Source organism: Somniosus microcephalus, chromosome 20, assembly GCF_052327205.1.
Source record: "Somniosus microcephalus isolate GS21.2 chromosome 20, FLI_Smic_1.0, whole genome shotgun sequence".
Lineage (NCBI taxonomy): Eukaryota > Metazoa > Chordata > Chondrichthyes > Squaliformes > Somniosidae > Somniosus > Somniosus microcephalus.
This window is the reverse complement of record NC_141006.1, coordinates 37,682,059-37,754,147: the sequence shown is the minus strand read 5'-3', so window position 1 is coordinate 37,754,147 and position 72,089 is coordinate 37,682,059. Positions and strand designations below refer to the sequence as shown.

General features: G+C 45.1%; 1 protein-coding gene across 2 annotated transcripts; it reads right to left on the bottom strand.

Annotated features, from left to right (window-relative positions):
* Positions 1–39,843: 39,843 nt before the first annotated feature.
* Positions 39,844–49,174, bottom strand: LOC147103124 (gap junction alpha-4 protein-like). Of its 2 annotated transcripts, XR_015072898.1 has the most exons (3): positions 48,550–49,174; positions 41,934–43,655; positions 39,844–40,209 (listed from the first exon to the last, which is right to left on the bottom strand). XR_015072898.1 is itself a non-coding variant. In XM_085962444.1 (2 exons), the coding sequence occupies exon 2, from the start codon at positions 43,637–43,639 to the stop codon at positions 42,566–42,568; it is 1,074 nt and encodes a 357-aa protein (XP_085818570.1). In that variant the 5' UTR covers positions 43,640–43,655; positions 48,550–49,174; the 3' UTR covers positions 39,844–42,565. The 2 variants fall into 2 exon arrangements, 1 of the variants encoding a protein (XP_085818570.1); XM_085962444.1 differs by having other exon boundaries at positions 39,844–43,655.
* Between the last annotated feature and the right edge of the window lie 22,915 nt (positions 49,175–72,089).

Here is a 72,089-nt window from a genome sequence, read left to right as displayed (position 1 = left end):
ACAAAAATAAAGGCTGACACGCCAGTGCAGTACTAAGGGAGTGCTGCACTGTCAGAGGTGCTGTCTTTCGGATGAAGTGTTAAACCGAGGCCCCGTCTGCTCTCTCAGATGGGTGTAAAAAATCCCATGACCCTATTTTGAAGACGAGCAGTGGAGTTATCTCCGGTGTCCCGGCCAATATTTATCCCTCAATCAATGTCACTAAAACGGATTATCTGGTCATTATCACATTGCTGTTTGTGGAACCTTGCTGTGCACAAATTGGCTGCCGCATTTCCTGCATTATAACAGTGACTACACTTCAAAACGTACTTCATTGGCTGTAAAGTGCTTTTGGACATCCGGTGGCCATGAAAGGCGCTATATAAATGCAAGTCTTTTTCTTTTTGAAATCACTGCGACTTACAGAGCTATTGAGATTCAGTATCATTGGTGAGGATACAGCTAAATGGGAGCTATAAGGTGCTTAAGCATTCTCTGGTTTTTCAAACTATCAACAATGATTAATTGCAAATATGGACCTTTAACATACTGTTTGTGTGTAATGGGAAATCCCTTGTAAAATTGTATTTTTTTTAGTAGTGCAGATTTTTGTTTTGGTGTAAATCTCTATTTACTCGCTGATATTGAACAACAACAACTTGCATTTATATAGCACCTTTAACATAGTAAAACATCTGAAGGCACTTCACAGGAGTGTTATCAAACAAAATTTGACACTGAGCCACATAAGAAGATATTAGGACAGGCGACCAAAAGCTTGGTTGACAAGGTAGGTTTTAAGGAGCGTCTTAAAGGAGGAAAAAGAGGTGGAGAGGCTAAGAGGTTTAGGGAGGGAATTCCAGAGCTTAGGGCACAGGCAGCTGAAGGCACGGCCGTCAATGGTTGAGCGATTAAAATCGGGGATATGCAAGAGGCAAGAATTGGAGGAGCGCAGAGATCTTGGAGTGTTGTGGGTCTGGAGGAGGTTACAGAGATAGGGAGGGGCGAGGCCATGGAGGGATTTGAACACATGGAACTCACAAAGCTCAGCTTGGTCCTTTGGAGAATGGAGACTTATTTGCCTAAAACATTCTGACTTGTATCTTTTTTTTAGACTTTTTCCCAGCCTTATTCTCCAACCTTGAACTTGATAGAATCTTTGAATTGCTGTTTGTAATATCCCCAGGCCATGCTCCACCTGTGCTTGAGAGGATGAGTGGGCAACTTGTTCCTAATCCTCGTCTCAGTGCTTCTCCTGAGCTACCCATTTTGGGTCAAGGATGATTGTGACCCCTCACTCTGATTTTCCCTCTCTCCTGTCTGCTCTCAGCAGCTCTGCATCTCAATGTGACTGCAGTGGGCAATTCAGCACCTCTGCGATCCAACCTTCATGCACCATTGTCATGGTGCCTCATACTGGTACTCTAGTACAGCACCAGACTACTTCAAATATTACTCATGTTTATTGTATATTGCACTGTAGGTTAGATGCACCAATCCTGCACTCCCAGTGAGGTACTTCGCTCCAAGGATAGCGCTACAACACTATAGTCCTGATTCTTTGACTCTCTCTCCCTTTGAGTGCAGCTGCCTGCTGGCAGCGTTGGATCAGTGAATTTATCCTTATGAATTTCTTGTGACTTTACAAACAGTAATTCAACGATTGTGTCAATTTCAAGGTTGGAGAATAAGACTGGGAAAAAGTCTAAAAGAAAGATACAAGTCAGATTGTTTTCGGCAAACAAGTCTCCATTCTCCAATCAGCCAAGTTGTACTTAGTGAGTCCCATCTGATAGACTTGTTAGCAGAATTGAAGCCCATGAGATTAAAGGGGCAGTGGTTGTGTGGATATGAAATTGACTGAGGGACAGAAAGCAGAGGGTAGTGGTGAACGGTTATTTTTCTGCTGGAGGGAAGTGTACAGTGGTTTCCCCGAGGGGTCGATGTTGGAACCACTGCTCTTTTTGATATATATTAATGACCTGGACTTGTATAAAGGGGGCATCATTTCAAAGTTTGCAGATGAGACAAAACTCGGAAATGTAGTAAGATCAGACTTCAGGAGAACATAGACAGGCTGGTGAAATGGGCAGACAGATGGCAGATGAAATTTAACGCAGAGAAGTGTGAAGTGATGTATTTTGGTAAGAAGAATGAGAAGAGGCAATATAATGTAAATGGTACAAATTTAAAGGGGGTGCAGGAACAGAGAGACCAGGGGGTGTACGTACACAAGTCTTTGAACAAGTTGAGAAGGTTGTTAAAAAGGCATACGGGATCCTTGGCTTTATAAATAGAGACATAGGCCGGGATCTTATCTGAAGAGGTGCGTTGGGGGCGGGACTGCTGCCTTTCGGGTTCTAGTCCCGCCCCCAGCGACGTCCGCCGCACAGATGCTATTTTGCGTCAATTGGCCTTGTTAAGCCTGCCCTGCGGGTTTGCCAGCCAATTAAGAGAAAGCTGGTGTCAAATGCCGTCAGTTGATGACGCGTCATCTGTCGGTTTTCTTAAAGGGGCCACCACCGTTTCTTTTTGGCAGATGACTTTTTCAGTGTTTGACAGCATTGAGGTGCTGCAAACACTGACAATCACTGTACAAAGGTGAGCCCTTGTACCCAGGCTCTCCAATGACTCTCTTCTTAGGCTAAAACAGATGGCAGCTGCAGGTGAGGTTACAGAAGCGATCTGTCACTGGTGAGAGAGGTTCTCCCAATGAGGTGGGACAACACAAACACTTCAAAGCTTGTCACATACAGAAAATTCTAAACACATTAAAAATGACTTTCCCAACATTTTCTTACCTCTGCAACTCACCAGTGCCTCATTGGATCCTTCAAACCACTTCTGCAGCTGTCATCTATACACAAACATTACAGTAGACCCACAGCACGCCACACTTACCCTGGCGGGGTTTCCCGATGTCGGAAGTCCGCAGTAGAAGTGTCAAAATTGGAAAAAGCCTCTTAACTGCCTGTTAAATACCTGTTAACAAGCAGTTAAGTGGCTATAATCCTCTTCCCACCTCTAGGAGTCAGATTCCTGCGCAAATCGGGGACCCGGCTCCCAGGAAGATTGATTGGAGGCGGGTTGGAAGCGGGTTCGGGACCCGCTGCCAATCTTTTTGATTTTGCCAGCAGTCCTGCCTCCAAACCCGACCCCTGAGCGCTGGCAAAATTGCCCCCCAGAGAGTACAAAAACAAGGAAGTTATATTATAAACCTTTATAAAACATTAGTTAGGCTCCAGCTGGAGCATTGTGTCCAATTCTGGGCACTACACTTTAGGAAGGATGTCAAAGCCTTAGAGAGGGCGCAGAGGAGTTTTACTAGAATAGTACCAGGGACGGACGGCTTCAGCTATGTGGTGAGACTAGAGAAACTGGGGTTGTTCTCCTTAGAGCAGTGAAGGTTAAGGGGAGATTTAATAGAGGTGTTCAAAATCATGAAAAATAAATAAGGAGGAAGTGTTTCCAGTGGAAGAAGGGTCAGTAACCAGAGGACATGGATTTAAGACCATAAGAACATAAGAACATAAGAAATAGGAGCAGGAGTAGGCCATTTGGCCCTTCGAGCCTGCTCCGCCATTCAATAAGATCATGGCTGATCTTCTACCTCATCTCCACTTTCCTGCATGATCCCCATATCCCTTGATTCCCTTAATATTCAAAAATGTATCAATCTCTGTCTTGAATATACTCAACGACTGAGCCTCCACAGCCCACTGGGGTAGAGAATTCCAAAGATTCACCACCGTCTGAGTGAAGAAATTTCTCCTCATCTCAGTCCTAAACCCCTTATTCTGAGACTGTGACCCCTGGTTCTAGACTCCGCAGCCAGGGGAAACACCCTCCCTGCGTCTACCCTGTCAAGCCCTGTAAGAATTTTGTATGTTTCAACGAGATCACCTCTCATTCTTCTAAAATCTAGAAAATATAGGCCTAGTCTACTCAATCTCTCCTCATAGGACAATCCCTCCATCCCAGGAACCAGTCTGGTGAACCTTTGTTGCATTCCCTCTATGGCAAGTATATCCTTCCTTAGGTAAGGAGACCAAACCTGTATATAATACTCCAGGTGTGGTTTCACCAAGGCCCTATATAAATGCAGTAAGACGTCTTTACTCTTATTCTCAAATTCTCTTGTAATAAAGGCCAACATACCATTTGCTTTCCTAATTGCTTGCTGTACCTGCATGTTAACTTTCAGTGATTTGTGTAGAAGGACACCCAGGTCCCTCTGAACACCAACATTTCCCAATCTCTCACCATTTAAAAAATACTCTGCTTTTTTATTTTTCTTACCAAAGTGGATAACTTCACATTTCTCCACATTATATTCCATTTGCCTTGTTCTTGCCCACTCACTTAGCCTGTCTATATCCCCTTGAAGCCTCCTTGCATCCTCCTCACAACTTACATTCTCAGCCAGCTTTGTTTCATCAGCAAACTTGGATATATTACATTTGATCCCCTCATCCAAATCATTGATGTAGGTTGTGAATAGCTGAGGCCCAAGCACTGATCCTTGCGGTACCCCACCAGTTACAGCCTGCCAACCCGAAAATTACCGGTTTATTCCTACTCTCTGTTTTCTGTCCGTTAACCAATCCTCAATCCATGCAAGTATATTACCCCCAATCCCATGAGTCCTAATTTTGTTTAATAACCTCTTGTGTGGCACCTTATCGAATGCCTTCTGAAAATCCAAATACACCACATCCACTGGTTCCCCCTTATCTATTCTGCTAGTTACAACCTCAAAAAACTCCAACAGATTTCTCGAACACGATTTCCCTTTCATAAATCCGTGTTGACTCTGCCCAACCCCATTATTATTTTCTAAGTGCCCTGTTACCACGTCCTTAATAATAGATTCTAACATTTTCCCAACTACTGATGTCAGGCTAACTGGTCTGTAGTGCCCCGTTTTCTCTCTCCTTCCTTTCTTAAATGTGGGGTTACATTTGCTACCTTCCAATCTGCAGGAACCATTCCAGAATCTATGGAATTTTGGAAAATGACAACCAATGCATCCATTATCTTTATAGCCGCCTCTTTCAAAACCCAAGAATGTCGACCATCAGGTCCAGGGGATTTATGAGCTTTCAGTCCCATTTATTTCGCCAGTACTATTTTTTTACTAATACTAATTTCTTTCAGTTCCTCATTCTCACTAGACCCTTGGCTCTCCACTATTTCCATGAAGTTTTTTGTGTCTTCTTCCGTGAAGACAAACACAAGGGGCTCGATTTTCATTGTGCTGTGGAGTTGGGATTGGAGGCGAGCTGGGGGTTAAAATCCCGAAATCGGGGGTCCCGACCCCATCCTGCCCCCAACCTGCCTCCATGCCAGTTTCAAAGGGGGCGGGTACCAGCCCTGCACTGGGACCCGCCTACCGGAGGCGGGAAGGGATTAGTGCCAATTAACTGCCTGTTAAGAGGTAGTTAACAGGCAGTTTTTAGCTTAATCCCTATTTTTAAGCTTGAACTGTGGGATTCCCGATGGCTCCAAACCACGCCAAGTTGGAGGAGTTGGGCCGTCGGGTTGAAGGGCTTGGAGGGGTTGAGATGTCGGTGTTCAGGTGTGTGATGTGTGCATGAGTGCAGAGGTAAGTGTGTTTGGTGTGTCTAAAGTGATTAAAGTGTAAATGACCTTTTCTTACCTTTTCAGCCTTCCTTCCTTTAGGTTCGGGGAGTCCCTCATCTCACCAGCACAGAAAGCAGAATGGCTGCGAAGTGTCAAAAGTGACAGCCTGCAGCTTTCTGTGCAGGAGAGATTTCTAACTGAGTCTGTGGAGAAGGACTCATGTTAGAAATAAGACTGTCAGTGTTTGACAGCTTCAAACAGCTGTGAAACGCTGATATTTCATCTGTCAAAACGTCTTGACAGATGAAATTTCAGTCTGTGACATCACCTGTTGCTGGGTGGCCCTTAATTGGCCTGCTGAGCCCGCTGGGTGGGCTCAACACGGTCAATCAAGTTAAAATCACGTAGATTGGCCGCATCTCGATGGAGGCGAGACTACAACCCCGAAAGTTGTAGTCCCGCCTCTAACCCAACTCCTGAATGAAAATCCAGCCCAAAGTATTTGTTTAATCTCTCTGCCATTTCCTTATTCCCCATTATAATTTCTCCTGTCTCAGCCTGTAAGGGACCCACATTTACTTTTGCTAATCTTTTCCTTTTTACATACCTATAGAAGCTTCTGCAGTCCGTTTTTATGTCTCTTGCTAGTGTACTCTCATATTCTATTTTCCCTTTAAGACAAGAACATAAGAAATAGGAGCAGGAGTAGGCCATTCGGTCCTTCGAGCCTGCTCTGCCATTCAATGAGATTATAGCTGATCTTTTGCCTCAACTCCATTCACCGGCCCTATCGCCATATCCCTTGATGCCTTTACTAGGCAGAAATCTATTGACTTCTGTTTTGAATATACCCAATGACTGAGCCTCCACAGCCCTCTGGGGTAGAGAATTCCAAAGATTCACCACCCTCTGTGTGAAGAAATTTCTTCTCATCTCAGTCCTGTGTGGCCTACCCTTTATCCGGAGGCTGTGGCCCCTAGTTCTAGACTCCCCAGCCAAGGGAAACATTCTCCCAGCATCCACCCTATCAAGCCCTGTAATAATTTTATATACTTCAATGAGATCCCCTCTCATTCTTCTGAATTCAAGAGAATACAGGCCTAGTTTACTCAATCTCTTCTCATATGACAGTCAGTCTCGTGAACCTTTGTTGCACTCCCTCTATGGCAAATATATCCTTCCTTAGGTAAGGAGACCAAAATTGTACACAGTACTCCAGGTGTGGTCGCACCAAGGCCCTATATAATTGGAGAAAGACTTCTGTACTCCTGTACTCAAATCCTCTTGTAATGAAGGCCAGCATACCATTTGCCTTCCTAATGGCTTGCTGCACCTGCACATTTACTTTTAGTAACTCATGTACAAGGACACCCAGGTCCCTTTGAGTATCTGCATTCTCCAATCTTTCACCATTTAGGAAATACTCTGCCTTTCTGTTTTTTCTACCAAAGTGGATAACTTCACATTTATCCACGTTATATTCCATGTTCTTGCCCACTCACTGAGCCTGTCAAGCTCCCCTTGAAGCCCCATTCACATCCTCTTTACAACTGACACTGCCACCTAGCTTTGTATCATTAGCAAATTTGTAAATGTTACATTTAGTCCCCTCATCCAAATCATTGATATAGATTGTGAATAGCTGGGCCCCAAGCACCGATCCTTGCGGTACCCCACTAGCCACAGCCTGCCATCCTGAAAAAGACTTGTTTATCCCTACTCTTTGTTTTCTGTCTGTTAACCAATTCTCAAACGATGCTAGTATATTACCCCCAATTCCATGTGCCCTAATTTTGTTCACCAACCTCTTGTGCAGGACCTTATCGAAGGCCTTCTGAAAATCCAGATACACCACATCTACCAGTTCCCCTTTGTCTACTCCACTAGTTACATCCTCAAAGAACTCCAATAGGTTTGTCAAACAGGATTTCCCTTTCATAAATCCATGTTGACTCTGCCCAATCTTAATATTAGTATCTAAATGCCCAGTTATTGCATCCTTTATAATAGATTCCAGCATTTTCCCAACTACTGATGTGAGGCTAACAGGTCTGTAGTTCTCTGTATTCTCTCTCCCTTCTTTCTTAAATAGCGGGGTTACATTTGCTACTCTCCAATCTGCAGGAACCGTTCCAGAATCTATAGAATTTTGGAGGATGACAACCAATGCGTCCACTATTCCAATGGCCACCTCTTTCAAAACCCTAGGATGTAGGTCATCTGGTCCTTGAGATTTATCAACTTTTAGTTCCATTAATTTTGCTAGTACTGTTTTTTTACAAATAATAATTTCTTTAAGTTCCTCATTCTCGTATTTCTGGGAGGTTTTTTGTGTCTTCCTCCATGAAGACAGAAACAAAGTATTTATTTAATTTCTCAGCCATTTCCTCATTCCCCATTATAAATTCTCCCATCTCTGACTGTAAAGGACCTACATTTACCTTCGCCAGTCTTTTCCTTTTCACATACCTTTTATATTTTTCGCTAGTTTGTGCTCATATTCCATTTTCCCTTTCTTTATCAATTTCTTGGTCCCCTTTTGCTGATTTCAAAAAAGATCCCAAACCTCAGGCTGACCGCTTTTTCTGGCAACTTTATAATCTTCCTCCTTTGACTTAATACTGGCTTTCTTTCTTTATCAATTTCTTGTCCTCCTTTGCTGAATTCTAAAATCCTCCCAATCCTCCGGCTTACTACTCCTTTTGGCAACATTATAAGCCTCTTCCTTTGATCTAATACTATCTTGAACTTCTCTTGTTAGCCACGGTTGGACCACTTCTCCTGTGGGGTTTTTGTGTCTTAAAGGAATGTATATTTGTTGTAAATTATATATTAATTCTTTAACTGTTAGCCATTGCTTGTCTACCATCATACCTTTTAATGCAGTTTCCCAATCTACCTTAGCCAACTCACCCCTCTTACCTATGTAGTTTGCTCTGTTTAGATTTAAGACCCTAGTTTCGGATTTAACTAAATCACTTTTAAACTCAATATAAAATTGTATTGTGATCACTCTTCCCTAAAGGCCCCTTTACTACAAGGTTATTAATTAACCCTTTCTCATTGCACAATACTAAATCTAAAATAGCCTGTTCCCTAGTTGGTTCCTCAAAATATTGATCTAGAAAACCACCTTGACTATATTCCATGAATTCGTCCTTCACACTATTACTGCAAATTTGGTTTGCCCAGTCTATATGTAGATTAAAGTCCCCCATGATCACTGGGGGACATTATTACATGCACTTCTAATTTCCTGATTTATACTCTGCCCTACATTACAACTACTGTTTGGGGGCTTATAAACAACTCCCACTAATATTTTCTGCCCCTTGCTGTTTCTTAGCTCCACCCAAACTGATTCTACTTCTTGATTTTCAGAGCTAAGATCCTTTCTCTCTACTGTCTTTATCCCATCCTTTATTATCAGGGCTAATCCTCCTCCTTTTCCATTTTGCCTATCTCTTCTAAAAGTTAAGTAGCCTGGAATATTTAGTTCCCAACCTTGGCCACTTTGCAATCACGTCTCCATTATGGCTATTAGATCAAACCTGTTAATTTCTATCTGCGCTATTAATTCATCTGTTTTCTTGGGAATGCTTCGTGCATTCAGATATAGTGCATTAGCTTTGACTTATTTCTATATTTCCCTGATGTCACCTTAGTCACTGATGCCTTATTACCTTTGTTACTTTCTCTGTCCCTTCGTGACCCACTCTGCTTATTTTTACCCAAAACTCTACTCTGCTCTAGAGCCTTGACATTTCTCACTGCTTTTAAATTTACTCTTTCCTGAATCCTCCCTTCCTCCCCCTTCATTAGTTTAAAGCCCTGTCTACTGCCCTAGTTATTCAGTTCGCCAGGACACTGGTCCCAGCCCGGTTTACATGGAGCCCATCCCAACGGAACAGCTCCCTCTTTCCCCAGTACTGGTGCCAGTGCCCCATGAACTGAAACCCCTTCCTTCCACACCACTCTTTGAGCCACACATTTAAACCTCTAATCTGTTTGTCCCTATGCCAATTTTCATGTGGCTCAGGTAACAATCCAGAGATTGTTACCTTTGAGGTTTTGCTTTTTAATTTGGATTCTATCTCCTCAAACTCCCTCAGCAGAACCTCATTCCTAGTTCTACCTATGTCGTTGGTTCCTACATGGACCACGACAACTGGATCCTCCCCCTCCCACTCCAAGTTCTTCTCCTGCCATGAGGAGATGTCTTTAACCCTTGCACCTGGCAGGCAACACAACCTTTGGAACTCCCAGTCCCGGCTGCAGAGAACAGTATCTATCCCCCTGACTATACTGTCCCCTACCACAACTACATTCCCTTTCACTCCCCCCACTTGAATGGCCTTCTGCACCATGGTACCATGGTCAGCTTGCTCATCCATCCTGCAGGCTTTTCCCTTATCCACACAGGCAGCAAGAACCTCATACATGTTGGACAAGGGCAAAGGCTGAGACTCCTCCAGCACTGCACCTGGGGTCCCCTTACCTGCCTGAGTTGCAGTCACACCCTCCTGTCCCTGACCACTAACCAGACCTGTACCACTACCTAACCTAAAGGATGTGACTGCCTCCTGGTTCAAAGTGTCCAGGTAACTCTCCCCATCCCTGATGCCCCGCAATGTTTGCACCTCAGACTCCAGCTCAACAACTCTGAGCTGAAGTGCCTTAAGATGCAGGCATTTACTGCAAACATGGTTGTCCGGGATCACAATACTCTCCACAAACTCCCACATGCTGCAGATGTGGCACACCACCTGCACTGCCAGCCCTATATGACCTTGTTTTATTTAATTAAATTTAATTAAATGTATTAAATTTGCAATTAGTTAACTTAGTTTACAGTGTAGCTTCTTGACTACTTACAGGAAACTCTTTTTTATCTGGCACCAACGGGACCGACGTGGTGCCGGTTCATCAAAAATTCCGGATAACCGAGAGCTATAGTAAAAGATACGGAGAGCTGAGAGCTCCGTATAAAGCAACAAACCCTGTTGCTTAGCAACAGGTGCAGAACAATGGCCACAAGTTCCAAGCGTCTCTGTAGCTTAGCACCAGCTGCAGCCACACCCGATTGCACAGCAACAGATCGAGGAAGGCAAGTAATATGAAGTAAAACTTACCTGAACCTACTCCTGAATTTTGCCGGTTAACCGAGATTTCCGGTTATTTAGGTGCCGGTAAATCGAGTTTCCTGTACTTGATCTAGATTAAGTTAAGGGTACTGAAATTAAATATCTACCTGTAACACAAACCACTACAAGTACTGTCGTCAAAAAGCAGCAACTCCTTCCCCCTCTTCTCCAAAAACCCACTCTTTCCAAATTCCCAAATAAAACACTCTGTTCAAGTCCACTCCGTTTTTCTATGTTTCAATGTTTAATCCCGCTCTGTGCAGACTGCACATTAAGGTATTTGGCAAAAGAACCAGAGGTGACATGAGGAATTTTTTTTTATAAGTAACGAGTTATTATGATCTGGAATTCACTGCCTGAAAGAGTGGTGGAAGCAGATACAATAACAACTTTCAAAAAAGTAATTTGATAAATACTTGAAGTGGAAAAATTTGCAGGTTATGGGGTAAAAGCAGGGTTTGGGACTAATTGGATAGCTTTTCAAAGAGCCAGCACAGGCACGATAGGCCGAATGACCCCCTTCTGTGCTGTATCATTCTTTGATTCTATGATAGAGTAGCAGATTTTGAAAAATCACTCAGCTTAATTAAATAGTTATGCAGATTTAATTCACTGGAGACTTTTAACATCATTAAAATTAATGAAGAGTTTTCACTTGTATTAACCTCTGGGAGCAGGGATATCTCATCTCCAAGTACAGACAGTTACTCTGGTTAAGATTAGCCAGATGTTGGCAACAGACAAGAACAAAGTTTTTTCAGTCCCTATTCTCAGAGGCACTTTCATAGGGATGGGAGCAAATCTGGACAACTGGTTCTCACGTAAACAGAACCATTGACGTATACATTGTATCCTATGCCCTGACTGAATCATTGTCTTGGGCTAAGTGCAGGGCTCTACTTTCAATTGTATTTTTTTCACACAGATAGCGCAGAAGCTGTTTTGCTGTGCTTTTCGGATATTTAGATACCTGCTTTCAGCAATTTTGCATGTGACTTTTTAACATTGTTCCAACTGATTAAGTCGTTATACTACAGAAATAACAGCCCAATGGTATACTTGCAGGATAGCCAACCCTCGCAATTCACAAGCGAGACCAGCAATTGGCAGAAGTTATTTTAAGGCTGACTATTCGTATGGAAAATCTAAATGTAGCTGTCTGCATGTTTAAATGTCCCATGTAAATCATGGGCATAAAACATCCACAAATAGCAGGACTCATGAATGTTGTAAAGCTGTATTTGGTATAGTTTCAATTTAAACGTGTCATTGGACGATTGTGAGATGTGGCAGAAAGAACTTTAAGCCCCCTTTAAATTACAGAACTGCTTCAAGTAGCTGGAGCTCCTGGTGCTGTGGAATCCATCCCCTTTACATCACAAGGGAGATCCCACAGCAGGACTCAAGCAGACAAATGAAGGTGCACATGCCCAGGCCATTTACTCGAATTCAGCATCTTGGAGCAACACCTTGTCAGCTTTACAACATTCATGAGTCAGCTGAAGATGAGCATGGACATTTTTTTCCCAAGAGCTCAAAGTTGCCTCTTTCCCAAAGACAATCATTCATTCTACAATTGATTACAGATGGGAAGCTAGCATCTGAAGTAGTTGTGGGTCTCACTTGTGCCAGGAGCTGGCCCTGGTACTCCGGGACTCCTGCAACATGCAGGCCTTCTTAGTGTTGGGGGGCAACGGAGGCAGAGCTGGTGGGGTTTCTGATGGCCACCCACCACCTTAAACATTCACTCCCTCCACCACTGGCGTACCGTGGCTGCAGTGTGTACCATCTACAAGATGCACTGCAGCAACTCGCCAAGGCTTCTTTGGCAGCACCTCCCAAACCCGCGACCTCTTCCACCTAGAAGGACAAGGGCAGCAGGCGCATGGGAACACCACCACCTCCAAGTTCCCCTGCAATTCACACACCATCCGGACTTAGAAGTATATCGCCGTTCCTTCATTGTCGTTGGGTCAAAATCCTGGAACTCCCTACCTAACAACACTGTGGGAGTACCTTCACCACACGGACTGCAGCGGTTCAAGAAGGCAGCTCACCACCACCTTCTCAAGGGCAATTAGGGATGGGCAATAAATGCTGGCCTTGCCAGCGGCGCCCATATCCCATGAACAAATAAAAAAAAGGGTACTGCAAATCCCACTCTTCCAGAGATATACATATGGCAAGAAGAACCTACCTCCATTTCCGGTGGATTTTGGCCACTTAAAGAAAAGTGCTAGAACCCTGATGAGACTAGGTCCCACCTTAAATTCCGTTACACCCGCTCCCAATTGTGTTGACCCATCCCCGGCCCAGGAATTTCAGACCTAAAGTATTATGTGGAGGCTTGTTACTGAAAAATCCATGGAATCTGTTTGGCCAATTTATCCCTCTCTGATGGCTTCAGATGACCACTGATTTGGAACAAGACAGCCTGAGAAATACATTTCAAAATTTGATCGGTGCAAAGGAAATTTAAATATGTCCGTCTTAAACTCAAAGGGTAAGATTTTCAACTTTGGCCCAAAATGGGCGCAAAGTCGGCAGTTCCCACTGAAGTCATAGTCGGTGGGCCTGAACCATTTTTCAGGTTTGGGCTTCATTTGAATCTTACCGGTGAGCTACGAGCAGCAAACGGGCACTCCGTCGCAGCGCGCTGATTTCGAACGGTGGAAAGTCAGGCAACTTCTGCACCTGCACGAAGCCGGCTGGTAGGTGGGGTGGCGGGGGTGGGGGGAGGTGGCGGGGGGTGGAGGGGGAGCAGATTCAGGGGCCGAGAATGGACTGACAGCAGGCTGGAGCATGAATGTCCTTTTTAAGGGCCACTTGTTAGGCTGCTCAGCACCTGGTACAACCAGGACTAACACGCAAGGGCTCTGTCCATTTGTACATTACACATAGAAGCACTGGAGAAAGTGCAAAAATGATTTACAAGGATAGTACCAGAACTGAGAGATTACAGCTATTGGGAAGGATGGAACAGGTTGGGGTTTTTTTCTTTGGAAAAGAGACTTAGAGGTGGCCTGATAGAGGTCTTTAAAATTATGAATGGGTTGGACAGGGTAAATGTGGAGAGAATGCTTCCACTTGCAGAAGAATCCAAAACTAGGGGCCATAAATACAAGATAGTTACTAATAAATCCAATAGGGAAATAAGGAGAAATTTATTTACTCAGAGAGTGGTTATAATGTGGAACTCTTTACCACAGGAAGTGGTTGAGAGCAAATATCTTAGAACATAAGAAATAGGAGCAGGAGTAGGCCATTCGGCCCTTCGAGCCTGCTCCGGCATTCAATGAGATCATGGCTGATCTTCTGCCTCAATTCAATTCACCGGCCTTATCGCCATATCCCTTGATGCTTTTACTAGTCAGAAATCTATTGACTTCTGTTTTGAATATACCCAATGACTGAGCCTCCAAAGCCGTCTGGGGTAGAGAATTCCAAAGATTCACCACCCTCTGTGTGAAGAAATTTCTTCTCATCTCAGTCCTGAATGGCCTACCCTTTATCCTGAGGCTGTGGCCCCTGGTTCCAGGCTCCCCAGCCAAGGGAAACATTCTCCCAGCATCCACCCAATCAAGCCCTGTAATAATTTTGTATGCTTCAATGAGATCCCCTCTCATTCTTCTGAATTCAAGAGAATGCAGGCCTAGTTTACTCAATCTTTTCTTATACGACAGTCCCGCCATCCCAGGAATCAATCTCGTGAACCTTCGTTGTACTCCCTCTATGGCAAGTATATCCTTCCTTAGGTAAGGAGACCAAAATTGTACACAGTACTCCAGGTCTGGTTTCACCAAGGCCCTGTATAATTGGAATAAGACTTCTTTACTCCTGTACTCAAATCCTCTTGTAATGAAGGCCAGCATACCATTTGGCTTCCTAATGGCTTGCAGCACCTGCACATTCACTTTCAGTGACTCATGTACAAGGACACCCAGGTCATTTTGGAGCATTTGCATTCCCCAATCTTTCACCATTTAGGAAATACTCTGCCTTTCTGTTTTCTCTACCAAAGTGGATAACTTCACATTTATCCACATTATAATCCATCTGCCATGTTCTCGCCCACTCACTGAGCCTGTCAAGATCCCCTTGAAGCCTCTTCACATCCTCTTCACAACTGACACTGCCACCTAGCTTTGTGTCATCAGCAAATTTGGAAATGTTACATTTAGCCCCCTCATCCAAATCATTGATATAGATTGTGAATAGCTGGGCCCCAAGCACCGATCCTTGCGGTACCCCACTAGTCACAGCCTGCCATCCTGCAAAAGATCCGTTTATCCCTACTCTTTGTTTTCTGTCTGTTAACTAATTCTCAATCCATGCTAGTATATTACATCCAATTCCATGTGCCCTAATTTTGTTCACCAACCTCTTGTGTGGGACCTTATCGACGGCCTTCTGAAAATCCAAATACACCACATCTAATGGTTCCCCTTTGTCTACTCCACTAGTTACATCCTCAAAAAACTCCAATAGGTTTGTCAAACAGGAATTCCCTTTCATACATCCATGTTGACTCTGCCCAATCTTACTATTAGTTTCTAAGTGCCCAGTTATTGCATCCTTTATAATAGATTCCAGCATTTTCCCAACTACTGATGTGAGGCTAACAGGTCTGTAGTTCCCTGTTTTCTCTCTCCCTCCTTTCTTAAATAGCGGGGTTACATTTGCTATCCTCCAATCTGCAGGAATCGTTCCAGAATCTATAGAATTTTGGAAGATGACAACCACTGCATCCACTATCCCAATGGCCACCTCTTTCAAAACCCTAAGATGTAGGTCATCCGGTCCTTGAGATTTATTGACTTTTAGTCCCATTAATTTTGCTAGTACTTTTTATTTACAAATAATAATTTCTTTAAGTTCCTCATTATCGCCACACCCTTGGTTTTCTCGTATTTCTAGCAGTTTTTTTGTGTCTTCCTCCGTGAAGACAGAAACAAAGTATTTATTTAATTTCTCTGCCATTTCCTCATTCCCCATTATAAATTCTCCCATCTCTGACTATAAAGGACCTACATTTACCTTCGCCAGTCTTTTCCTTTTCACATACCTATAGAAGCTTTTACAATCCGTTTTTATATTTTTCGCTAGTTTGTGCTCTTATTCCATTTTCCCTTTCTTTATCAATTTCTTGGTCCCCCTTTGCTGATTTCTAAAAAGATCCCAATCCTCAGGCTGACCGCTTTTTCTGGCAACTTTATAAGTTTCCTCCTTTGACTTAATACTAGCTTTAATTTCTTTTGTTAGCCATGGTTGGATCACTTTTCCTTTTGGGTTTTTATGTCCTAGAGGAATATATGTTTGTTGCAAATTATGCATTATTTCCTTGAAGTTAGTCATTGTATGTCCACCTTCATACCTTTTAATGTAGTCTCCCAATCTACCATCGCCAACTTGTCCCTCATACCCTTATAGTTTCCTCTGTTTAGATTGAAGACCTTAGTTTCAGATTGGACTACATCACTCTCAAACTTAATATAAAATTCAACCATATTAAGGTCACTTGTCCCCAAAGGCCCCTTTACCACAAGATTATTGATTAGCCCTTTCTCATTACACAGTACCAGATCCAAAATAGCCTGTTCCCTGGTTGGTTCCTCCACATACTGATCCAGGAAACCGTCTCGCATGAATTCCAAGAATTCATCCTCCACACCATTAGTGGTAATTTGATTTGCCCAGTCAATATGTAGCTTAAAGTCCCCCATGATTACCGTATTGCCCTTGTTACATGCACTTCTAATCTCTTGATTGATACTGTGCCCTACATTACCACTACTGTTTGGTGGCCTATACACAACTCCCACCAATGTTTTCCACCCTTTGCTGTTTCTTAGCTCCTCCCAAACTGATTCCAGTTCTACATCACGATCTGCCAAGCCAAGATCTTTTATCTCTACCGTATCAATCTCATCCCTTATTAACAGTGCTACGCCACCTCCTTTTCCTTTTTGTCTGTCCTTCCTAAATGTTGAATACCCTGGAACATTCCGTTTCCAGCTTTGGTTACCCTGCAACCATGTCTCTGTAATGGCAATTACATCATACCCATTTACGTCTATTAGTGCCATTAATTCATCCACCTTGTTGCGAATGCTACGTGCATTTAGATAAAGTGCCTTCAACTTTGCCCATTTAATACTTTTCTGCACTTTGACCCTCTTTACTGTTGTTCTTTGTTTCTGCTCCCTACTAGCTTTGCAGACTACTTTTCTAACTTGCACTTCCAGCTTTGTTTCTCTCTGTTCTGGACCCACACTTAGGTTCCCAGTCCTCTGACAAACTAGTTTAAATCCTTCCCAACAGCACTAGCAAACCCCCTGCGAGGATATTGGTCCTGGTTCTGCCGAGGTATAACCTGTCCAGCTTGTACAGGTCCCACCTTCCCCAGAATTGGTCCCAATGCCTCAGGAATTTAAATCCTTCCCTCCTACATCATCTCTCCAGCCACGCATTCATCTGGTCTATTCTCCTATTTCTGTTCTCGCTAGCACGTGGCACTGGGAGTAATCCTGAGATTACTACCTTTGTGGTCCTGCTTTTTAATTTATTTCCTAGTTCCCTATATTCTGCTTGCAGGACCTCGTCCCTCTTTCTACCTATGTCGTTGGTACTGACATGGACCACGACCTCTGGCTGTTCACCCTCCTCCTTCAGTATGTCCTGCAGCCTTGGATGCTTTCAGAAGGAAACTAGACAAGTACACAAGAGAAGAAGGAATAGAAAGATACGCTGAAAGGTTGAGATGAGGTCGATAGAATTGGAGGAGACTCATGTGGAGTATAAACACCAGCACAGATTGTTGGGCCGAATGGCCTGTTCCTGTGCTGTATATTCATGTAATTGCAATTGGGGTCCTACAACCAGCTAAGGGCTCATATTTGCATATTTAAATAGCCTCCCACCTGTTTCAGGCAGGAGTGCTGGGCACACATTTAAAGGCCTATCTGAAAATTGAATCTGGCAGGCACCCACGGTGCCCCCATCAGCTGGTCACCCATTATTCAGGTGTGAAACAGGCAGTCAGCAGTTGAAATTTCATATATATATACAAACAAAACCCTGAAGATGTTTGTATTTGAATTGAATGGGTGTGGTGGCCCCTCTTTTGGATACCTCTGCTTTTAGTAGGCTGAAAATCATGGGCACAGAAGTGGAAAACGCCAGTGCCCATCTTTATTATGAAGCTGTCTATGAATGAAATTTAGTTCTTGACCCAGTACAACCATGAAGAAAGAAGCCAATACCACGATAATGTGGACATAACAATTTCATTTTTTTCACGCTTGTTTCAGACCACAGACCTCCACAGATGGTTGGAGATCCTTGCATGGGTAGATGGAGCCTTCAGCTAACCTATAACTAGGCAATATGGCAACCTGATTAGCTGCCAGTAGCATTTATATTTCTCATCATTGGCAATGCTGCTTCTATCAGCACTGGGGAAGATCACCACTGGAGGTGGTTCTCTTATCTCCCAAAACAGCGCCAACTATTTATTTATATGACGATCCTTCAGCTCAAATTGTGACGGTGGGCATCAGTACCCCCGTGTCATGTAGCGGGACTCAAATCAACATAATCTGTTTGGTCCTCCCGTCTCCCCATTTCATAAAAAACATAGTAAAACCATGAAGGAGGTAATGTACCAGATAATATACAAAAGAAACTTATAACCCACTGAAAGGGGTGTATTATTAATGGCCCAGAAATTCGGGTCGGAGGCTTCCCGCGGGTGCAAGCCCCTGACCTGCACTTACCTAGCGCGCCGGCCGTTGAGCTGTGGGCCCCCGTGGGATTCTGATCCTGGGCCTGCTCCAACTGCCGGCGCGCAGTGCTTGCGTACCCCAGGGGCGCAGTTAGTTCGATGCGTCCCCTGGGATCACGCGGGCCATGGGGAGCCAATCGGAGCAGGGAATGCTCCATTCATAAGTTTGACAGGAAGAGCTATCAAAACTTATAAATACTACGGGCCCCAAAACATCACTAAATCTTCAAATAAATAAAAAAAAAAAATCACTTTTTAAAAATAAACTAAAAACTACATGAAATAACAATTTTAAACAATAATTTAAATTTTTGAAAAAAATAATTTTATTTTCTAACGGGGCTAAAAATAAACTTACCTTTCTTTAAAGTATTTAAAAATAACAAACCTGTGGAAAAAATGTTTTAATTTTAATTAATACACCACTTACCTTGTAAAAAGCAGGCCTTACGCCTGCTTTTTAAATGTGTAAATTCTGGAGACTTACCCTCCCGGGAAAACCAGCAAATAAAACGCAAGTTCAATGCGCACGCGCAGCCTCTCCTGCGCACACGTTCGACCTCTGAACCCCTTCGTTCAGGGGAACGGAAGTGGCCGGTTTCCCGCGCATGCGCAGTGCATGCAGGAAACCAGCACTTCCATTGGGCCTACGGGTGAGTACCCCGTGCGTACTCACCCGTGGAGACCCGAAGTTCTGGGCCATTATATAATAACTAAAGGATTACCATAAGCCATTCTTGTAGGATATATAACCCGGTAAAAAGGTAAAATATCTTTCTGTAAAACACATTTCCTGTTATGTGAGAAGGTCTATTTTCATTTTAAATCCCTGGTTAATGTCAAAACCTTACAAAGGTCTTCTTCTTCAGGCCATGTGAAGTATTGTAAGGGAAATTTGGCTGGAGTCATGGAAATTCTGAGATCCAACAGCTAAAATCTGCTAATGGGGAGTAACATTGAATAGTGATTAAGTTATAAAAAGACTGCTTTGAGTAGGTTCTAGCCTGTTAGTCATAGGTTCAGACAACTGACTATTGCTGAGTTTCACATGCGTGGTTTATGATGCGATAGGAATTTCTTGAGGCTTTATAACTTTCTCACCTGCTCTCACCAATTGTTATATTTTGTATAGTGAGCTGTGTTAGATCCGTGTGTTAATGGAGACACGGAATGCAGGAGTTGATTTAACAAGTGTTTACTGAACAAAGTCTGGAGGTGAACTAACAACACAAGACGCTACACAGGCTTATATACCCGAGTGGTCACTACTGGTACTACAGTATACAGGGGCTTCAAAAACATAGTTCCTCTTAAAGGTACATACACTACAATTCCTCCCCTTTTAGATAAATAGTACATAACATTTTAAGTAATCATTAAATAACATTTTTACAAGAACAATAATATACACATTTGCTGAAGTTAATCAATTACAAATTCAGTCTCTCTGGAGGCTTCCTGACTCAGTCCGGATAACGCCTCAGTGGTGTAGTAGTTTTTTTTGGCAAGGTCGATTCGGCTTCAATGCTAGTGTCGGGTTTATCTGGTTCCAGTATCACCGGATCGGAGGTAGATACTATGGGTATCTCTGCTTCATCACTAGGCGTATAGAGTTGTGGTGTAGGTTGTCCTTTTTCGGATGACTCTATGATCTGGTCAGCATGGCGCCTTATTATGCTTTCTCCAATGTCCACGGTATACATCAGCGGTCCTAGTCGTGTGCAAATAGTTCCAGGCTGCCATTTCTCGGTACGGTAGTCCCGGGCCAAAACTGGTTGACCTATCTGGAAGGTTCTAGTTGGCCTTTCATTCATGCTTTGAAATTGCCGGTTCTCTACGTCCCTTCTGACGTTTGGCTTGACCAAATCCAGCCGGCATCTTAGTCTTTTATTGAAAAACATCATGGTGGGGGTTTGGTTTGTAACCACATGTGTTGCATTCCTGTATGCAAACAAGAAGTTATCTACCTTATGTTGTAGATTTATGTCTTCATTACCCATGGCCTTTATGGCCTTCTTGAAGGTCTGGACAAACCTTTCAGCCAATCCATTGGTGGTGGGATGGTATGGGGCGGACGTGTAGTGCTTAACCCCATTGTTTTTTAAGAACTTCCTGAATTCTTCGGATACAAATTGCGGTCCATTATCAGAACAGATCTGTTCAGGCAGCCCATTCCTGGTGAATATGGTCCTTAATACTGTGATGGTTTTTTCCGTGGTGGTGGAGGACATCTTTATTACCTCCGGCCACTTGGAGTGTGCATCCACCGCGATTAAGAACATTGAGTCCATAAATGGACCAGCAAAGTCGATATGTACCCTTTGCCATGGAGATGAGGGCTACTCCCATGGATGTAGAGGGGCTTGTGCTGGGGCGTTTTGGACCTTCTGGCATCCTAGACAGCTCTTGGTCATTTCTTCGATGTCTCCATCGATACCTGGCCACCACACAAACGCTCTGGCTAAGTTCTTCATTTTCACTCCGCCCAGATGCCCCTCGTGAAGCTCCTTTAGCACTCTATCCTTGAGTTTGGGTGGAATCACCACTCTGGATCCACACATCAAGGTTCCTCGGCACACTGACAGCTGTTCTCTTCTTTGCGAGAATGCTGGCAACAGTGGTTCGCCATGTGCTGGCCATCCCTTCACCGTTAAATCGTAGACTTGTGAGAGAGTCGGGTCATTTCGCGTTTCCTTTTCAATGGTAGAATTTGTCACTGGTAGGCATTCCACTATGGTCGAGTGGAATATCTCCACTGGGTCCACTAGGCGCCTCTTCCACCGTTGGCAACGGTAGGCGCGATAACCCGTCAGCATTCCCATGCTGTTTTGTTCCTTTGTACTCTATGTCATATTGGTGTGCCCCTAGGAAAAGGGACCACCTCTGTAGCCTTTGCGCTGTCATAATGGGAATGCCCTTTTTAGGGTTGAATATGGAGACGAGGGGTTGATGGTCAGTCAACAAAGTAAACTTTTGTCCGTGTAGGTAATGGTTGAATTTCTTCACCCCCCACACCAAGCTGAGTGCCTCCCTGTCGATCTGGGCATAGTTACGCTCAGCTGAGTTCAATGAGCATGACGCAAAAGCTATTGGCCGCTCCGAGCCATCAGGGAATCTATGCGATAATACCGCTCCCACGCCGTAAGGGGATGCATTGCACGCCAGTCTGATTGGCAGTGATGGGTTGTAATGAGCCAACACTTCCCTGGACGTGATCAAGCCTTTGCATTTATGGAAGGCATGTTTACAGTCTTCGCTCCATTTCCAAACTACTCCCGTTTGTAGCAGTGCGTTAAGCGGGTGCAGAGCCGTCGACAAGTTTGGTAAAAATTTATGATAGTAATTTACTAATCCCAGGAACGACCTTAATTGTGAGACATTTTCAGGCGCTGGGGCCTTTATGACCGCTTCAATTTTTTCAGGTGACTTATGCAACCCTTCTTCGTTAATGACATGGCCACAATATGATATTTGTTTCTGGAAAAATTCGCATTTGGGGCGATTTGCTCGTAGGCCCCGTTCTCTCAGCCTCGTGAGCACCTGCTCCAAGTTGGCAAGGTGCTCGTTGTCATTTTCTCCTGTAACAAGGATGTCATCTAGGTAGCATTGAGTCCCCGGAATCCCTTGCAGGACTTGCTCCATAGCTCTTTGCCAGATAGCCGGAGCTGATGCCACTCCGAAAACCAGTCGATTGTACTGGTACAGGCCTTTGTGTGTGTTTATCGTGAGATACTTTTTAGAGGTCTCCTCAACCTCCATCTGTAGATATGCCTGTGCTAAGTCAATCTTGGTGAAACGTTTCCCTCCGGATAGTGAGGCGAAAATATCTTCTATCCTCGGAAGAGGATACTGTACCGTGTGAAGAACCGGGTTTACAGTCACCTTGAAGTCCCCACAGATGCGAACTTTTCTCTGTTCTTCAGATTTATCATTATTCAATGTTTTCTTCATGACCGGGACGATGGGTGTTGCCCACTCGCTCCAATCTACCTTGGATAACACGCCTGCTTTTTCCAAATTCTCCAGCTCTGCCTCGACGGCTGGACGAATTGCGTATGGCACTGGCCTTGCCTTAAAAACTTGGGAATTGCCGCATCTTCCACTTTTATTGAGGCGGTGGCGCCTTTCAGGGTTCCTAGTTCCTGTTGAAACACTTCTTTGGCGTTAGCCAAGATTTCTTTTAATCGTCCAGGTATGACGTCATCATCGTTTTTTTTCTTACTGGTCACTGTCAGTGCCTGAATGGAGTGCCAGTCTAAACGTATCTTTCTGATCCATTCACATCCCAACAACGGTGGACCACCATCTTGCAGAACGTATAAATACAACTTCTGTATTTCCTTGCCATTGTATACAACAGGCACCCTTATTTTCCCTCTGGGGTATACTTTCTGCCCCGTATATGTCTTCAAGACAATGGATGTGTCTTTCAAAGGTATATGCGGAAATAGCCGCTCGTAATCCCGTCGACTCACGATGGTCAGAGCTGATCCTGTATCTAGCTCCATTTTGACTGGGGACCCCGCTATCGTGAGGGTAACCCAAATGGTCTGGTAATCTTCTTTGGCAATTACATTATGTAATTTGGGACAGCTTAGTCTCTTGTTTCTGAAGTCGCTATCGCTCTTCTGGTCTTCGGAGCTACTGTCCGTCATCATTTGTACCTTTCTGTACTTTTCCTTATTGACCTTTTTACTGCCAGCGGATTTCTTTCCAGATCTGCATACACGTGCAATGTGTCCCATCTTTCTGCATTGCCTGCATGCTTTGTCCTTGAACCAGCAGTCCTTCTGGTCATGGGTGGATCTGCCGCAGCGATAACATCTCTCGAAACCCCGTGTCATTTCATGGGTGCCGAAGTCCTGTGGCTTTTGCTGTATCTCTGCAGCTCCTCTTGCTGCTGCTTCGTATGATACAGCCACACTGAAAGCCTTGTCCAGTGTCAAATCTTTCTCAGAAAGTAGTCTTTTCTGTGTTCCTTCGCTTAGGAGACCACAGACAAATTTGTCTCGTAGAGAATCTGCCAGTCCTGCCCCGAATTGGCAGTGCTTTGACAGCTTTCGTAATTCGGTGAGGTAATCAGCGTTACTTTCATTCTTGTGCTGATTCCTCCTGAAGAATTTGAATTGTTCCGCTAACTGCAGCGGTGTTGGGTTTAAGTGCTCCTGTAAGGTATCAAGAATCTCCTTAAAATTCTTGTCCATCGGTTTGGCTGGAGTGATCAAGTTTCGTAACAGCCCGTATGTCCTTGCGTCCATCAGATTTAGAAGTACCGATGCCTTTTTATCATCCGCTACTTCATTCGCCTTGCAATATACCTCCACTCTTTCCACATATGTGGTCCAATCTTCTATAACACTATCGAAAGCAGTAATATTGCCAGTCTTCGGCATCTTGCAAATCTAAAATGGCGCTTCCCGCGCTTTTCTTTCTTCCCCGCCGAGTTAAGATGGCGCCTCCTGCGCTTTCCCGCCGCTGCCGCTGCTGCCAACGCTGTTCTCCGCGGTTCCTGTTGCGACCTGCAGCTTTTCGCGGTATTTCTATTTTTTTTTATATATCGCTTCAATAGTTTCTCCGTTACTTGGAGAACCGTTCCCGTCGTGGAGCGGACCCTCTGGGACTTTCCCCTCCCTCTGCTCGGTCCGAACGCCGACCTGCTTTGCAGCACCGGCCGCGCCCTGAGTGCTCCACCCTCTCTCTCTCTCTTTGATTCTGCTTCCCGACTCGCTGCCCGGCCCCGTTGCAGAGCCACCCGATCGAGCTCTAGCCCGCCGCAGCCCAGGAAGGATCAGTGCACTACCTGCCACCAGCCCATTTAGCTGGGGAAACCAGAGACTGGAGACCAAGCCTGGCCCTCGTTTTCGAGTTATTATTTTTTTTATTCCTTGCTTCTGGCTTCGACCTTCATCTGAGGAATCAATCCCCTTGAGGTGCTGTTGAATTGCAGGTAAGTTCGTTTCTAACTCGTCGCCACTGTTAGATCCGTGTGTTAATGGAGACACGGAATGCAGGAGTTGATTTAACAAGTGTTTACTGAACAAAGTCTGGAGGTGAACTAACAACACAAGACGCTACACAGGCTTATATACCCAAATGGTCACTACTGGTACTACAGTATACAGGGGCTTCAAAAACATAGTTCCTCTTAAAGGTACATACACTACAAACTGTATGCTATGGCATGTTTACTGTGACTGTGGGAAATATTAATCACTGTTTGACCAAAGAAAATGAGTTGGCTATTTAGCTCATTTACAGAACAATTTTGCTAATTATTATGGTTCTATTATTACATGTAGTTAGTTAAGTGGTTTATGTGGGTATGATTAATTATGGGAAATGTGATTATAAATGTGACCAAATATGAGGAAATTGTAGAATTTGTGTTATATTGCTGATCATATTTTCAGTCCCAGTTCTTGCCTCTTAAAACTCACAATAGGCATCAAGTCTTAGGAACAGGAGTGGGCCATTTAGCCCCTTGAGCCTGTTCCGGCATTCAGTTAGATCATGGCTGATCTGTATCTTAACTTCATCTACCTGTCTTGGTTCCATAACCCTTAATATCCTTGCCTAAAAAAAATCTATCCATCTCTGTTTTGAAATTTTCAATTGACCCAGCCTCAGCAGCTTTTTAGAGGGAGAGATTTCCAGATTTCCATTACCCATTGTGTGAAAAAGTGCTTTTTGACATCACTCTTGAACAGCCTAGCTCTAATTTTAAGGTTATGGCCCCTTGTTCTGGACTTGCCCCACCAGAGGAAATAGTTTTTCCTCTATCTACCCTATCAAATCCTTTAATCGCCTTTAACACCTCAATTAGACCGCCCTTAACTTTCTATATACAGGGGAATACAAGCCCAGTCTATGCAACCTGTCCTCATAATTTAACCCTTTTAGCCCAGGGATCATTCTGGTGAATTTAGGCCAACATTCCACTGGCCTTTTAAATTATTTTTTGTACTGTCCACTAGCTTTTAGTGATTTCTGTACTTGGACCCTTAAATCTCTCTGCTCATCTACAGTTCCTAACTTCTCATCATTTAGAAAATACTCTGATCCATCTTTCTTAGGTCCAAAACCCAACACCTTCCACATTGAACTCCATCTGCCACAGTTTTGCCCACTCACTTAATCTACCAATGTCTCTTTGCAACTTTCTGCACCCATCTGCACTATACTGTGCCACCTAACTTAGTGTCATCAGCAAACTTAGTTATATGGCTCTCCATTCATAGAATCATAGAATCATAGAATGATACAGCACAGAAGGAGGCCATTGGCCTATTGTGCCTGTGCCGTCTGTTTGGTAGAGCTATTCAATGAATCCCACTCCCTGCTCTTTCCCCGTACCCCTGTAAATGTTTTCCCTTCGTGTATTTATCCAATTCTTTTTTGAATGTTACCATTGAATCTGCTTCCACCACCCTTTGAGGTAGTGCATTCCAGATCACAACTACTCACCCTCTCTAAGACCTTGACATCCTTCCTTCATCCAAGACAGTTATAAATATAGTGAAAAGCTGCGGCCCCAGTACAGATCCCTGGGGGACGCCACCAGTCACATTCTGCCAATTTGAGTACATACCCATTATCCCTATCTCTGTCTCCTACCTCCTAACCAATTCCCTATCCAAGCCGATAGCTTGCCTCCCATTCCATGCGCTCTCATTTTTGTTAACAGCCTCTTATGTGGAACCTTGTCGAATTCCTTCTGGAAGTCCATATAAATAACATCCGTAGATATTCCCTTATCTACTACGTTAGTTATCTCTTCAAAACATTCAACTGGATTCGTTAGACATGATTTACCCTTTACAAATCCATGCTGGCTCTCTCTGATCAGCTCATATTTGTTCAAATACTCAGCCATCTGTCCCTAAAAACAGATTCTACTAACTTCCCCACAACTGATGTTATACTATTGGCCTATAATTTCCTAGTTTATCTCTCCAACTCTGCTTATAATAGTGGTGTAACATTGGCAATTTTCCAGTCCAAGGGGCTAATTCCTGAATCGAGCTTTGGAAGACCATGACTAATGCATCAACAATTTCCTCACCTACTTCTTTTAATGCTATGGGGTGGAATCCATCGGGTCCTGGAGATTGATCTATCTTTAATCTCATTAGTTTCTCCATCACCATTAAAAAAAATTACATTGGATCTAGTTAGTTCCTCTCCTGATTTGTATTTATTTTTCTTTGTATTTCTGGTATTTTATCCTCACCCTCTACTGTGGAGACTGATGCAATGTAACTATTTAGTAAATCTACCATTTCCGGATTTCCAATTACAATATCACCTGCGTCTGTCTTTAAGGGGCTCACATTTTGTAGCCACTCTCTTTCTCTTAATATATTCATAAAAACCTTTAGGGGGCAAAATTCAGTAGCTTTGTGCCTCCCGTTAGCGCCCTAAGGGGCCGCTAATAGGGCGCAAAGCAACTAGCATCCGGGCATGGTGCCGCTAACGCATCCCGTGAAATTCAGCGGGAGGTTAGCGGCGGTGGTAGCCGGTAGCGCCCCGCTCGCGCCCCGGCCGCAAACTTTGGTCGCGCCCCCTGACGTACCGCTGGACATTATGTCCGACAGGGCCAGGGGGGTGTATGTACGGCCGGGGCAGCGATATTTGAAGGGGAGGTGCCGGGCGGCCATTTTTCTTTTGCTGGCCGCCTGCCAGCACCTGCCCCCTCTGCACTCCTCCCACGGGGTGCCGGCCGCGATCAGGCTCTTTTGCCAGCAACCTGCTCCCTGGTGTCCCAGCTGGGCCGTGGTTCCCTGCGCAAGGCCCCTCCCCTTTAATAAGGGGAGGAAGGCCTGCAGTACAGCGGCGTGATGTGCCGGCACGCGTGGTGCTGCAGCACGTAGCCCCACGATATTGAGTTGGAGCGCCCCGCATTTCCAGTAGTGCCCCGCCAACTGCTTGGGGCACTACCACTCAATTTCGGGCGTGGGCACGCTAAATTTTTCGGGGTGCTGGGTGAAGTTTGCGCCCCAAACGGGGCGCGACACAATTTTTACCCCTTAGTGTTGTCCTTGATATCCCTCACAAGCTTTTTCTCGTATTTCCTTTTTGCAGCTATTACCACTTTCTTTGTATCCCTTTGCTATTCTTTACATCTCTCCCAGGATTTCTATTGTTCTTGACCTTCATATAAACCCTTTCTTTTAGTTTTATACTATCTCTTATTAGCTAGGTTATCTCTTACCGTTAGATTATTGACTAGTTCAGGCTCATTACTCATTACTAAATCTATGATGGCCCGTTCTCTTGTTGGTTCAAGAACATATTGTTCCAGAAAACTGTCCCGAATACACCCAAGAAATTTGTTGCCTTTGGGACTTGAACTGTTCTGCTGCCCCGGTCTACGTGAAAATCTCCCATTATAACTACTTTGTTTTTGCAACAAGCTTCTCTGATTCCCACGCTTACGTATCCTGTATCTTTATCACTGCTATCTGGAGGTCTATAAACAACTTCCACCAATGTCTTGTATTGTGGCGTACCGATCACAGAACGGACACAATCCGCTTTCCGGTCCGTAGACTATAAATCAGGTGTCATGCCTTTAAGAAGGATCACACCTTTAAGAAACTCGATCTGCAACATAGTTAAGCCCAGAGCGGGGGAGGAGGAGTTGAAGCTGTGCACTGATAAAAGAGAGTTGTACTTTGTGTAGTCTCTGACTCCATTTTGTGTTCAGCATGCAGCCTCAACAATTAAACCTTTTCTGTTGAACCTCTCCGAGTTCAGTATTTTTTGCTAGGAGTACGTAGACTCCTACAGTATCCTTTTTTATTCCTCAGTTCTACCCATAGGGCTCGATTTTGCCAGGCCTGAGGAGGCGGGATTGGAGGCATGTGAGTTATAAAAATTGCTAAAAAGTGCGGGCAGCTCCGATCCCACCTCCGAGCAATTTTCCCACATTCGTGGTTTCAGACCCTGTTTCCATTGCGCCTCCAACAGGCGGGATTGGCCCTTAAGGCCCCGAACTACCAGTTAATTGCCTCTATAATCCCATTTTGAGAGGCCTTTCTGAATTTAAGACATTTCCCCCGTGCTGCACGTCTCCACTGGATCACGCTAGTTAATCCTGGCGGCCTCACAAGTGGATGGCTTACTAACAGCTGCAGCTCCACCATTAAAAATAACTTTTCACCGATGATCATTTGCAGGTGGCAGAACTTTGTTGTCTCAGGTCTGGGGGAACTTTTAGCAGGCCTACTCATTGTTGTGGAAGTTTGGAGCCTGACACCCATCTCCAGTGTGACCTCCTGGGAAAGCCCTCTCCCCACATTGACTGAGCGCTTCCTCAACTGAGGTATATACCAGAAGCATGGAAACCATTTATTTCCTTTACTCCTGGACATCAGATTCGGACGAAGACCAGCCCCGGCAGCAGCAGAACCCTGAACAACAGCAGCACCAACAGCAGCAGCAACAACAGGAGCGCCAAACTGCTGCTCACCCACCTGAAGCTGCACAGGCCAGAAGGTGCCAGCGCATGGAAGTGCGTCGGCGCAGGAGATACCCCCAAAACAGGGTCTACAGACAGAGGATGAGCTACCTCAACATGACTGAGCAGCAGTGCCAAAGGAGGCTCAGACTTTCGCGAGAGGTAGTCGCTGATATCTGCGCAATGCTGCAGCAAGACCTGGAGCCCAGATCCGGTGGACACCCCTTACCAGTGGCCGTTAAAGTCACCACCACACTCAACTTTTTGCTTCAGGCTCATTCCAGGGATCAGCAGCAGACATCAGCGGCGCCTCCCAGGCGGCCACACACACTTGCATCACGCAGGTAACCGAGGCTCTCTTTGACATCGCGCACAATTACACCAACTTCTCCAAGGATCATAGAGAGAGAGGGAATGGGTAAGGGTGCAGGGATGTAAGGGTGAAGTGGGATGTGCAGGAGGAGCTTGACAAAGCAGAGTGCTGGTGATGAGAGGCAATGGGGATCAGATTGAGGGTGATGGGAATGTAATACTCACTTTTCCTGTGCGGAGAAGGTCATGAAACCTCTTTCGGCATTGCAGCCAGGTTCTGCTGCACATAGAAATAGCATTGACCTCTTGTGCCACTTGCAGCCACACAGCCTTAGTCTGCTGTGGAGGCTTTTTCCTGCCTGAGGAAGGAAAGAGCACCTCCTTATTTGCTCTTGCTCCCTCCACCAGGGCTTGGAGGGAGGCCTCATTAAATCTAGGTGCACACTTTGGTCTAGAGCTGGACATACTTGCAGAAGGAATCACTCAGAACAATGGTCACAAAGTTGAAAGGCTGAAAAAGAAGCAAGGCTGCTTGCGGCCTTAAATTCAGCAGCATTGATGACATCATCGGAGGCGACTTTCTGTATGAAAAGGCTCATTGGGCCAGGGGTTTCCACACGCTGGAAATCAATTGCCTAATTAGGGCAAAATCGCACTTTTGTCCCACTTCACATCGGAGTCGGGATCCTGACATGACGGCCACCTGACACGCCCCCAGCCCACCCCAATGACAAAATCCAGCCCACAGTATTTCCACGACCTGCTCACCCTTACTGATATCCCCTATTTCTAATGTTGTAATAGTGTCCCTTATCAATATTGCTACTCCTCCTCCTTTTCCAATTTCCCTGTCCATTCTGAAGACCTTATAATTTGGAATATTTATTTCCCAGTCATTCCTATTTGTAGCCATGCCCCAGTGATCACAACAGGCTTACAAAGAGAGTTAACTATACTGAATAGACACTGAGGTTGATAAGCTTAGTGAGGTCTTAGAGATTGAGTGATAACTGGACAATGGCAGAGGATTGGAAGCCGTATGAGGTTAGGATGTCCTGTGCTTTATGTTGGCAGTTAACAGTAATTTTGCACTAGCGTGTTGTGATACTTGTGTTAGTGCATAAAGTGATAATAGAGGGCTTTAGGTGTTCAGATATAGTGATGTTTCTCTGACAAGATGACAGCTGAAAGCACAGCAGTCACGCTCATAGAGTGTACTATCTTTATAATAATAATTATCTTGTGTACATTGCCTACAGTCATGACTTTCTGTCAGTTTTCTCCACCATGGATGGTTAAATGTTTAATTCTATGTGACGTTATTCTTATTCATTTCTTGAATGATTACAGGGTATTTTTTTGCCTCCACTAACCTATCCTTTCCAGGCATTAATCAGTCTTAGTGCTCTTTTACATCAGTCATGAACTTGTTTATTATCAGGTGGTACCTATGTCATCTTGTCCTGCATTTGTGGTTTAACTTGAAATTGAGCTCAGGATTAAGCTTTTCACTTTGTACCTTTATACTGCCTCCTTTCAGGGGTGAAGAGCCCACATGGCTGATTTCTCTGCCGTGCACAGGTCATGTGGAGGACAACCAAAGTATACTCTGGCCGAACAGACCTGAAATCGCCTTTATTTCCAGGTGCAGTCCTTTATAGAATCATGGAAATTTACAGCACGGAAGGAGGCCATTCAGCCCATCGTGACTGTGCTGACACAGGGATTGAGCCCGTGACCTCAGCGATATTAGCACCACACTCTAACCATCTGAGTTAACCACCCTCCCTATTAGGCTGGCCCTAATGTGCCCCCCAATTATAGGAATGCCCTTTGGAATGAGCATGCACATAAAAGAAGGGGGGGAAAGTGGACATTTGCTAAAGGCCTGAGCGATGGTAAAGGGCCGCCAGCTTCAGGGTCTTTTGGCTGTTGTCCAAAAGCAGCAACCAAAAGACTTCCAGCCCCACTAATCTGGCTCTGAAAAGAAAGCATACATATTTGGTGATGTAAGGAAGATGCTAGCAGCCCCTTCACTCTTCCTCCACTCTGAGGGGTTTGGGCGCAACCCCCAAGGCCCACTTTCAGTTTCAAGAGGGAGATCTGTGCCCATGTTTAGCAGATATGCCAGAAATGCGCTTGATGTACAAGGGGGTCTCCGCTCTTTATTGCCTCAGCTTTACACCCAAGAAATAGGCAATCCTGAGGTGCAAAGCAGAGGAAATTTGGCCCACAAGTTCTTCTGACTTTTCCTTATTACTCAGTGATGTGACACTTGGGGTCAATCTTGTGACCCTTCTATGCAGTGCCTGCACCATTTAGGTGTTTCCCTTGTGTTTTGGTGACCAGAACTGAATGTCATATCCAAGATACAGTCTGACTGCAGCATTATACAGCTTCAGTATAACAGTTTCAGATTTATACTCGACTGGCTTGCCAATGTAATTCATCATACTTTTTTTGCTTTATTTATTTTAAATTGTTTTACAATGACTGGACATGGTTAGTGTTGAGTCTACTATAATTCTCAGTTCTCTTTCAGCCTTTCCTGCAGGCAGTTTTACACCATTCATTGGGCTGAAATTTGCGGTTGGAGGCGTATCTCCGGAGTACGCCTCTGTCCCGTAAAAAAATCTGAACCTACCTGCTGGCTCCTGGGCTTCGGAGTCTTCGGGTCCTGGGCCTGCCGGCGTACGCCTGTGTAAAGGCCCGCGGATCCCAGGGATGCAGGCGGTTTGGAAGCGTCCCTGGGATCACATGGGCCAGGTAGTCCTATCAGAAAGGGAGATTCCTCAAATCAAATCAAAATCAAATCAACTTTTATTGTCATTGTTAGTGCACAAGTGCAGTACAACGAAATGTAGGCTTGCGGCTCCCGAGAGTGTACAATTTGGATTAGGACACTTAAACATTTCAACATACATTTGTACATATATATTAGCATAAATATGACCATAATAAAGTGCATCGGCAGATGTGCAGGCTTTAGTGTTTATTTGTGGAGTTCAGTAGGATGACAGCCCTGGGAAAGAAGCTGTTCCTAAATCTGGTCGTATGGGTGCGAATGCATCTGTAGCGTCTTCCAGATGGTAGGAGGGTGAACAGACTGTGGCTGGGGTGGGTAGGGTCTTTGATGATGGACCGTGCCCTCCGTAGGCAGCGTTTCTGATATATATGTTCTATGGTCGGTAGCCGGGTGCCGGTGATGCGTTGGGCAGTTTTGACTACCCGCTGCAGGGCTTTCCGGTCATGGGAGCTACAGCTGCCATACCATACCGTGATACAGTTTGTCAGGATGCTCTCTATAGTGCAGCGGTAGAAGTTAGAGAGGATCGGGGGTGACAGAATCCCCGTAAGCTTATGAGAAATCCCCAAATGAATAAATAATTAACACAACTGAAATAAAAATAATGTTCCCATGTTCAAAATTAATTAAAAGTCCCTTTAATTAAGCATCTAAAATAAAAATTAAATTTTTTGAAAAATTATTTCCACATTTTAATCCAGGCCAAAATTTACATAATCTAATTTTTACATGTTTTTGTATGTTTTAATTATTTTTAAAATGTCGTGGGCATTTGCTGGGCAGCAGTTGGGCAAATAGCCCAACTCTACACCAGCGAAAGTGTTTTTCGGTTTCATGCGGACGATTTGTCAAGGAGAAACTTGACAGATCGCAAGTTCTGGGTTTTTGTGCATGTTGAAACCCGGAACTTGCAGGGCCATTCTGGACGTACGCTGTTGTCTGCCCTTCAAAATCTGGGCCATTAAGTATGGGGAGCCACACTTGACAGGGGTGTGGGTTGGAGAATCAGAGTTCCACTTCCATTGCCCTAGGCTTCCTTCCCCCTTGCTGTTTGGGGTGCATTTACGGAGGATAGGACGCCTGTTCACCGCAGAGTTGCCCCACTAACCCAAGACAACTTTCTAGCCTTGAGTAATGATCATATTGGAGCCAAGCTCTTCAGCCTCTGCGAGAGATTCCTACTGAAGAGGATGGAGTTTTGATACAGATGCCTCAGGGGTCCTTCCCCAGCGTGTCGATGCAGTCTCCACGCTGTCAACAGAACAGCCATTCCTCTTGGTAAAATGTTGTCCACCTCCCCATCTTGGGCCTGTACAAGGCCATGCTCCCTATGTGCTTGCACAGGTATTGGCTTCCCACAAATGTCTGGCCCTCCTAATGTCTGTCGTTAAATGCTAGATGCCTGAGCCAAACAGACAGCCCTTGTGCTCAGCATTTAATCAGTGCCAAGGGCAAGAAACACTGCGAAAAATAGGGTGGAGGTACACCAAGGTTTGGACACAGTAGAGCGCATTCCTTTACCACTCCTGGCTGCTCCAGATCTACTCAAAATTCTGTTAGTGGGTAGAGGAGGAGAGGTTGGGGGTGGGCGGAGGGCAGGGGAGCAGGTCAACTCTCTTTGCTTATTCGGCACAACATTGTACCTTCCCATTAAAAGGCTTCTGCTGCATGCTGAGCCAGCTGAAGTGAAGTGCATGTAGATTAATTAAAGCTATTGTTTTATTGCCTGTCTGTGATAGATTGTTCCAACGCTCCTTCAAGAAAAACATGTTATTCATTTAGTACCGACACGAGCAATGAACCTTGCACCTTCGTATAATGATGGAGGTGACCAGAGCTGTAAAACATGCTGTCCTGCCGGTCACCTCACGACCCGTGAGAAAACAAATTGGGGAAAATGTAGCACATTGTGTTGTTTTTGGAATTCGAAGAAGGAGTTTCTGCACAGCTGTCGAAGCATATTACAAACACAAACTACTATCTGTGACATGTGTGATTGGTGTTCGGGTCACTCTAAGACTTATCATAACATGAAAACAATGGAAAAGATTGTCAGAAAATAACTTTCTTTCCCTCTGACACACCAAGTGTCAGATTGATTCATTTTGGAGAAAATTAATCTCATCTTATGAAATTCTTGTAAATTTATGGTTGTTTAATTACTGACATTGCTGTTATTTGGAACAATGAGTTTTTTTTGCCAATGGCAATATTTTTTCTGGAGGTGAAAACTCAGAATAATACAGTAGAAATCATCCAGCAAAATGATAATTTATGGCTTAAAAGGGATGGTGTTACCATGGTGTCTTGCAGGATACTGTACTATGTGTATATAGTGAGAGGGTTCAGTCCCACTCCAGAGACTTGAGCACATAATCCAGGCTGACACTTCAGTGCAGTACTGAGGGAGTGCTGCACAGTCAGAGGTGCTGCCTTTCAGATGAGACATTATACCGAGGCCCCATCTGCCCTCTCGGGTGGACGTAAAAGATCCACAATTTGAAGAAGAGCAGGGGAGCTCCTGCCGGTGTCCTGGCCAATATTTATCCATCATCGCAAAAACAGATGATCTGGTTATGTATCTCATTTCTGTTTGTGGGACTTTGCTGTGTGCAAATTGGCTACCACGTTTCCCTACATTACAACAGGGATCACATTTCAAAAGTACTTTATTGGCTGCAAAGCACTTTGGGATGGCCTGAGGTCATGAAAGGAACTTTCCTTTCCTTTAGTGCTACAAATTTCTTATCTATCTCTCTATATCAGAGAAATGGGAACTACATGACAAAAGGTTGCATTGCTGGAGTTTGATTCTGCCATGCTGCCTTACTTCAAATTGAATCTGCCCATTAACTTCTCAAATAACAATACTTAAGGGAAGTGCATCAGATTCGTACATTACCCATGTCTATTCTTCATTTGAATAAACAGCCAGTACAAAACCACGATGAATGGCGTGAGAACAACTTGGTATTTCTTTTGGATTCAGTTTTGCGAATTCAAATGTTTGAAAAGCTAAACCTGAAAATTAGATCCCAATCCCAGAAGCTGACTAGAAATCACAATAGATCATTAGGAACAAGGGCAAATCTTTCTGTTGGACATCCAGCGAGAGCACGTCACCTTCATATTGTGAACCATTGTACACAAATTCCATAAACCCATCAGCTGGATTAATTCAATGAAGAAAACGTAACTTGTGACAACAATTTATATTTGGATAGCATCTTTAATGTAGAAAAATGAGCCAAGATAATTTCCAGGGGTGGGGAGGGATTAGGAGAAGAGTTAGGGGACATCATTGGAAGAAAGGTCAAAGAACTAGGTTTTCAAGAGGCTTTTGAAGATAGGCAACATGGAGCAAGGATTTAGGATGGGAATTCCAAAGAGCAGGTCTGTGATGGTAGGAGGGATGGCACTGATGGCGGAGCAGAGGATGGAGCAGAGGGTGGCAGAGCAGAGGGTGGCGGAGCAGAGGGTGGCAGAGCAGAGGATGACGGAGCAGAGGGTGACGGAGCAGAGGATGGAGCAGAGGATGGAGCAGAGGGTGGTGGAGCAGAGGATTAAGGAGCAGAGGGTGGCAGAGCAGAGGGTGGCGGAGCAGAGGGTGACGGAGCAGAGGGTGATGGAGCAGAGGGTGATGGAGCAGAGGATGGAGCAGAGGATGGAGCAGAGGGTGGTGGAGCAGAGGATGGTGGAGCAGAGGATTAAGGAGCAGAGGGTGACGGAGCAGAGGGTGACGGAGCAGAGGGTGACGGAGCAGAGGGTGACGGAGCAGAGGGTGACGGAGCAGAGGATGGAGCAGAGGATGGTGGAGCAGAGGATGGTGGAGCAGAGGATGGTGGAGCAGAGGATTAAGGAGCAGAGGGTGGCGGAGCAGAGGGTGGCGGAGCAGAGGGTGACGGAGCAGAGGGTGACGGCGCAGAGGGTGACGGAGCAGAGGGTGACGGAGCAGAGGGTGACGGAGCAGAGGATAAGGAGCAGAGGATGGTGGAGCAGAGGATTAAGGAGCAGAGGGTGGTGGAGCAGAGGGTGGTGGAGCAGAGGGTGGTGGAGCAGAGGGTGACGGAGCAGAGGGTGACGGAGCAGAGGGTGACGGAGCAGAGGGTGACGGAGCAGAGGGTGACGGAGCAGAGGGTGACGGAGCAGAGGGTGACGGAGCAGAGGGTGACGGAGCAGAGGATGGTGGAGCAGAGGGGGATGGAGCAGAGGATGGTGGAGCAGAGGGTGACGGAGCGGAGGGTGGCGGAGCAGAGGATGGCGGAGCGGAGGATGGCGGAGCAGAGGGTGGCGGAGCAGAGGGTGGCGGAGCAGAGGGCGGCGGAGCAGAGGGCGGCGGAGCAGAGGGCGGCGGAGCAGAGGGTGGCGGAACAGAGGGTGTTGGAGCAGAGGGTGGTGGAGCAGAGGGTGGTGGAGCAGAGAGTGGTGGAGCAGAGGATTAAGGAGCAGAGGGTGGTGGAGCAGAGAGTGGTGGAGCAGAGGGTGTTGGAGCAGAGGGTGTTGGAGCAGAGGGTGTTGGAGCAGAGGGTGACGGAGCAGAGGGTGGCGGAGCAGAGGATGGTGGAGCAGAGGATGGTGGAGCAGAGGATGGAGCAGAGGGTGGTGGAGCAGAGGATGGAGCAGAGGGTGGCGGAGCAGAGGGTGGTGGAGCAGAGGATTAAGGAGCAGAGGGTGGTCGGCACACAACAGTTCATACTTAGAGAAGAATGGAGAGTGGAAGTTGGATGTAGAGCTAAAGGAAATTGTAGGAAGAGGGTGGAGTGAAGTCATGGAGGGATTTGAGGTGAGGACCTGGAATTTAATTGGAGCAGCACCAATGAATTTCCTCAAGATTTTTGAGATCCATCAGCCAGTGGAGAACTTTCTGCCTGGGCTGAATTCAAGTCCGCATCCCAGAGGGGAACTCAGCATTGTGCACCAATCAACCAACCTCCTATACATCTTCTGTTTAACTATCAGTTTAAGAATGCCTTGAGCTGACTTGAACTCCTTTCATTTGCTAATTTATTTTTTAGGGCTTTCTGCTGAGCAGAATTTGAAGGTTTGTTTAGGAGCTCAGTAAATATTAGTTCCCAAGTGAAAAAGCTGTTGGAACCTTTCCAATTCTCATCTTACTTTTAAAGTTGCCTTCAGGGGGATAAACAAATTTGCAACTTTTTTTTCTTTATTTACAAACACTCCCAATGTTATAATATGAGTCACATTAAAAAAACATCATTGTGCCACTTGGATGTGACATCATTGCCATATGGGGTCAAATGTTCCTCTTTGATGCTTGGGCATAAAGCATCAGTTGGGTGGAGCGCAGAGATTAAAATTGGGCACAGCTTTAACACAGGCTGCCCAGTATTCCATCCATTGGCTTGGAAACAGGCAAATGTAGCACTCATTTTCAAAAGGGTGACAGAATAGCTGCAGTCAGCTACAGACCCATTAATGGAACTGATTATCGGGAGTAAGCTTGGGAGTGACAATAATCTAGCCAACAGCAGTCAACATCACTGCAGAATGAAGATCCCACATAACCAACCTCCTGACCGCTTTGAGGAAATTATATCCCAAGTGAATGTGAGAAATGCAATGATGTGGTACTCTTAAACTTTCAAAATGCATTTGATAAAGTTCCTTCCAGTTTAACTCAAAGCATTGGGGTTTTAGGTTAAAATTTTGGAATGGATAGAAAAATTGGCTGAGTGGTAGAACACAGCGTGTACTTGTTGGTGGAGTTATGTCAGGTTGGGACGGGGTTCAGGGGAGGAGGCGGGGGGACTAGGGCTGGGTTCAGAAACTCAATGCAAAGTTGATTTGGAGGAACGAGCATGGGGATGAATTTTCACAGGGGTTCTCCCCATCGTCTGCTGTAACTTCGGTGGAAGAGCCGTGGAACCCCGGCGATACGGCCTGAATGCTGTTCTCCCGGGGTTTCTGAGGGCCTTCCGTTGACGTTACGGGAGACAATGGGGAGAATCCATGTGGGAATATGCCACCCCGCCCTTGAGTTTAATAAAATAGGTAAGTGGATAGGTGAGATTTAATACAGACAAGTGTAAAGTTCTCTACATAGGAAGAAACTGGAGGAACTGAAGAAACTTGGGCTATTTAGCCTTGAAAGGAGACAACCGAGAACTGATCATGTGAGATAGCACATGGTCTGGAAAAAGTCTATTTAGAAAATGACTTCAAACTAAACTGAAAGGAAGACAAGGGAGTGCAATTTCATATTGTAAAAGGCAAATTTAGGACTGATGTCAGGAACTTTTTCTTCATACTAAAAATGATCAAAACTTGGAATGGGCCCGTGGGTAAAGAACAAAATGAAAGAACTTGCATTTATATAGCATTCATGACCTCAGGACGTCCCAAAGCGCTTTACAGCCAATGAAGTACTTTTTGAAGTGTAGTCACTGTTGTAATGTAGGAAACACGGTAGCCAATTTGTGCACAGCAAGTTCCCACAAACAGCAATATGATAATGACCAGATAATAAAAAGATGTGATTGCACTAGAGAGGGTACAGAGGAGCTTTATGAGGATGTTGCCAGGACTGGAGAATTTTAGCTATGAGGAAAGATTGGATAGGCTGGGGTGGTTTTCCTTGGAGCAGAGAGAGGCTGAGGGGAGATGTAATTGAGGTGTATAAAATCATGGGGGGCCTAGATAGAATGGATAGGAAGGACCTATTTCCCTTAGCAGAGAGGTCAATAACCAGAGGGCATAGATTTAAAGTAGTTGGTGGAAGGATTAGAGGGGAGTTGAGGAGAACTTTTTTCACTCAGAGGGTGGTGGGGGTCTAGAACTCACTGTCACATCACATTTTAAAAGTACTTGGATATGCACTTGAAGTGCTGTAACTTACAAGGCTATGGACCAAGAGCTGGAAAGTGGGATTAGGCTGGGTAGCTCTTTTTCAGTCGGCAAAGACATGATGGGCCGAATGGCTTCCTTCTGTGCTGTAAATTTCTATGATTCTATGATTTTCTTTTTAGTGATGTTGGGTAGGGTGGTGAAGGCAAAAACCCAAGAATCATGCAAGTAACAACTGGATGTCATAATGAGGGATTCTCGGGATAGGTGAAGTTAAATGGGTCAAAAGGCCTTTTTAATCCAAATTATTTTTAACCTTGTGAGCAGGGTTGTCTAAAGGACAAATTGGAACAAGTTTGATTTGACTAAAGGTTTTTTCCTCATACTATTGATTCTAATACTATTTATTGAGTTACCTTCCATCTTTGGACGTGGAGAATTCTGTAACTCTAACTATGCCATCTGTCTGGTTGATATCAATATCAAGGTTAATTCCTGTACAGTTAGAGGTTGGATAAAGTGACTCAAAAATATCCCTTGACCCTAATCTAGCAAGGATGATACCTGAGTGTGACTACCAACTACTGCCAAATGACAGGGAATTTTATGTTGTGGAGTCACATCGTCCAAGAGCTGGTTTGAGATTGGGGCAAACTCATTCCACGTATGATTATTGCAGCCATTGGAAAGAAAAGATCTCAATCCATTGATCTGGGCTAAATTGAAGAGCCAAGATCTCAGAGTAGGGTAAAAAAAAAAGTGTGCTAGACCACTGCACTACTCAGTCCCTATGCTCATATCACACTATCAATCTCAAACACAGATCTATGGGAACTGATATCCAATTCAATCAGGAGACCGGCTGCTCAGCTCTGAATTAAATACATACACAAAAAAAGGGTTTCAAATGCTTTTGGTTACATAAATTGACAAAATAAATTCCAAGAAATGACATGACAGTCATTTTAATTTTTAAAATTTTATTTTGGTCAGCAGTTCAAATGGCACCAAGAATTAAAACAAAATCAACTTGTACAATACACTTTAACAAATTATTGATCTGATCACATTATTATTTACAGAAATTATAAGTTGTGTGCTTGCCTCCAGTTTGTGAAATGGCTGGGATTGTGTTATGAGCACAATGTATGAAACTTACTTGAGGGGGTCATGGAGAAATGTTTTCAAGTGTTGCCTCCGAGTCTGATCACACCCGCAGCCATTTTCACTTCTTGATGACCTGTGCAAGGGGCCTTCACTCTTTGAGATTTGCCATTGGAGTTCACGTCTTCCATCTCTGTCAATTGTGCCTTCTTCTGCTCATTCAGGTTTTTAGCTGGTGAATAGCATTATAATGGTGTTAGCTGACAGGAAGAAAGTGTTTTACTGAAAAAAGTGCTGGCGTGCAATCCTCCTGTGGATATTATAACATATTTTAACCATAGAACCTCCGCTGGAGTCTTGAGGCCTGTGGTAGCATTTTCAAATCAAAATTGTGCAACAAATAAATCTATAAATAAAGAGTAAAATGTGTCATTTTCTTAAGAAATGTGCTGTAATGTTGTCATTTATTTCTCCCAATTCTATTCCGTAATATTCAGGATCACTGCCTTGAGGTTACAAAACAGAAAATCTGCCTGTATTTAGTAAGGATTTACAAAAATATATCATTCAGAAGCCTACATGAAAGGCCCATGGTGGAGTGCATCACCGAGTTGAAAGGAGATGAGGTAACTCAGCAACTGGTGACCCCACACTTGGTGGTGAAAATACTACAGACTGTAGGAGGAAGGGATGAATAAAGGAGGTGAGACGTTCCACTGTTTTGATGTATTGGGACAGAGTGAGTGGGAGACAGTGTGAGGAGGTTTGATTTCAACACCAGGATGCAGAGAGGAGGAAGAGCATGTATTTGGAATTGAGGGACGGACAAGAGGCAAAAGTTCATTGAAAATAGTCATATTAATAACACAATAAATGACAAGGGAGCTTGTAGCAGAGAGGCTGGAGACCAGAGGCAAGGGAAGGATCGGCTATTAAAAGGTGACAGCTTTTTGTTGTATTTTGAATTGCTTCACAGAAATCTGTATATTTAATGTCTGTAAAATTTTCACTTTCTCTTAGATGAAGAGCTGTTATCTTCTTGTTCTTTAATATATGCCATTCATTACCTTGTTAAAAGTGTAAAAATGATTGAAAATGACTTGTACATACAGTACTTTGAGATGCCTATCTATGTTATGCAGTTATTATAATATACACTGAATGCATTATATCTCAGTAATCAACTGTAGGTTATTTCTCAATAACCTTGCAATAGAATGACTTCTTAATCATTAATTCTCTTGTGTGATTATCATCACCAACTAGAACTATGGAGCACACTACAGTCCATAACTGCACTGTCGGCATGAAACCCAGCCCACAACAGGGTAATTAATACTTGCGCATAGAACTGGACCAAATAATAGATACAAGGGAATCTAATCTTGGGGTTCTGGTCTGGGCGATAGTTATAAAATGCCTAAGGTTTGCTCTAATGGTTTGTGATGCTCTCAGTCAGTGTGTTGCTTCCTAATCACCCCTAAATCAAAAACAAAGTTTATTATAAAACTGACTAGGCAAATTATACAATGCCACCTTTACGTTAACTGCTTTTTTTTTAGATTTTAATTATATTGAAGAATTCTTCAATTAGAAATATGAGCAAACTGTATAACTGGATACTGAATTGTCAATGGGTGGGAAATCTAGCCTGTGTCTTGGTTGAATGTAACTGAGACCATTGGTAACACTATGTTGCCAGCACCAGACCATTTATCATTCTACTAGCGCTAATAAATAAAATCTATTCGTACCAAGCTTGATGTATTTTATGTCATTAACTATCTACTGCTATTTATTAATTAGGGATTATTGCTTACAAAATGCTGAATTGTCCCCTGATTTGATTGAAATACTCACATTCTTCTCTACCTTGAGTGTGTCAATGTGTGGGAATGGGGGTTGCAGGGAGGGGAGGGGAGGGTGATACTAAATTGAGCTTGAAGAGCAACTCACCCAAACCCATTCTTGCACGCCTCCTAGAGGTTGGTTACAGAAGAGCAATGGCAAAGGCAGCTGTCACACACCCCAGCATCTTAGTCAGGAAAAGGCCCAGGAGAGGTACCCAAATAGGAGGATCAGAAAGTTATTTTCAAAATGAGTGCCAAAGTTAAGAAAAAAATAAATAAGATACCAACGTTCCTTGGCAAACCTTTTCTTGAGGATTACTGGCACATGCTACAGGAATGTTTATTAGTCAGAAACACAATAAAATAAAACCTGAAAGGTGCGCCGAATAGCTCTGATAGGCTAAAATTTGTTGCTCTGTTCCATTCAGTCCAAGAGCACGGTTCAACCTTCTGCCAGGAAATCGGAAAGCTCACAATAAGCGGGAAATAAATTACAAGTGTAATAATAACTCCGTACAGTGACTGAGTCAAAGGCGTGTGTTTGTCCATGATTTAGCACAGCGGCATCCATCTTAGTACTGCACCTAAATGATGCCAATTGTGTCAAAACCCACATTGGATGCATATCTTCTTATTCAACTTTGCTCATAGACTATGCCTGAAGGTCCTGAAAACAGAAATTGTCAAACATAACCATTCTTAAATATTGCTCATTCAGAACCTGATGTTCGCCCTAGATCAGATTGCAACGTCATCTTGCCGTCTCCTGCTGCTTAGACTGCTGGCTGGACTAATAGGCCTTTGCCCTTGAATTGAGGATTGGTCTACTTTATCAGAGACTTCGCTCAAGAAGTTAAACGGCTGCAATTGCTCTTGTGGCATGGGATTGACCTTTTGGTCCGCCAATCTCTGCTCCGTAGTATAGTTTGTCCAATTCTGCTCAGTAGAGGACTTGTTGCAGTTCTGGTAAGGTCCGTGGGTCCCTTCCACGGATGTGTACATGTACTCCATTGGCACTGACGCCTTTTCAATGTAGGAACCCCCTGGAAAGTCAGACGATTTTAGATAGAGTTGTTTATTGGAACTGGTCTGAACACTTCTGATAATACACTTGCCAATGAGATGGAACACTTCCAGAAGGTTTAGCAGGAGTGATATCAGAGCTACCGCAAACATAAATAAAATGAAGATGGTCTTTTCTGTGGGACGAGATATAAAACAATCTACTTTGTGTGGACAGGGAATTCTTTGACAGACGTAAATGGCAGGCATCACAAAGCCATATAGATACCACTGGCCAAACAGAAAGCTAATTTCAAATGACATTTTGAAGATAATGCTTAGTGTGTATGTACACATCAATGCTCCCCTAATTCTGATCTTTCCTGTCTCATCAATGCCATACTTTAGTTTCTTTCTTGCAATCTCTTTCACAATGAATTCAGTTTGGCTGTCTTTGCTTGGCTGAGACCTCAGTGCCTCCTCTCTCCGCTTCAGCTTTTCTTCCTTCCTCGATATGTGCATCACGTGGCCCAAGTAGATAAGTGTTGGTGTTGACACGAAGAGGATCTGCAGCACCCAGTAGCGGACATGTGAGATTGGAAATGCCTTGTCGTAGCAGACATTCTCGCAACCTGGCTGCTCTGTGTTGCAATTAAAATCCGACTGCTCATCACCCCACACGTACTCTGCGGCCGTGCCCAGGATCAGAATCCGAAATATGAAGAGGACGGTGAGCCAGATTTTACCAACCACTGTCGAATGTTCCTGCACTTCATCAAGGAGTTTTTCCAAAAAACTCCAGTCTCCCATCTTCTTGGTCTCTTTCCTGTCAATGAAAGAAACAGTCACTCGTTGTTGGTCATGGGCTATGTTTTTGCGTTAGTTCAATTGCCATAACATAGTTCAAAAGTGTTAGTTATTTCATCTTTAAAAGCCAGTTTTGCTATACAGTGGGGGTAATTTTGACAGTGCTTTAGTGTAAAATGGGTGATAGCGAATCGGCAGCCTGCTTTACTTCTCTCCCGATTTTTATTTCCATTAAATGGCCCATTTTGCTAATGGGGTAAATGTAGGGATTTGGTCACTGAATTTACAATCCAAGAGCACACTGTGTCATTTCATTAGAATATAGGAGCAGGAGTTCAGCACCTTGAGCCTGTTCCTCCATTCAATCAGATCATGGCTGATCTGTACCTCAACTCCATTTACCCGCCTTTTTTCCATAACCCTTAATGCCCTTACCTAAAAAAAAATCCATCGAGCTCAGTCTTGAAGATTTCAATTGGCCCAGCGTCCACAGCCTTTTGGGGAGCGAGTTCCAGATTTCCACCACCCTTTGTGTGTAAAAATGCTTCCTGATTTCACTCCTACAGAGCCCAGCTCTAATTTTAAATATTATGCCCCCTTGGATTCCTTCACCAGAGGAAATACTTTCTCTGTATCTATTCAATCGTATCCCTTAATCATTTCAAACACCATGATTAGACCATCTCTCAACCTTCTAAACTCAAAGGAATGCCAACCAGGATTATGCAACTGATCCTCCTAATTTAACCTTTTAAGCCCTGGTATAATCTTGGTGAATCTACCCAATACACCCCTGCAAGGCCAATATATCATTCCTGACACTTGGTGCCCAAAACTGAACGAAGTACTCCAGATTTCGTCTGAACAAGGCTCTGTACATCTGAAGCATCACTTCCTCACTTTTGTATTCCAAACTCCCTTGAGATAACGACCAATCGTTGAGGATGCCTTAGGCACGTTTGAATCTCCACACATAGCAATATATATATATATACAGTGAGAATGCATTCCAGCTCCACATCTTGAATAACATATTCATTTGTAGACTTGTATGTAAGATTGTCAATTGTATCCAGCTTTTTGAATGTGATATCATTCAGCTCATTGGGCAATTTCTAATTCAGAAGATTTAAGAGGAGTGTTTCAAAGATTCAGGAATTCTTTCACAATTCTGTTATGTGATCAGACAAAAGATTCTGATTCTCATACTGCTCGAGACGTGACATTGAGATATTGTTCCATATGATATTCTGGTATCAGAAGTGCTACAAGAAGATGAAATTTACCAAATTTACCATGCCAGAAATCAGGACTTTGTGCAATGAACCATCAGAAACTGTTATATTCTTCAGAAGTCATTCTTATGAATGGTAATTGACCCGTTACAAACTGTTTTGTTGTGTGTATGTTCAGATTTTTTGCACGTTTAATATTAATGCTTCACATCTTTACTTAATGTAAATAAATATTTTAGTGCTGTAGTCTGTATTTAATTTCCAAGATTACATAGCATGAGACTATGTTAAATCCAGCAGATACATTGCTGCAACTGTGGCAATCTTCAGGTATGCATCTTAAGGGGAACTGTGCAGTTTCTGGATTCTAAAGGCTTGCAGATGGGACCTACTGCTAAACTGTTAAGAGAAAATGCTCCAATAAACACCCTAAATTGTAACCTGTTTACACGTACAAGCTGTTGTTCTGGTGTAATTGTACATTTAATTGCAATCTTTGTATTGATGCTGTCAATCACACACAGTCAAACTATCAAAGTGATGTGCAGCACTTGACAGTGACCATCCCATAAATAACCTTCAGTCCTTTTTGGCAAAGAAGATTTTAATCAATGTGAACTGATCACTTTTGTTGTGCTATCGAACTTGAACCAAGCACAGTGGAACCTGACTTTAAATTCATCTGTAAGAGAGGCTGAACACTCACTCGCAAAACAAAGTTTGAGCTCCACTGCCCTTCCTTTCTGTGCAGTATTATTTCCCACAATTGTTCATTGTGATGATATTTTTGTGCCAGGCACCCACTACACCTGGGATCTGTATCTGTAACTCGGCGGGCTCTTTTCTCTTGACTAGTTGCTGTTCCTGAGGTTTTACAAGTTAGATTTTTTTTGAGGAGGTGGTGCACTAATCCTCAGGCAGCTTCCTCCAGTGAAAGTTTGATTCTGGTGTTTCAAAACATAGCTCAAATCCTTCTTCATTGTTTAAACTCTGTTAATGTATGATTGATACACAGCCTGTGAATCTACCACCACTGTTGTTATCATAGAATGATACAGCACAGAAGGAGGCCATTTGGCCCATCGTGCCTGTGCTGGCTCTTTGAAAGATTAGCCCCACTCCCCTGCTCTTCCCCCCATAACCCAGCAAATTTTTCCACTTCAAGTATTTATCCAATTCCCTTTTGAAAGTTATTATTGAATCTGCTTCCACCGCCCTTTCAGGCAGCGAATTCCAGATCATAACAACTGGCGGCATAATTCTTTTTCTTCATATCACCTCTGGTTCTTTTGCCAATGACTTTAAATCTGTGTCCTCAGATTACCTACCCTTCTGCCACTGGAAGCACTTTCTCCTTATTTACTCTATCAAAACCCTTCAAGATTTTGAACACCTCTATGAAATCTCCCCTTAACCGTCTCTGCTCTAAGGAGAACAACTCCAGTTTATCTAATCTCTCCACGTAACTGAGAACCAGAAAGCAGTTTCTAAAGCACGGAGCTGTCAGAATGAACACAAATATTGTGTCTGGTTCTTTTTCTGCTGTGAGAAATTTTACGGCTGTTCTCAAAAGGTTAATGAGGGAACATGCAGCAGGAATCTGGAACTGGGGGGCATAATTTCAGAATAAAGGGGCACCCATTTAAAACAGAAATGAGGGAAAATTTCTTCTCTCACAGGGTCGTGAATCTTTGGAATTCTCTTCCCCAGAGAGCTGTGGAGGCTGGGTCATTGAATATATTTAAGGTGGAGATATTTGAATGGTAAGGGAGTCAAGGGTTATGGGGAGTGGGCAGGGAAATGGAATTGAGGCCAAGATCAGATCAGCCATGACCTTATTGAATGGCGGAGCAGGCTCGAGGGGCCAAATGACCTACTCCTGCTCCTATGTCTTATATTCTTATGTTCTTATATGCCTTGAGCAAAAGATGCTAAGACATGGCAGTGTGATTTATCCTGTGGTGTGTTAACATTGTAGCTGAAACTATGGATAATTCAGTGAAAAGCCCTGTGCTTTTGGGGCATGGAGACTTGAGGCCTACTCTGTGCCCCACATGCAACAGATTGTGTGCAAGGTTCAGAAAGGCCCCAAAATTCTGGAGCGGTAGCCCAACAATGTGCCTGAACAGTGTTCCAGACGATCAGTGTCTGTTTCAAAGAAAAGCTTCTCAAAAATGGTAGGACTTTACTGCTGAGTGGCTCTCTCCTCCACAGAGATTGCAGAGACCCCCTCTTACATAGCTTTCAATGTCCGATCTGGGAACTGGGCAATTCTCAAAAAAAAAACCAGGCCAGCTTTAAGGGCAGCTCGCAGTCCTTTAATGATTGCTGGTACCTGGTAACCCCACCCCAAGTAGACAGGTGCTCTCCCAGCGCATCACGTGCTAAGTGATGGAAGAACTGTCAAGATATTTAAATGAGCTGACTTTGTAAAATGGCATGTGTTTGGTTTGTAGCCCTCAATGCATGGCCCACTTTGCCAGGCCCACATTGTCCACCCGATGTCTCCTCCAGTCTCCAGGCCACTGCTGTAAAACTGATGGATTCACACAGCCCTGCACATGGAATTGCTATCAGCAAGAGCACTGTTTCTATCTGAACAAAAGGCCATGGTAAATTTGCCAACCTATCTGTCAACCTTTCCTTTGTGTGGAGTCAGAAGTCATTGCTGTCTGAGTCACAAGTGAATAAAACAGCATGTAGGAATGAAATGGATTTTTATAGATTTAATCTTTCTTCACTGTAAGGATGGCTAAGGTAGTGCCCAATCACATCTGGACAGGGCGTTAGCCTGGCAATAGAGGAATGTTGTAATCTCCGTGATTTAAAATCCAATCATCCCCACACCTGTTCTGGTTGGTATCTATAGCAGGGAACAGTGGGAAGAGCTGGGTTTTCCTGTGCTGGGGAAGGAGCTCCCTCTGACACTCATGGTGGTATAAGGCACTGCTTTTCAAACTCTGAGGTACTCCCTACAGATCTTGGCACACGCCCTGGGAGCCCCCGCAAATGCCGACACCCGCCCAGGGACCCTAGAAAAAACCGACACACTTCCAGTGACGCCCCCCCCCATGGGTATTGATACCCTCCAAAGGAGCAACGGCTGAAAGACAGTACCAGGCTTCTGATGCTAGCACGGCACCGAGATTTTCTTTACATTAGTACACATCAACAAAAAGCATGTGTTAGTAAATCAACAAAACCAGAACAAAATGTAGAGATCTGAATACCTTGGAGACCCCCAGGGATCCCCTTGCAGACCCTCCGTGGGTCTGAAAATCTAAAGTCAGTCGCAAAAATAAATAAAAAATCCGAACGAAGAATTTCAAACTCTTCCAATAATAACAAATCTCCCCAAAATAGTTTGTAACAAACTTCAGTGTGCAAAACAGAAATTGAAAAAGTACAGTATTATAGCTTCTATTTATCTCTTCCTGTCATTCAGATATAAATAACACTCAGTGTTCGCCCTCACATATTTATCGTACAATGGAAACCTAGTTTTTGAAAGTAAGAAGGCACTTGAACTTTCATCTCTGTGGAGATACAGTAACTCATCTCTTCCTTCTCAAAGAATTTCTCTCAGATGGAACTGTAACTCTGTAATAATATTCTGTTTTATTGAGCATGCCATCCTTCTTTCACTATTTTAGCAGGGAGTAGAATTCAATCACTTACCAACAGTAAGTTTAAAACAGAGACAGAACGCTGTAATCTGACACCCGTCCTTCAGGGTTGCAATGTTCCACTAACAATGTTTCTCAGGGTTGAAACATTTAAAGGGAAACCTCCCTCGACGTCACTGCTGATGTACGCTGCTGAATCAAAAGTAATATTGTTTTTAATGGGGAGATGTAGTTCAGCAGGAATGCATGAGTCCAGCACGGCTGACTGCTTCCATCGACAGGAAGGAAATCACCATTAACAACCTCGCTGTCTACTTCTCTCAGGGTGACAGCTCCAACGACGCTAACTGTAAATCCTGTAGCTCCAGCCTTCTGGCTCTGTGCAAGCAACTCCAAGTTTGATTGCAAATATTATGTGTTTTTTAATCCTTCAGTCTCGAATCCAGCATTCTTTGTTGGAGAGGGACATCTTGCTCAGACGCTTACAGTCCTTACCGGGGGAGTGGGGGGCTGGGATGGGGAAGGTCACTCCGATCACAGGGCAGCCGTTTGCTTTCTGAGTTTAACCACTGACGTAGTGAAAATCCTCGAGGTTCAGTTTCCGATGCTGAAGAGCTGGAGGAAGGGTTAAAATTTACCAAGTGCTCCAGAGAAATCTCAGAGGATTGGGAGGTATATTGGGGTAGGGATGATCGATTCAGGTTACTTGGAGTAGATACTTTGGGAAGAAAAGGTTCACGATTAGGAGAGTTAGGGGGATCAGATCGATGAATCTCTATGGGTCAAATGATCTGTTCTCATCCATGACTTTTCCTGTTTTCTCATATAGCCAGGCAAATGTAAACTATCTCACGAAGAGTTCATCGTATCCCCACGACAGGGAAACAGAATCCACAGATGGATACTGCCTTAGATGCTCAAGGAATTAACCCCTTCCTCAGATCACCAGCTTCCCATGCTTTCCTAAGGCTGGCTATTTGAAGTTTCTGTATACTTTTAAAACTTAATAATGAAGCACAACGCTGCACTCCCAGGCTCAAAAATAGTAGCCAGTTTCTGGACTTAAAATAGCCTGAGATTTTAGATAGTATGAGTGAAGTTGTGGGAACAGATGTGGACGGCAAAACTCAAAAAATACCATTGAGAGTGGTCATAATCCGAGAATAACATCCAATTACTGAGGGTGGATTGTTCCGACTGAGCACATGAGTGGGGCCTTCTGAGCTTAAGCATTTGAGGTCCCAAAAGTAACCCAGACATCTATGTTTTTAACTGTCTGTGCATTCATTTGCCGTCAGTGGATGCTCTTAGCTGCTAGCTTCTCAGTGTTTCTTTGGGCGGTGGGGTTGTTTTCTAGGTTCAGCTGTTGTTGCTGGGGTAACCCACGTCATTGCTTTATTTGCATGTAAAGAAGATAATCACGAGTGTGGATATTGCTCCCGTTGTTAGGTTTGTGTGTAATGTTGCCGGTTCACTCTTATTTATGATGCTCCATGGAGGTGTATTAGTGTCCATGTTAATCTGGTGCCCTCCAGAGAGACTTTAGAATTGGATGGCCAGCTTTCTCAATAAAGCTCTGGAATTCCCTCCCTAAACCTCTCCGCCTCTCTAGCTCTCTCTCTCCTTCTTTAAGGTGCTCCTTAAAACCTACCTCTTTGACCACGCTTTTGGTTACCTGTCTTAATATCTCCTTATGTGGCTCGGATGTCTTAGGGCATTTTACTACATTAAAGGCGCTATAGAGTGGAGTTTCCACTTTGGGCGCAATCAGCAATCTGGGCACAAATGGCGCTTTAAATTGCACTGGTTTTTCGAAGTGAAGTTATGGTTCAAGTTTCCGCCCAAACTCATCTGCATAATCACAAAACATAAAATCTTCCATGAACCAGCAATCGGACAGTGTAATAGAGTGTAATTGTTTTGGTTTCCCAGCATTGAAAATTATTCCTTGATGTATTTAAGAGTGGTAACCTGGTGGAGTTTTATTCATACAGCTGAAAATGGGTTTATCACAAAAAATAAGCATTTTTACTAAGAGCCTCTCGTCCACCACCTGTGAGTAACCTGATTTGAAATCGCTGAAAATGATTTTTAAAAACTATACGGAACCATTTAACAGTTTCATTGGGCCAGTAATTCTGGTCCCAACGCGTGAGTACGGACGGGGTACTCACGCGTGGGCCCGTTGGAAGTGCCGGATTTCAGCATGCGCGGGAAACCGGCATTTCCTGTCCTCTGAACCAAGGGGTTCAGAGGACAAATGCGTGCGCGCAGGAGTCTGCGCGTGCGCGCTGAAATTCCTTTTTTTCCACAGGTTTGCGCGTGTGTAAGGGCCTCGCCTTTCGTAAAGACTTCATTCTTTAAGGTAAGTGGTCTATTACTTAAAATTATAACATTTTTTCCACAGCTTTATTGTTTTTAAGGACTTTACAGTAAGGTAAGTGTAGTTTTAGACCTGATTTTTAAAAAAATTATTTTTTTCAAAAATTTGATTAATTGTTTAAAATAGTTTTTTTAAAGTTATTTATAGTTTATTTAATTATTGGGATGTTTTTTAAAATTTTATTTAAAGTTAAACTAGTCTTTTGGGCGCCCGTACTTTTGACAGTTCTTACTATCAAACTCATGAATGAAGTTTCCCCTCCCCTGATTGGCTGCACAGTGCTCACCTGATCCCAGCCGGCATATCGCACTAACTACGCCGCTGGATCAGGCAAGCACATTGCGCCGACATCTGAACCGGGCCAGTGACAGGAATTCCAAGCAGGCCCAGGCTTCAGATGTCGGCGCGCCGGGTGAGTGCACATCGGGGGCTTGCACGCGCGGCAAGCCCCCGAACCTAATTTCTGGGCCAATGTTCACTAGTCAGTTTCTTTGTAAATTAAATATTTTGTAATATTTAAAAAAAAATTTAAAACGTGCTTTGGCACCTAAAAAATACCGAGCTCAATTTGAAGAGCTGCAAATGGGCACAATCGGCGGAACTCGCCATGCTTGTTATTTCGATCTGGGGGTGTGGCCAGTTTTGTGGGCGGGACCGGCTTCCAGTGCGACGTTTATAAACCAGCGTTAAAGATCACGGAAACTTGATTTACGCTCAACATAAATTGCGCTTAAAATTCCACGATCTTTTACGCTGGTTTGGCCGATTTCAGGTGACCAGTGCAAACTGGCAGAAGTACTTCCATGCATCATGTCAAATTGCTTGTACAAATCATTCACTTTTTAATGTATGTATGTTCCACGCCAACACCAGCCCCCCACCACCCTCCCCCAACCAATCCCTTGTGTTGACACCAACACTTGCTGTGGTAGTTTCCACAAGTGGCACAAGCCCACCTCACTCAAGGGGTCAATCGTCAAGGCATAAGCTTATACAGTAGGCATTCCACCATGGGGGGAGCACATCCCCCTCAATCCTAAAATAAAAACAGAAAATACTGGAAATACTCAGCAGGTCAGGCAGCATCTGTGGAGAGAGAAAGAGAGTTAATGGCTGCGATTTCCCCAACCTCAGCAGGTTCGGTGCGGCTGGGGTCGGTGGCGGGTCCCGACCTCGCTGCTGGCTCCAGCTCGCTTTGTGAAATGATTTTATGATGATTGGGCTTGTTAAGCCCGCCCAGCATGTTTCCCGGCCAATTGAAGGAAGCGGGTTTGATGACGTCATTCGATGACATGTCATCAGTGGGTTTTCTTAAAGGGACCATGCGCAAATTTAGTTTTACAGTTGTGCTGTCAGTGTTCTACAGCATTGAGCTGCTGCAAACACTGACTAGCACAGCACAGAGGTGCATGGCTGCACCCAGGCTCTCCCATGACTCCCTCTTTATGGTGCTGGTGTGGGGTGGTGCCAACCTGGCACATCATGTGGCAGCCAGGGTGTACAGCGTCAAGTGAAGTAAATCTGGCCATGGTGACGCGATCCCTGGCCTCCTGGGCAGCAATGTGGTTGGGTGCTGATGCCCTGTGTCCTGTCCAGCATCAGGTGATTGCGGAGAAGGTTGGTGTTGTTGTTGGTGTTGTTGTTGGTGTTGCTGGTGTGCCTGGTGTTGGAACTGATGGTGGTGGGTTTCCTGACCTGCTGTCAAAAAATGTTTGTTCCCGCCCGACCTGCCACCAAACGCACCCGTTGACCCCCTGAAAAATTCCCCCTATGTTTCAGGTCGATGACCTTTCATCACCTGATGTGCAGAATGGGATGGCTGGACAGCAATGAGGAGTGGGAATCATAGACAACTTTCCCCCTTACTAACTCATGAGTTCTGCCACTCTAACGCATATCAGTAAACTCAGCACATATAGTGAATGGGACTTTGGGACCTGAGACCTTCATGGTAAGAAGATTAAAAACAATATTATGCGCTTAAGCAACTGTTCTGTCATTTTTCTTTAACATTTTCCCTTTTCCCTTCTTTGAGGTCTTGCTGGGCCGCACACTATTATGTGGCCGAAACTTAGGTAGGTGTCTCTGCCTCCAACAACTGTGAGTGGGTTTGGGGGGTGGGGGGGTTGTCCTCCTCCTCTGTGGGTGCTTGATCTCTGCTTGCTACCTTCCCCTAAGGGCTGAATGAAAGCCGAACTTACTGCGTGGAGAATCACATATACAAACTGACACCCAGTCACCCCGTGCACAATGCATTGCTGCTCTGACTCCCTGCACCACCACATGGCCTGAGAGAATGCAGTAACCCAGGGTTAGTTGATGAGAATGAGAATTTGTAGAGAAAGTGGAATGTATGATCATTGCATCGCCTACTCCCCTTTCCCCCACCCCCCACCCTGCCAATACCATGTCTTACATAGAAACATAGAAGATAGGAGCAGGAGTAGGCCATTCGGCCCCTCGAGCCTGCTCCGCCATTCAATGAGATCATGGCTGATCATCCAAACTCAGTACCCTGTCCCTACCTTCTCCCCATATCCCTTGATCCCTTCAGCCTTAAGAAATATATCTAACTCCTTCTTGAATATATTTAATGAATTGGCCTCAACTGCCTTCTGTGGTAGAGAATTCCACAGGTTCACCACTCTCTGGGTGAAGAAATTCCTCCTCATCTCTGTCCTAAATGGCTTACCCCTTATCCTTAGACTGTGACCCCTGGTTCTGGACTCCCCTGCCATCGGACACATCCTTCCTGCATCTAGTTTGTCTAGACCTGTTAGAATTTTATATGTTTTAATGAGATCCCCTCTCATTCTTCTAAACTCCAACGAGTATAAGCCCAATCGACCCAATCTCTCCTCATACGTCATTCCTGCCATCCCAGGTATCAGTCTGGTGAATCTTCGCTGCACTCCCTCCATGGCAAGAACATCCTTCCTCAGATAAGGTGACCAAAACTGCACACAATACTCAAGGTGTGGTCTCACCAAGGCCCTGTACAACTGCAGCAAGACATCCTTGTTCCTGTACTCGAATCCTCTCGCTACAAAGGCCAACATACCATTTGCCTTCTTAACCGTCTGCTGCACCTGCATGCTTATCTTCAGCGACTGGTGCACAAGGACACCCAGGTCTCGTTGCACTTCCCCTTCTCCCAATCTATTGCCATTCAGATAATAATCTGCCTTCCTGTTTTTGCCACCAAATTGGATAACCTCGCATTTATCCACATTATACTGCATCTGCCATGCATCTGCCCAATCACCCAACCTGTCCAAATCATACTGGAGTTTCTCGGCATCCTCCTCACAGCACACACGCCCACCCAGCTTTATGTCATCTGCAAACTTGGAGATATTACATCTAGTTCCCTTGTCTAGATCAGTAATATATATTGTGAATAGCTGGGGTCCAAGGACCGATCCCTGCGGTACCCCACTAGCCACTGCCTGCCACTCGGAAAAAGACCCATTTATTCCAGCTCTGCTTCCTGTCTGCCAACCAGTTCTCTATCCAAGTCAATACCCTGTCCCCAATCCCATGTGTCTTAACTTTACATGCTAATCTTTTATGCGGGACCTTATCGAAAGTCTTGTACTGACTACTGTCTTCCGAAGCCAGGAACTGGGTCTCCTGGTTGGTGAGATGGGCTGCGATGATTTAAATCATGATGTCGAAGGTTTGCTATGTGGAGCCTCAGGAGTCTTTGCTGTGCTTTCCTGTATCAGTCGGAGCCCTGAATGTTGTGGCTTTTTAATCAGGGCAGTAATGGGTTATTGTTTAGTCTGATGGTTTGGGAAACAGGGCCTGTCTTAGACTTCAGTGAAAAGGCCCTTTCCGTGACTCGCCCATAGTTCCATGTTGCTATAACAAACATTTTTATAACACATCCTGTTGATAAGTTTTAATTCGACAGGATGTTCTGATCATGTAAATCTATTTGTAAATACAGAGAATTAGTAATTTTTTTTTTAATGGTTTAAAATGTTCTTTTACATGTGCAAGCCCCCTCACAGGGATTCCGCTGGCAATGCTCTAACTCTAATTGCGACCAGCGAGAGGACAAGGAGTGCAGGGCAGTTGAGGACAGAGTGCTCACTGATTTACACCCCAGTTTACATGGGAGAGCAGCATTGGACGTACGGGCAATCACACCCCCCTGAACTTGACACACATACACATACAGACTGTCAGGCATAAAGTCAGATACAGTCACACAGGACACGCAGACACAACCAAGACGTACGCAGTCAAACAGCTTTTCACACATTATGGGGCAGATTTTCCTGTTCCTGCACCTGGAAACTATTGGACTGCCTGGGCGCAGAGGATACAGGAAATTCAGGCAGGAAGCAGAACACGTCCCTAATGGACATCATCCGCATTTCTGTCCATTAAATTAAACAAATGGAATACTGGGTGGACCCTTACGGTCTGGAGAGGTATTTACACGAGAATTCCCTTGAGTTTAGAAGTTTGAGGAGTGATCTGATCAGGGTGTCTAAAATGATGTTAAGTGGATTCGATAGGGTAGATACAGAGAAACCATTTCCCCTGGTGGGGAAATCCAGAACAACATTAGAGCTGGACCAACATAACAACAGAAAATGCTGGAAAAACTCAGCAGGTCAGGCAACATCTGTGGAGAGAAATTTGAGTTGACGTTTCGGGTCGAACCCTTCTTCAAAACTGGAAAGAAAAGAAAATAGATCGAAGGCAGGGCTGCGATCGGACAAGAGAAGTGAAAGAAACAAAAGAGCTAGACGAGATGGTAGTAGGCTGAGATTAGGTGTGAAGTGTACTGGCAGGGCAAGAGATAGCTGCCAGGTGTGAGAGAGAAACAAAAGGAAAGGGGGGGGGGAAAGGAGTGGAAAAATTACAAGAAAAATGTGTAATAGGGGCCGAGGTTATGATCTGAAATTGTTGAACTCAATATTGAGTCCAGAAGGCTGCAGAGTGCCTAATCGGAAGATGAGGTGCTGTTCCTCGAGTTTACCATTTAGGAGTGAAATTAGGAAGCACTTTTTCCACACAAATGCTAGTGGAAATCTGAAACTCTCTTCCCCAAAAGGATGTGACTGCTGGGTCAATTGAAACTTTCAAGACTGAGATTCAATAGATTTATTTTTAGGCAGGGTTTCAAGGGATATGGGAAAAAGGCGGGTAAATGGAGTTGAGGTACAAATCGGCGATGATCTAATTGAATGGCTAACAGGCTCAAGGGGCAGAATGGCCGACTCTTGTTCCTATGTTTCTTAATTTTGTAGGTCAGCTTATTTGCATATCCACTGGAGCAGTAAAACAGGAGTAATCTGTTGGGGTGCATGGAAATTAGAGTTTTAGCTGAAGAATGCTGCATCCTGGGGAAGCAGCAGGTGAATACTTCACTCGCTTGACTGTCAGCCAGCTTGATTGGATGTCTCATGACTTTTTGTTGTGTCACTTTACATGAATGTCTAACATAGGACAACCTGGCAGAGGCAGCCAAAGAAGGGACCAGGGCCTGACACAAAAGCAGAGAAAAATATGCCACAATTTCATGGTCAGAACCCTCCTCAGTGAAACAGAACGCAGGAGAGACAGAGCGCTGGGTGTCTGTGACTGCCAAAACAGTCACTTGTGCCATGTGGAGGGAGGTGTCAGTGGTATTGAGTGACAACTTTCCCATCCCAATAAGTACAGATCAGTGCTGCAAAATGTTCAACGACCTGACCAGGGCATGCAAGGTAATACACCGATCATTCTCCCTTTGCTTCCTTGACCACCAGCACACTCTTCATCCTCTAAAAGTAACAGCTGTATAACTAATCCTTCACAATGCACTCTGGTTAAGGGGGGCACTAACTTGGGATCTTACAGTATGGCTACCCATCTCCCCTAACAGCCATTATTAGCATGAACAACCATAAAGTCCCTTTCTTTCATTTAAAAGGGTGATACCACCATTCCACATGGCACACACTCAGCTGCTAGCCTTCCCTTGCTTTACTCAATCTTGTTGCAGGAGAAAACGGTGCACAATGCCCATGAGGGACAGGCCACCAGAGGAAGGCATCCTCAACCTGAAACACCTCCCACCCTATGAGGAGAAGGCCATGGAGCTCTTGGGGAAACACTCTGCTCTTGCTGTGAGAGATGGTAAGGTTGGGGCATGGTGCCAGCGCCGTTAGTGACTGAACATCTACACTGTTGCCATGGCATCCCTGTGAAGCATCACACAGCCACAAAGTTAGACTTCCTTCCCTGTCTCCTTAATCACAAGGGGTAGCGTCCACCCATTCTTAGCTTTTACCCTCCTTTCTCGAAAATCCACCACAGCAATGGGGGAGGGAGGGCACAGGTGATGATGAGGAGGAGGAAGTACAGCGACACCATTACTTCCTTGTGAACAATGATGATGATGAAGAGGGAGATGAAGTAGATGAATTTGGATTCAAGCCACCCTAGAGTTCCTGCAGTGACCTCCTACCCCATGTCCCTCTGCCCAAACTGCTTGAACTCACCCCCTGAATCAGTTACTTCTTAACTCCCATGCACCAGCTCAAATACGTTCACCTGGGGAGGGGGGAACTAGATAGTGTTAGTTTGGATGTGGCACTGGGTAGTTCACAGAGCATGAGGGATCTGGAGGAATGGAGAGTGGGTGAGGATGTGCCACTTTCCCAGTGGAAACTGAGGCAAAGGCTGCCCATGGCTTTGGAGTCATGTGACCCAGAACTTAAGTTTCTGGGTCCCATGAAAAGAAGGATGTTCGAGGAACATCACACCTACGTGGAAGCTCTGAGATCAGACTCCGAGGATGTGCAGCACCTACAGGTGTGACTCTTGAAGCAACTTCAGGGAAGCTTTCTCTTTATTGCAGACATCAATGTGTAGCACCATCATTGGAATCTGCTGACCTAAGAAGGAGCTAGGGATTAGTCAGTGCCTCCACCTCTACCGAAGCACAGAATGCTACTCTGGTGGCAGTAATGGAGAAAATAGAGAATGAGCTGTGTACTGCTTTGTAGACCGTGGAGGCCATGACGAATGTTGCTTTCTCTCAGGGCTTTCTGGACCTGAAAGCTACCATTAGACCAGCACCTGCCAGGCCTCTGGCTTTCACTCTCAGAACACCGGGTCTGTGGAATGAAGGAGGTAATACTAGGCTGCCCTGGAACAATCTCCAGTGATGCAGCCAGCAGTGGCTTCTTGCCAGGAGAAAGCTACCATGAGTGGAGGTCTATTTCAGTCCCATGAGAGTTTTGTAGAACATGAGCAGCCTTGTGGCCATCAGATTACACCTAGGGGAAGCACTAGAATAGATGCAGCAAATTCACATGTAGCCACCTAGGGGAAGCGCAGTGGTAGGAAAGAATAGGTTGGCTTGTATTCAATTTGGACTTTATTGTCATAAAATAGAATGTGCACCAATGTTGTGCTTTGCTATTCATGTGGTTGGAGTCAAAGGGTGCACTTCTTTTGATGCTGACTTATTCAGTCAGATGGTTGAACGTCATATGGGGCAAAGCAGGCTGATGAATTGTCACGTTTTTAGGATGGACACTGGATTGACAGATTGGCCCCGATTCTAATGGGAGTGCGGGAACGGCGCGTCAGCCCCGAAGCGCGAGTGACACGTCGGACCTCATTTACAGACCACTTGCAAAATGGCCAGGAAGTCGGCCGGAAACTGGTGCCCAGCTGTTAAAAACATGCCGGTCGGAGGCAACCTCCGGGGACCAGAGGGAGTGGTCCCCGGCACAAAGGTAAGTGGATAGGGCGGGCGGGGGGTTTAATCCCGGAGCTGGGGTGGCCCAAGGTTTCCTTGTGGGGCCCAGAGGCGCATTCCTGCTCCACTTGACTCACATGGCAACTAAAAAAAAATAAAAGAAAGAAAGACTTGCATTTATATAGCGCCTTTCACGACCACCAGACATTTCAAAGTGCTTTACAGCCAATGAAGTACTTTTGAAGTGGAGTCACTGTTGTAATGTGGGAAACGTGGCAGCCAATTTGCACACAGCAAGCTCCCACAAACAGCAATGTGATAATGACCAGATAATCTGTTTTTTTTTTGTTATGTTGGTTAAAGGATAAATATTGGCCAGGACACCGGGGATAACTCCCCTGCTCTTCTTTGAAATAGTGCCGTGGGATCTTTTACGTCCACCTGAGAGAGCAGACGGGGCCTCGGGTTAACGTCTCATCCGAAAGACGGCGCCTCCGACAGTGCAGCACTCCCTCAGCGCTGCACTGGAAAAAAATTAAAAAATTTAAATTTAAGAAGATGGGCTCTTCTGGCCATCGATCTGGCTCCTGGCAGCTTTGGCCTGACAAGGAAACCACCACCGCTCCCCCTGTTCAGACCTCAGGTTAACATCGCTGATTGGGCCCCAGTGACATCATCGGAGCCTAATCTGCATATTTATAGTGGACCCTGCCAGCTTGGGGTTGGTGTCCTTGCCACCAGCGATTTTAAATTTAAAATTGCAGGCAGTCAGATCAGGAGGAGAAAGGAGTGGGCAAGTCCCTCATTCCATTTTAACTGCCCACCTGCCCCTCCCGCCTGGCCTGTGCCCTGTTCTAATACAGATTTCCACACTAAGGAGCTCATATGACCTGTCTTGTCTGTATATTCAATAAAGGGGGGGTCTGTCATGAATCTTATGACTCATGAAGTAACACGGGGCGGCCAGCTGGTGGCGCTGTCCAAGGAGTATAAATACTCGGGTGTGGGCCCAGCTTGCTCAGGATGTTTCTGTAACCAGGAACTAGTGATGTAACTAGAATCTCATGGTTTTGAAACAGTTGATTAAAGCCTTGTTTTATACTCAAACCAAGTGCTCAGCAGTCTTTTTACATCAGGGTCCATCCTCTTGAAATGCTCCATCCTGTGCTGTTTCCCCTCTTCCTCCATGATAATGGTATACAAGGGTATTCACATAGGAAATGCCATAACTGCTCCTGAGAAGCCTCTGGGTTTAGTTGTGGTTGAAAATTGCCCCGTGATCTCACATGACCCAAAGCAGTGGGAAACAAGTCTAGGTCTGTAAGGTGGAATACCAAAAATAAACGCACAGAAATCACCACGGAAACACCTCAGGCTCTATAATCTCATGACCGCCTGTCTCAATTGATCCAGGCAACAGCTGCCTTTACAATTCTTGGTCCGACTCCCCCGAGTGCATTTCAAATGTAAAAGCAGGTAACCCAGAGTTGCAGTGCCATTGGCCATCGCAATATATGTAAATGAGCTCACGCAGGACTCAGCAGGTGGGACGGTCCAAAAAGTGTGAGGGGATTCAGGAGAGGAATCAAATTAAGGCGGAAAACAGGCATAAATAGCTCGCGCTCCATTTGCTGCCAAAATAAGTGGCATGCACCAATGATACTTCTGGCGGGAGTTCCTGGCGCCAATGGAGAAGCCTGAACCATTATGGCGGGCGCCGCACTTCCGGCTGGAAACGTGCACGCCCTTCCCGCCCGCCATATTGGAGGTTCAGGATGCTGTTTAGCGCTCAAAAAAAAAAGGGTGTGATGTGATCGGATTTCTAGGCCTGCATTGTTAGGAGAGGGCCATTAGATGCCATCTTGTTCATTGGGATCGCTAAACGCTGGCTCTCCAGGCAAACTGGAGTCACGCTGGGCAGCGGTGTGTGCTGTGTGGACTCAGAAGGCACCCGGGTGGAAGCCTTCAGTTGGGGAGGAAAGGGTTATAATACCACAAGGTGGAAGGTTGAGCACAATTTGTGCCACATTGATTAATCTGCACTTTATCTCTGCCAGGTATTCTGTTCCCCCTGGCTAAACAAAACAGTTGCTTATTTAAACAGGTAGCCCATGGTTAGCCGTGCTGTAGTCAGTGCTCACCCAGCTCGCTTAGTGCTGCTGCAATAAGATCACATTCAGCAAGGACAAAAAATCCTTGTCACGTTGACCATCCCCCATTCTGTTTACTGTGGACCTTGATGACTGGGGAGATCCGTACAGACCAGTCGTACTGAAACGGAATACGTTAGACTGAGGGCTCGGCCTGCCTGGACTGACTAATGCTGCCAGCGGTGGGGTTGGCTGCGAGGACTGGATCGGCTCTAGGCCCCTGACTGCCTCGAGGCCCCGCGCAATTGGATGGGTTGCACGGCCCTAATATCGCCTCTGGTCCCCTCCATCCCCCAGCATACCACACACCATTCCCTGGCTGACAAGCTAGCACGGACCTGGTAAGTGGGCATGCCTGAAAGCTGACCAAATGCATACTGGATCAGGGCTCCTCTGTTGGTGTCAGGAGCGTGCGGCAGTAGAATTTAAAAGAATGAATATGTTATTTAAAATGGGGCCCTGCGCTTCTTGCGGGACGCTTTTCTGATTTTGGTCTGCCCCAACGCTTGACTCGCCCAGTAACTAGTGGCGCTAACCGGCAGGAAGGACCCCTCACCAGTGCTATTTAAAGGGATCATGCAGTACTCACAGGATAGTCGCTGGTTTGTTAATTCAGGCGGCTGGTTAACTTCTGTGCTATTTTCATCTGTTCTATTGGAGAAGCACCCCTTTCTTCCTCCTCCCTCCATGCTTCCCTCATGGGAGGCAGGTTGCGATCGGAAACCCAAACGGTAGATATCTGTGGCATTGCCCGCTGGCACACCCTCAAGCCTGGCATTGCCAGCCTGCACTTAGAGAAGTGCTTCAGGATTCAAAAAGATGAGTGGCCTCGTTGGACTGTGGAAGAGAAATATCAGCCTGGGGCCCCATTACCCCATACTTGTTAGACCAGAGCTGGAGCATTGCCTTCAGTTCTGGGCACCGCACCGCAGGAAGGATACATTAACCTTGGAGGAGGCGTAACACAGATTCATCAGAATGATACCAGGGCTAAAAGAGTTCAATTATGAGGACTGGTTGCATAGACTAGGCTTGTATTCACTCGAGTATAGAAGATTAAGGGCTGCCCTAATTGAGATGATAAAGATGATTTAAAGATTTGATAGGGTAGATAAAGGGAAACTATTTCCTCTGGTGGGGGAGCCCGGAACAAGTGGTCATAACCTCAAAATTAGAGCCAGGCCGTTCAAGGCAGATGCTCGAAAGCACTTCTTCACACAAGGGTAGTGGAAATCGGGAACTATCTCCTCCAAAAAGCTGTCGAGGCTCGGACAATTGAAAATTTCAAAACTCAGATTTTTGTTAGGTAAGGGTATTAAGGGCTATGGAGCCAAGCCGGGTAGATGGAGTTAAGATGCAGATCAACCATGATCTAATTGAATGGCGGAACAGGGTTGAGGGGCTGAATGACCTACTCCTGGTCCGATGCTCCTATATTCTTACCCATTGCTATCTAGTGATCCCCTGCAAGCAAGTGTCTGTTAGTTGAGAACAAAATCAGGCCAACCTAGGATGCCCTCCACAGTTGAATAGCCTATGGAAGCTCACAGTCCTGGCTCACACATCAAGAATCAATGGGGGCAAAATAATGAAAGGCTGTCAAAACCATACGCCCAAAACGAGTCAGCAGAAGTGAGGAGAACACTGGGAAATAGACGTGACTCAGGGCTGACAGGGTTAAGCGGATGTCTAGTGTGCCGTGAAAGTGGACAGACACTGGAATTCTCACAGTAGCAACCGTTAGAGCTGCTGCTGATTACATTGTGCTACCATTTCCTGCCCCAGTCACAACAGTGAGCCCTGTGTCTTTTTGATCAGATACACACAAACTAGAGACTCACAAGCAGGGGCCAATGCACGAAAGCATCTTCTGAACAAATTATTCTCAGGGGAAAATATCCCAAAAGGAAGCAAGTGCTTGGTTTAAGGATCTGAGTTGTGTCAGCTTGGCTCAGTTGGTAACGCTCTCACCTCAGAATCAGAAGGCCGTGGGTTCACTCCAGGGCAGCGCTGAGGGCGTGCTGCATGACCGCAGGTGCCACCCTTCAGGTGAGCCGTCACATTTGAGGCCCCAATTTGAGGTTCAGATGCACATTTACAATCCCATGGCACTATCTGAAGGAAAGCAGGGATTTCCCCTAGTGTTGTCCTGGCCAACATTCATTCCTCAAATCACCACTTGAAAAACAGTGTCAGTAGTAATAATAACAACTTGTATAGTGACTTCAACATAGAAAAACATCCCATGCTGCTTCACAGAGGTGAAATCAAAAAAATCATCACCATGCGTGGGATCTTGCTTTGTGCAAAATGGCTGCTGCATTTACCTACGCAGCAAAAATTACTGACCATCAAAGTAATTAACTTCTTGTGAAGCATTTTGGGATCTTTCTGAGAGACATGATTTGATGGTATATAAATGCAGATTTTTTAAAGAGTCACTAAACATTTTTACAATCAGTAACATAGCAGTATCAGTAATGTAACGTTGGTTTTCATTTGGCCTTTCCCTTCCAGTTGTTTGCCTCTTTACTCCCCTCGTCTCCTGAAGGCACTAACTTGTGCTGGGATGAAGTTCCAGAGGCATCAGCAGCCTTCCCATTCTTTGCAGGTCAGCCTAATCAGTGAGCATCAGCAGGATTTACATCTTTGGGGAGCATCCCGATTGAGCCTGGTCATCTTCTTACCTGATTCTCACAGACACACGCACAACAACTTGCATTTATACCGTGCCATTAACATAGAAAAACAAGGATTCCCAAGGCGTTTCACAGAGGTGAAATCAGAAAAAATGGATGCTGAGCCAAAGAAGGAGACATGAGGAGGGGTGACCAAAAGCTTGGTCAAAGAAGTAGGTTTTAAGGAGGATCCGAAAGGAGGAAAGGGAGGTGGCTAAACGGAGGGGTTTATGGAGCGGGTTCCAGAACTTGGTGCCTAGATAACTGGAAGCATGGTCGTCAATGGTGGGGCAAAGGTGGGGAAATGGCCAGTTAGAGGAGCAGAAAGTTCTGGGCGTTTGTAGGGTTGGAAGAGGTTATAGCAATAGAGAAGAGTGGGCTCATGAAGGAATTGAAACATGAGAATTTGAAATTGGAAGCATTGGGGGGCTGGAAGCCAATGTAGGCCAGCAAGGACTTGGTACAGGGTAGGGATAAAAGTAGCAGAGTTTTGGATGAGCTGATGTTTATGGAATTTGGAGGATGAGAAGCTGACAAGGTGAGCATTGGAATAGTTGAGTCTGGAAATTATAAAGACATGGATGACGATTTCAACAGTAGATAGGCTGAGGCAGGGATGGAGTCAAGCAATGTTACAGAAATGGAAGTAGGTTGTCTTTGTGATGGGAGAGGATATGGGGTTGGAAGCTAACCTTAAGATTGAATAAGATGCCGAAGTAATGAACAGTCTGGTTCAGTCTGAGACAATGGCTAGGAAGGGGATGGAATCCATGGCGAGGGTATGGCTGACAACACAGAGGCTGTGTACGGGTCGAGAGGTGGTGGGGAGATAGAATTGGGTATCGTCAGCAGACATGTGGAAGCTGATCCAATGTCATTGGAGCTTGTTTTCAAGTAGCTGCATGTAGACAAGGAAAAGGAGCGGGCCAAGAAGAGATCCTTGGAGGTATTCAGAGGTAATGGTCCGGGGGGTGGAAAGATAAGCCATTACTGGAGATGCTCTGGCTACGATCAGATGGGTAAGAGTGGAACCAAGCAAAGGCAGTTCCACTGAGCTAGACAATGGAGGAGAGGCATTGGAGGAGAATGGTGTGATCGACCATATCAAAGGCTGCAGAGAGATCAAAGAGAACGAAGAGGGATAATGCACCACAATCACAGAAAATATGTTAGGGTTGTTTTGGTGCAGTGGCAAGAGCAGAAACCCGCTGAAGATATCCAAATACAGAGTCGCAAGAAAAATGTTCACGGATTGGGGAAGTATCAAAATGTTAACGGACCTTGGAGAGAAAAGAAAAGTTGGCGATGGGGGCGGTAGTTTGCAGGGACAGAGGGGTTGAGTTTGGACTTTTTGAGGAGGGGAGGTGATGTGAGGGGGACAGTACTTGAGGAGAAGGAATCATTTACAATATCAACTAGCATGGGGGCCAGGGTGGGAAGTGGGTGGTCATCAGTTTAGTGGGAATGGGGTCAAGGGAGCAGAGGGTTATGAACAAGATGAGCTTGGAGAAGGCATGAGGGGAGATAGGAGAAAAGCTAGAGAAAGATGTAGATTTGGGGCTAGAGTGGGGGAGAGCCTGGGTGGAGGTTTGGCATGGAGGGCAAGGAAAAGGAGGAAGCAACCAAGGCAGCTGAATAGAAGGTCTCAATCTTCATGACAAAGAAGTCCATGAACTCCTTGCACTTGCTGTTGGAGGTGAGGGTGGAGGGGACAGGGGAGAAGGGTTTCAGGAGACAGGTGGTAGTGCAGCAAAGAAGCTGGGGTTATCGTTGATCTTTAGTCTGAGATCAGTTAACCCAATTTCAGAACAGGAGTAAAATCTTGGACCTTCCCAGTTGGAAGACTCAGCACTGTGACATTTACCCAGTTAGCCATCAGATGAGTTACTTACAACATTTTTTAAACCCTTATGGTTCCTCCCCCTTTTGTTACTGCAGTCATAAGGGTCAGAAGTGTTAGATCTGTGGTTCAGTGGATAAATAATTACACGGATGCTGTACATAAACAAATAACAGGTCTTTACTGGAGGAGGGTAATCTCTAGACTGGGGTACAGAGGCATGCGCACAGCCGGTACTACAGTATACAGGAGCTGTAAAAAGTAGTTCTGACTTAAAGCACATACACTACAATTCCTCCCTTTTTACATTAGTAATACCCCCTTAATATTCAAATAACAATTACATTTTTACATGTACATTCAATAACAAAAGTCCATTTATAGATTCAGTCTTTGGGGCGGCTTCCTGACCCTTTCGGGATAGCGCCTTTCCGGAGGTTCTTGTTCTTGGTGCAGAGGCGATTCTGACCCCCTTTCATCGGGTAGTTCATCGGGTTCCACTGCTACTGGGTCTGAAGTAGATACTACCGGTATGTCGGGTTCATCCCCAGGTACTCGAGACATGGGGTTGACGCATTCCTGTGATGCTAAGATCTGATCGACGTGGCGTCTCACAATGTTCTCCCCAACATCCACTGTGTACATTAATGGCCCCTGACTTGTACATATCGTTCCGGGTTGCCACTTCTCTGTTTGATAGTCCCGGGCCAAGACTGGTTGCCCTACATTGAAGCTCCTTGTTGGCTTCTCATTGATGTGCTGGAATTGTTTGTCCTCAACATTTCTTCGCACATTTGGTCTGAGCAAGTCCAGACGAGGTCTCAACCTTCGGTTAAAGAACATCATGGCCGGGGTCTGGTTGGTAACTGCATGTGTCGCGTTTCAGTAGGCTAATAAGAAATTGTCCATCTTATGCTGTAGTGGAATTTCCTCGTCGCACATGGCCTTTATCGCCTTCTTAAAGGTTTGTACGAACCTCTCAGCCAATCCATTGGTGGCTGGATGATACGGGGCGGATGTGTAATGCCTTACCCCATTCCTTTTCATGAATTTTTGGAACTCATCGGACACAAACTGTGGTCCATTATCAGAGCAGATCTGCTCTGGCAACCCGTTTCTGGCAAATATGGTCCGTAAGACTGCAATCGTTTTCTCTGTAGTGGTTGAAGACATCTTTATCACCTCAGGCCACTTTGAATGAGCATCCACTGCTATTAAGAACATTGAGTCCATGAATGGACCAGCGAAATCAATGTGCACCCGTTGCTATGGAGAGGAGGGCCACTCCCATGGGTGTAGAGGGGCATGTGGTGGTGCATTTTGGACCTTCTGGCATCCTAAGCAGCTCTTTGTTAGGTCTTCGATTTGTTGATCGATTCCCGGCCACCACACATAAGCCCTAGCTAGGCTTTTCATTTTCACTCCCCCCAGATGACCTTCATGTAGCTCATTTAGCACTCTCTCCCTTAACTTGGGTGGAATCACCACTCTGGATCCACACATCACTGTCCCCTGGCATACTGACAGCTGTTCTCTTCTGGATGAGAATGCTGGCAACAGTGAGTCGCCATGTGTTGGCCATCCCCTCACTGTCAATTCATATACCCGTGACAGCGTCGGATCATTGCGGGTCTCCTTCTCCATATCCGCGTTTGTTACTGGCAATCGTTCAATTATCGACGATTAAAATATCTCGATAGGGTCCACTGCTGGTGCTTCCTCCACAGTAGGCAGTGGCAGGCGCGATAGCCCATCAGCGTTCCCATGCTGTCTCGTGCCTTTATATTCTATTTCATATTGATTCGCCCCTAGAAACAGGGACCATCTTTGTAACTGCTGTGCAGTCATTACTGGCACGCCCTTTTTAGGATTAAAGATGGAGACAAGTGGTTGGTGGTCAGTCAGCAAGGTGAACTTCTGTCCATGCAGATAGTGGTTGAATTTTTTTACTCCCCATATTAGGCTGAGGGCTTCCCTGTCAATCTGGGCGTAGTTGCGCTCGGCTGAGGTTAGTGACCGAGACGCAAAGGCTACTGGCCTCTCCAAACCGTCCGGGAATTTGTGCGACAGCACCGCTCCAATGCCGTAGGGTGATGCATCACATGCCAAACGAATTGGTAGTGCTGGGTTGAAATGGGCCAACACCTCTTTTGATGTGATCAATTCTTTACACTTCTGGAAAGCTCGTCTACGTTCATCATCCCACTTCCATGGTACCCCTGTTTGCAGTAGGGTGTTCAGCGGGTGTCATACTGTAGACAAATTTGGTAAGAACTTGTGGTAATAGTTTACCAGCCCGAGGAACGACCTCAGTTGTGACACATTTTCCGGTGCTGGAGCCTTGACTACTGCCTCTATCTTGTCAGGGGACTTATGTAACCCCTCTTCATCGATGACGTGGCCGCAATACGAGATCTGTTTCTGGAAAAACTCGCACTTGTGGCGATTAGCTCGTAGCCCATATTCCTTTAATCTGGCGAGCACCTTCTCCAAGTTAGCGAGGTGATCACCGTCATTTTCGCCCGTGACCAAGATGTCGTCCAAATAACACTGGGTCCCTGGAATCCCTTGCAGGACCTGATCCATCGCCCTTTGCCAGATAGCTGGAGCCGAGGCTACTCCAAACACCAGCCGGTTGTATTGATAGAGACCTTTATGGGTGTTGATCGTAAGGTAATGTTTCGAAGCTTCTTCTACCTCCATTTGCAAGTATGCCTGGGCTAGATCAATTTTTGTGAAGCGTTTACCACCAGATAGCGAGGCGAAAATATCCTCAATTCGTGGAAGCAGATATTGCACCGTGTGAAGGACTGGGTTCACTGTCACCTTAAAATCCCCACAGATGCGGACCTTCTTTGGTTCCCCAGGCGTATTACTCAATGACCTCTTCATTACAGGAACGATGGGTGTAGCCCACTCACTCCAGTCCACTTTGGACAGTACTCCTGAACGTTCCAACCCTTCCAGCTCTGCTTCAACCGCTGGTCTGATCGCATAAGGCACTGGTCTGGCCTTCAGAAACTTTGGGCTTGCATTATCCTCTATTTTAATTGTTGCTGTTATTCCTTTTAGTGTTCCTAGTCCCTCCTGGAACACTTCTTTTGCGTCAGTTAGCATTTTTGACAGTCGTCCAGGTGTGACGTCGTCATCCTTTTTGGCCTCCACCTTCAGTGCTTGTATGGAATGCCAATCTAAATGTATCTTCCAGATCCATTCACGTCCTAGCAGCGGTGGTCCTCCATTTGGCAATACATATATATCCATTTTAGGTATTTCCTGACCTTTATATGTCACTTTCACCCTTATTTTTCCTTTGGGGTAGACTTTTTGCCCCGCATACGTCTTCAAGACAATCTCTGTAGCTTTCAAGGGTATGTGTGAAAATAGCCGCTTGTAGTCTCTTTGATTTATGACTGTTAGAGCTGACCCTGTGTCGAATTTCATTTCCACTTGGACTCCGTCTATCTTGAGTGTAACCCAGATGGTCTGGTGATCCTCCATTTCGGTTACATGATGTAGTTTCAGACAACCCAGCTCCTTGCTTCCGGAGTCTGTGTCACTTTTCTGTTCGTCTGAACCACTGTCCATCACCTGGTGTACCTTTTTGTACTTCTCCTCTGGAGATTTCTTACTGTTGGTTTTCTTCCTAGACCTGCAGACTCTTGCTATGTGTCCTGCTTTCCCACACTGTCTGCACACTTGGTCCTTGAACCAACAATCTTTCTGGTCATGTGTTGTTCTGCCGCAGCGATAGCACTTCCCTGTTCCATAGGTCATTTCGTTGGTGCCATATTCTTGCGGTCTCCGTTGTATCTCTGCAGCGCCCCTTGTGGCTGCTTCGTGTGATACTGCCATACTGAAAGCTTTGTCCAGCGTAAGGTCCTTTTCTGATAGAAGCCGTTTCTGGGTTCCTTCACTTTGTAGCCCACACACAAACTTGTCCCTTAACGTGTCTGCTAGTCCCGCTCCAAACTGGCAGTATTTCGATAGCTTGCGCCGTTCCGTTAGGTACTCAGCATTGCTTTCGTCTTTGTGTTGGTTCCTTTTATGGAACTTAAATCGTTCTGCTATCAGCAGCGGTGTGGGGTTTAAGTGGTCCTGTAGGATTTCTACTATGCTTTCAAAATTCTTGTTTACCGGCTACTTTGGGGTTATTAGATTTCGCAGTAACCCATAAGTTTTTGCACCCATGGAATTTAACAGAACCAGTGCTTTATTAGCATCTGGCACTTCATTCGCCCTGCAGTACACCTCAATACGTTCCACATATGTCGCCCAATCTTCGACTTCATTGTCGAACGTAGAGATACTGCCACTCTTTGGCATCCTTGGTTGTGCGTTAACTATCACCAATGGCGCCTCCCGCACTTCCCCTTCTTCTCCGCTGGCACAAAATGGCATCTCCCGTGCTTTCCTTCCTTCCCGCGCTTGCCCGTCTTCTCCGCTGCGGCTTCACAAAATGGCGCCTCCTGCGCTCTCCCTGCTTCTCCACGGTTCAATGGCGTCTCCCCTTGCTTCGCCCCGCGGACCCTGATCAGCCCGTGATCCCTGGCTGTGCTCTGCGCGCTCTTCTCTTGATATTTGTCGACGCCGCTCAGTCTAGAACCCGGCTGTTTCTTACCCTCTCTCTCTCCGGTTTGGCAGTATTTTTCCTCGACGCCGCTCGGTGATCAACCCCCGGCTGCGCCCTGCTCTCTTCACCCTTTTTCTTACCCCGTCGGCGCTGCCCGGCTCTCTCTCTCTGCCGTCGGTCGGCTCCAGCCGCCGCTGCTCGGGAAGGGTCTGCTCTGGACCTGTCATCGGTCTCTTACTGCTCGTTGCGGCTGGGGAACCAAGCCCGGCTCTCCACAGCCTCCCCAGTGAAGTTGGATCTCTGCCTGACTGCTGGGCGGTTGCTCGCGGTCGATGCCCGTGTTCCTGGACTTGACTATTTTTTTTGTTGCTTTTTTTGTTTAATGTTGCAGGTAGATTCGCATCAACACTCGTCGCCACTGTTAGATCCGTGGTTCAGTGGATAAATAATTACACGGATGCTGTACATAAACAAATAACAGGTCTTTACTGGAGGAGGGCAATCTCTAGACTGGAGTACAGAGGCATGCGCACAGCTTATATACCGGTGTGGTTACTGCTGGTACTACAGTATACAGGAGCTGTAAAAAGTAGTTCTGACTTAAAGCACATACACTACAAGAAGGGAATCAAGGGATATGAGGATAGTTCGGGAAGGTGGAGTTGAGGCAGAAGATCAGCCATGATCTCATTGAATGGCGGAGCAGGCTCGAAGGGCCGAATGGCCTACTCCTGCTCCTATTTCTTATGTTCTAAGCTGACCAATGCCCTGGACCTCTTCTGCTGCTCTTGATTAAACTGTTAGGAATTGTGCAGCATTGGCCTAGAGTGACCCTTACTCTGCTTTTACTCCCTGTCCTGTCAGAGGAAACAACAGAAGTCACCACCTGGGCCTGTCCAGATTGCCTGCCCATTGTAGAATCCACCCGATTTTTATCCTATTGAAATCAGGCACTACCAGACTACTGCCCAGGCGGTGAAGATTACAATTAGCCCCAGCCAGTCTCTGCTCTGTGCCTGCATGGCAGTTGAAACACTAATATACGTACTACTGCACATTGGAGTACAATGCACGGTTACTCCATGCCTCCTTAACACATGCTACTTGCAATAGCCGAATGTTCGGAATGGAAGTTTTACATTGCAGAAATACACGAGTCAAATGTAATTAGGTGGAAGGGTAGGACAAAGGTGAGGAAGCTGGATGAGGATGATGAAATAGGTGTTGAGGCTGTATAAGGTTGTCATATATACATCATAATAATATCCAATTAACCAAAACACTAGGGGGAGGATTTCCTCTGCTAATTTTACTGAACTTGTAAATGCGTGTATAAAGAGTGTGTTTATGATTTTACAACAAACTGCAAACACTTCTCCTGTGTGTGCTCAAAAATGGTGATAAACTACCTTAATAAAAATGATATATTCGTGTTCCAGTGCAAGTGAGGGTGGCCCAAATATCTCATGCCTGTGCGGACGTGGCTATTCGCAACACCAGAGTTCTGATTGGTCCCCTTGGTGGACAAGACACACCCAGCAGTTTCTCTGGAATGTGTAATTAGATCCTCCCGGCCTACGTAATCAATTACTTTGCAAAGTGTAATTCGAGCCATTCTGACTGCCTACTCCAGATAGAACAGAGCTTACTTGGAACAGACAGGACTCACCCTCGTGGGTTAAAACCTTCTCACATCCCCAAAACAAGTTCCTGACCTCCCCCAAGTGCCTGACATTCTCCCCCAGCCCAAGTGCCTGACCTTCTCTCCCCGCCCAATATTCTGACCTCTCTCCCCCCGGGTTGCTGAGTTTGTCAGTGAAACATGTGGCTGTTCACTTGCAACAGAGATTTTCAAAGCTCTGTAGAAGTTTTATGGATGCTGCTGTCAGTTTTCCAGTTCCTATTTTTAAAGTCCGTTGAGGGTTTTTGTCGTGGATTCAGAGCCTTATGCTGTGCAGTCAGACATTGGCTTGAGCTCTTTCTCAGCCTGAACCAGACCAGTTGCAAGTTTTGCATCCTGTTCATCACTAAACTGAGCTTTAAATTCCCCGTCCTGTCCGTCACCAGAATCACTTGCCTCCAACTCTGCAACATCACCTGCCTCTGACCTTACCTTAACTCCTCCACTGCTGTGGCCCTTATACGCACTGTTGTCACCTCCAGACCCAACTACTGTAATGATGTCATTGAATCATAAAATCTTACAGCACGGAAGGAGGCCATTCAGCCCTTCCTGCCTATGCTGGCTTTTTTAAAG

Excerpts from the sequence above, each read along its gene's own strand:
- LOC147103124 (XM_085962444.1), bottom strand. The coding sequence starts at position 43,639 with ATGGGAGACTGGAGTTTTTTGGAAAAACTCCTTGATGAAGTGCAGGAA.